The sequence below is a fragment of the Phoenix dactylifera genome, chromosome 8 (assembly GCF_009389715.1).
Source record: "Phoenix dactylifera cultivar Barhee BC4 chromosome 8, palm_55x_up_171113_PBpolish2nd_filt_p, whole genome shotgun sequence".
NCBI lineage: Eukaryota > Viridiplantae > Streptophyta > Magnoliopsida > Arecales > Arecaceae > Phoenix > Phoenix dactylifera.
This window is the reverse complement of record NC_052399.1, coordinates 26,088,647-26,160,735: the sequence shown is the minus strand read 5'-3', so window position 1 is coordinate 26,160,735 and position 72,089 is coordinate 26,088,647. Positions and strand designations below refer to the sequence as shown.

Here is a 72,089-nt window from a genome sequence, read left to right as displayed (position 1 = left end):
GCCCCGTTGGAATTTCAAATAAGGATCTTGATCTTTTTCTCCTTTATTTCCTCATTTATAAGCCCCACAAAATAATCCAGAGAAAAGAGACTCTGTTTATCTCCTATTTTTCGATTCAAAAAACTCCTTTAGTTTTCTTTTTTCCAACCTCCTCCATTGCCGGTGCTTGTTGCCTGAGATAGAGACCTATCCCCTTGCGACTCTTGGCCGGCATCGGAGCCCCACCATCCAGGACCATGAAATAATAGAGAAAAGGGCCAACACCCCTATTTTTGGCTATTCTTTTATCTTTCCATCACCGACCACCCTATCGCCAGCTACCGATCGCCCTTGTCGGTGGTCTTCCAGTTGTTGACCACGACCACAGCTACCTGGCCAAGATCAATGTGAACTCAATTGGGTAGTGTTCATGATTTGATTTTTTTCCCAATTAGTGTTATGCTATTTGATTACTTATTTGTTTAGTATGCTTAGATCCCACTTTGATGTATTATGTTGATTATTGCACTAGTATAACTAATTATTCTTTCTTCTTCTACTTTCATATACTAAATTATGATTGTTTGGAACTTGGAAGAGTGCACTAGATTGCTTGAAGATACTTGAGCCATCTAAACTTCTAGCTTAATTTATTTTAGATTAGTTCAATGTAGTTTTGAATGACAATAATTTGTTGGAACATTATGATTCATGCATGTTACTTCGATATATTTGTTTATGAGAATGATTTAATTAGACCTTGAAGAAATTAATTTTCGAGGATAAAAGAGTTATTATTATTGCTCTAAAATTATTATAATTTTATCAGTAGCCTTGTATGCTTATATGGTCCGACGCTTGACCTATTTTCTAATAATTTGGTTCGTATCTTGATCTACAAACACATGTAAAAATGTTCTTGTTAATGGTGACTAGGGCATGCACTAGTGTAACATACAAGTAAAATTATAATGAATAAATATAATCATTTTTTGAAAACTTAGAAATTTAATAATTTTTCATCATGCTTGGGCCTTCAATTGTCCAATCATGAATAACATTTTTAACATTTTAAAATATTCTTGGGAGCGTAGCGTCCACGAGCCCCCGGACAAAAAGGTTTGCAAGCTGATGGCGTGGTCTTCTTCTCCATCCGGACACGTTAGACTTGCAGCATTTTAAAAAGAGAGAGGCCACTTGCTCAAAAGGGGAAGGCATCCGTTGAGCCTCATCATCGACAAAAGGGTAAGAGTTGGTATGAAGGCTTTGTGTCGTATAGGCTGAAAAATAATTTTTTTTATACAGACAATCAACTTTTCTGAAATACTTAATGGACGCAAATGACTTCTTCCACGTAGCACTTAATTTACTTTCACAATTCAATAAAATAATTTTTTTTATTTAAAAGATCTAATTATTTGGATATTCATAATTTATATTTAGTTAAATATCCAATGTGAGACAATTCTAAAATATCAAAAAAATAAAGTATGCTACCGAAATAGTAGCACGGTTGGAACGGGGCTAAAATTCCACCGGATTGGCTCAGGTTCGAAATGCGCAAGCGTCGATTAAATGTGGGGACCGGATGCCCCTCATTTGGTTTGTCCGGTGGAGTTGCCATTTGGTCCGCCGATACTTAAGTGGTGCTGGTGTGACGTATTCACGCATAGAAGGAGTTGCCACGTTGGTGGGGCTCCTCGTGGGTGGGAAAGGTATGAGTAAAACTTGTCTGCCCGTATCGAATATTCTCCAGTGGGAAGGGGGGCCAGTGGAAGTTGCTACGCGGGTGAGGTCCCCCCTCCTCTTCCCTCCTTGTTTAACAAAAAAATAGAAATAAAAAATTATATATTTAATAAAATGAGCAAGGTTTTCACTTGTCTCATCACCTCGCAGGTCGCAAGCACCCTCACCAGCCACCACCTCCCTACAGCTGGGGAGTGTTCTGGGTTCAATCACCACTAATGTAATACTATCACCATGTTCTCTCTTACAAAAGCAAAATATTCCTATGAGGCAATCTTCAATGCACTTTTACAATCGCAACCTTGTTAATGATATGCATACATACAAATACATGCATGCCTGTAATCTAAAAGAGAGTTTTATATTTGTTATAGAATTCAAATATTGAAGATTGAAAAAAAAAACTCTAGAATTGTTGTTAGAGACATAATTCATGGAGGAGAAGCTGAATTAGATGGAAATATGCAAGATTTGGCGCAATTCATGATTCACAAAAATGGATATAACTAATCTATTCATCACCAATCATGTATACGATCATTTTCCACACGCAACACTGAAGCCTGATGTTCTTGCCGGTCCTAGTTTTGTTGCCCAAATCCGTTTGTTTCATGGAGGAATGGGAGCTCAAAAGCAAAAAACTTTCATTAATAGGAAGTCGTTTCTTTGTAATTTTGTAAGTCAAATAATTCCCAATCGCCTTAGAATTTCACAATCATATTTAAAAATGATTGTACTTTTTCCAGATTTTTTTTGTGATATTTATAATTTATTAGTTTTAGTAATTAGGGCTCATTTATATAATGTAACCTAGGGTTAGTTTGAGGATTGAGACTCTTGATGTGATCAATAAAATTGTAGTAGAGTTCTTTTTTCCCAGTTTTCTCTAGTTTGATTTTTTCTTTTCTCCTAAGAGTAATCAAGTTAACCCTGCATTAAAATGTGAACTGCTAGATGTGATTTAAATGTTTATGTTAAAAAAAAATATATGTGGTGAAGGCACGCCTCTTCTCTACCAATCAAATCCTCCTAAGTTTATAAAAAATAAAGTCCTCCTAAGAATGGTGGCATGATATGGTATATTAATATTGCAACTACTCGATGCATAAATAAGAAATCTCTAAAATATATAATGTTTTTGTAAGTAGGTACTTTAGATACTGCATTAAATTCTGACATCAAGTTTTTAGTTTTGAATTCCAACATGGATTTTGCAATGTAAACGGTGTATCATAGTCTGATTGATATGCATGTGCATGCATTATTGTAGCCATTAGCTTATAAAAATAGTCCCACTAGATTAATAGGCTTGTCTACTAGAGGTTTTGAACATCCTTTTTGTCACGCTGCAAGCCTGCCTGTATGGCAGACCGTGCAAGCATGTAAGGCAACGAAATATATCAAAGCAATTACAAATCCTTAAAATTTATTTAAATATTAATTTATTCAAATAGATCTTATAAAGTTCCAAAAATAACATGTACTGACATAATCAAATAATCTAGTATATCTAACTAAAATGCCAATAACTAAAAGAAATCTTGAGAAATCTAGCACACTCCTTAAGTCCCATGTCATAACGTATCTGAATCTGAAAAATAGAGAAAATAGAATGATGAGTTACACTAGCCCAGTAAGCAACATAATACCTCAAATGTGGGGTCAAATATGCCAGATATTTAATTAAAATACAAAATAATGACTGAGAAATTAATCACAAAAAACATATTTTTTTCGAAACTTATTATCATTTTCACAAAAACTTTAATACTAGAATCCCAACATCAATAGGCTATGGCCACGTAATTCAATGGCATGGATTGCACAAAGTATCAAATCCACTATTATTAACCACCAGTGGCAACAGTGTCAAAATCCATTATTATTAACCACCTGTGGCAACAGTGTCCAAATCCATTATTCTAATCACTGTGGTGTGGTGTCGAAACCAGTTTCTCACAGATACAAATCGACAGAATCAACGAATAATCCTCATTGGCAGGGCCAGAACAGATTATAGCCATGCTCAGAATATATAAATATACACAAAATAGATTTTTCTTAATTTACCCAGTTACATTTTCTAGATTTCATAATATATAATATAAATATAAAATGATCGATTATTAACATGTCTGACCCAATTAACTAAGTACAAAAAACATATATCAAATTTTAATCAACTAATAATTATTTTACTAAATAATTTTGAAAACATACTTTCAAGTATTATGTTACTTAACTCTTTTTGTTTTAAATCCCACTTCACGCAAACATGTCAGATATACTTGTTTATTACCATTAAAATATTATTAATTTTAACATAATTTCAAAAGTCAAAATCAAATACTATGTCTTATGCCCCCAAATTAGTTCGGTCTGAGTAAAGAGGATTCAACGGGTCAGAGGTGAAGATCGAAAGTGGTCAAATTTAGTTGGGATTGAAGTACTGGCCAGTCTACCGCCCGAGTACAGGGACAGTTTAGGATCTCCAAACTGGGTCAACTTGGATCCAAGTAACAATAAGATTATACTAGGATCTCTGAACATGTCTAGAGAGAGAACGAGAGGGAAGAGAATCTCAGCTCATGTTTGGATTTGGTCTGATCCTGGTCTTGGGCTCGATCTAAGTGGTTCGGGTCGACCATTAGGAAAAAGGTCCAGATCTAGTCAGAATGTGGGCTAGCGTAGAGAGAGAAAGGGATACACGATCCAAAGCTAGTTGAGTTTTGGGGCTTAATCCACTTAGGCAAAAATATAGCTAACCTATAGAATTTCGATAGTCAAATAACAATTGTTACAATTGGATGGGTATATCTTAATAATAGCCCCTTGAAAAAAATATAAAAGCTAATTTTTAAAATTATATCAGCAATTAATTTATACTGTTGCAGATGTCCAAAGTATGATAGGGTGATTCTTTATCCATTATAACTATCATCAAAAGGTTATATAACATTGTCATGGCATGCACTTATTAGCAATGCTTCTGTGATATATAAGTATAGCTATATCACCTAAAACATCATTCGTTTACCAACAATAAATAAATAAAACAAATAATCCTTCTTTTTACGTCTCCTTGGCAACAAAACCAATTCTTTTAAAAACAAATAAAAGGAAATATTAAAGTTTTTTTTTTTTTTTTTTTTTGCACAACCAATTCAACTTTGTCCCCACCTCCCTAATATGATGGTATTAACCATGAACAACTCTTCAATTCAAAAGACGGCGAGGGTGTCGTGCCTGAGAGGCAATTCCATCCTTTATTTTATTTTATTTTATTCTGGTTTCAATCCTTTACAACCTTAGATTGAGCAAGTTGTTTCTCCAAAACCAGCTGATCGAGTTGCTAGTTTGGTATTTTCTAACACTTTGAAACCAGGGGACAGGAAACTTGGGAATTGGCTTGAAACATATGAAGAATTAGATGAAACAAGAAAGAACTAGAGTTACAAAAACCTCCTAACAAAGATGGTGTTCAACATATTAATTGTTCTTTTCCAAGCAAAACTCAAAACAGTTGCCTATTTTTTTAAAAAAAAAAGCACCTAAATTTTAGTATGGGAAATGACTTATCTTTAATCTCTCTCATGGCAATCTATTTATATACAAGATTTTTAAAACCCAAGATATCAATTACCTTAATAAATAACTAAGATGTCAATGAATCGAGATCCCGGTTTACCTTAACTAATATGATAAGGGAGAAAATTTGGCGGAAACTAACATTTTCTGAGATACCAACATAGTAAACTTAAATTCTGAATTATACTTAAATAATAATTGCAAAATTTATTATATACAAAATTAATTAAAAAAATGTTTATGGTATTATTTGATATAAAAATATTATATCTATCTATACCTTGAAATTTATCAGTTTACATGAAGGTGGCCAAACTTTTCATAAATATTATATCCAGAGGGTGCTGATACCAATACAAACAAAAGATTTTGTGACTCTGGTAGTTGTTTGAAAAGTGATTTGTCCACAAGCATGCAGACGAAGTTTAGAGTTAGAGACTGAATCGAAAAGGAATGCTTTCCTTGATGACTATGGTTGATAAGAACCAGAATTTCTAGAACATGACGTGGACCATGTTCATAGTTATTGATTATGAAACCCAATTAAATACTTTCACTAAATTAAGTAGACCTTGGAACCTCCATGAAAGGCTATAATCGCCATGAAAGTTTTGTAGGGGCCGACCTTCTGAAAGGTGAGAAGGATGTGACAGTGAAAAGGATGGGAAGATCTCAGATGATGTTTCTAAAACCATGAAGAGATGGTGTTAGCGGACAAGCAAGAGGAAAGCTCCGCTGCCGGAGATACATTTGCCTAAACTTATTGAGGGTTAGACTTCTAGCAATGTAGGAAGGACTTAGTGGTGACATTATTGAGAATTATGGCAACTTTGCAGCCTCTGAATCTTCAGAATGTGCTGATTATTTAGGCCCCATTTGGGGGAGTTTTTGGAGGGTCAAAAGGTACTATCTGCCCCTCCAAAAACACTTTTGGAGGAAAAATGGTATTTAGTAAAAATCTCAGAAAGCTGTTTTAGTTTTTCCAAAAAGGATAAAATAGCTTTTTGAAAGAAGCTTCATTTTGGAGTTTCGTTGGAAAGTTGTTTTGAGCTTTGTCGGAAAGCTATTTTTTTATCAAAATACCCATAATAAAATATAATAATTATATATTTTGTCTCTTTATAAACCTAAAAATTTGCTGAGGCCCTAACAAAGAACCCTAGCGGTGGATCAGACTCCTTTCCGTGCAAGAAAATGTATTCTTATTTCCTATTTTTGTATTATACTATAAATATAATATTATATTACATTATATCATAATGCAATAATATGTCATGTTAAATAAGGGTTAAACTTCTAGCAATGTAGGAGAGACTTGTTTTACAATCATCAGTACCCATGCTATGTATGTTAAAGTAAATGATCAAGGTGTATTTGGAGGTTGTTGCTTTTATGAATATTGTGTCTGATCCTGTGACTTGTTGGGCACCTGTATCATATATTTAGAATGAGGATCCTAGAATGAGAATAAAAATTGTAGGAACCTCTTTCACCTCATTGTTCAGGTTACAAACTTTGTCAAGCGTTATTGAACTCAATTGTGTTGGCATAACTGATTCATTTGAATGCTTCCAGGTGATCCCTTAGTAATTTTTTAGGAAAACAAGTTGGATAAGCCATAAAAAAAATTCATATCATAAGCTAGCCATTTTCCATATAAATTAAACAACATTTGATTTAGAGCAGTTGGTGAGAAATCTTGTGGATTGAAGTCGAATGCAAGACGTTCTCTGATAGCAGATGTTTCAAGTGGGATATAGAGCAATTCTACTATCTGAAAATTTCCTTTATACTGCATACTTTTAGAGAAAATTTTGATAGCAGTTGCTGGTAGGCGCTCAAACTACCAATCTTATTATTAAGAAATTTTATCTACATGACTTACATGTACGAAACTTTACATTCATTTCTTTTTTTTTGACAGTGAGAAAGATAAAAGATGATTTGGTTGCTATAATTAAATTTTGAAGATCAATACATAAGTGGGACTAAGATACGTTGAAGAAGCGTTCATCTGGTATAAAATATTCTCTCCGAGAATTTTTTATTAATATATGCAAACGACTACCTTATACAAAATATTAGATGCATGTATATGGAGAACATGACCCCTAACCCTAATTCAGGTGTTTCATAATTATTGGTACAAAATTATAATCGAAATAGGACTAATGGCTAAAAAAATGGTACAATTATTTTACTTGGAAACTAGTTAAAATTTGATACCGCAAAATTATAGTACCTACTGGATGCACTGCATCATTTATTTTGTCTTTCTATCTTATTTTATTTTTCTAAGTAGCTTTCGCTTAATGTTGTGATGAATTTTGCATTACAAATCCACTTAATTAATTATTGATTTTGCAAGAATGGAATAGATTTATTTTCTTGCATGGTACTAAACATTTAGAGATCTTTCCACCATTTTGGTCTTGGATTTAAGTACAAAATATATGATAGTCTAAACAAATGTACATCAAGCATTCAGTAATAAATATATATAGGAAAAATTATTTAATAACCTATCAATATATTATTATTAAAAGTTTAATTTTTGCTTATACATTTAATCAGAATCACCTCAACGCCCATCTAACGAATTAATTGATAGAGTGGGGACCCATCTAAATCATACATAATTTATTTCTAAAAGCAAAAATAGAGCTAATGTATAGGACTTTGATAGTCAAATAATATTGCCTAGATAGACAACCCAAGAGGAGGGGTGAATTGGGTTTTAAAATAATTTAGATATTTAAAACGTTGTGGATGACTAATTAAAACTATTGCAAGTTGTTTAATTAAATGCTATGTGCTGTGAGTGATAAGAGAGGAAGAAGAAGAGAGACAATCAAACACAAACACCAAGTTTTATAGTGGCTCGGAGCTAACCCTTGCTCCTACGTCCACTCCCCAAGTCTCACTTGGGAATTCACTATAACCCCCTTGGATTACAGCCGGTTGTTTTCCAAGCTCACAACCAAACTTGTTGTTTTACGAGCTCACAACGAACTCGGTCGGTTTTTCCAGGCTCACCGACTAGAACCACCCCGATTGTTTTTCCGGGATCACAATCAAACCCTTACACACGTTGGTTTTAGTAACTAGGCTCACCAACTAACCTCTATACCCTTGATTCAATCCCCCGATTGAATCAAGCAAATACAAGTTGTAAATAAAATAGACAAACAGAAAAACAAGCTTCTCAAAAGCAGATGAAAGACAATATAATCTAAAAGGAGTTTAGAAGCCCTCAAACGCTTTTAAGTTGGAGAAGAGGAATGGCTTCTTAAACTTCAGTCTCCTCTTGAATGTGTAGTCGACTTGAATGCAGGAGGAGCTTCTTTAATTGCTGGGAAGATGTAGGTGGATGCAGTAAATGCAGATCTTCCCTTTTTCTCGTTGAAGAACAAGTTGCAGAGTTGAATGCTTGAACACTTGGAGTGGAATGGTTGTTCTCTGCCTTGCTACAGTCCTCTGTGGCTATTTAAACCAACCCCCACGGAAACTAGCCGTTAGAGAGCTTTTTCTGCCCGTTCTGCACACTCTGTACAGTCTGACAATGTGTCCGTTGGTGGGTTGGAGTCGACTCGCGCGATCAGGAGTCGACTCGTCTGTAGCGGGAGTCGACTCATACTTTTCCGGAGTCGACTCTGCAACTGTTCCAGATTTGAATTAAAGTTGCCTTCGCGACTGGGAGTCGACTCGTCTTGACCCAGAGTCGACTCGCCAACTTCTGGAGCTGACTTGGCTTTCTCGGAGTCGGCTCATCCCAGGAAGTCCGTGGACGTATTTTTGAATTTGGTCCACTCGAGTCGACTCGACTGTCCTGGGAGTCGACTTGGCGCTCAGAGCCCGAACTCCCTATCTTCTGTCTTTTGGCTCGTCCAGTCTTGGAGTCGACTCGGCTCTCAGTTTCCGAAACTTGGTCTTCTGCCCTTTTGATGTGAAGCTGCCTTGGAGTCGACTCTAGCTGTCTGGGAGTCGACTCGAATCTCAGAGGCAGTAACTTGGTCTTCTGTCTTCTTTGTGGTCGCGGAGTCTCGGAGTCGACTCGCGTAATGCGGGAGTCGACTCGAATCTCAGAGTCCAGAATCTGCCCTCTGACTTTTTCTTTGTGTACTGCTGAGAGTCGACTCTTGCTGTCTTTGGAGTCGACCTGCCAACCATCGGAGTCGACTCGCGTTCCACTGGAGTCGACTCGAATCTCAGACCCGAAAACTGCTCTCTGACTTTTTCTTTGTATTCCTCTTGGAGTCGACTCTTACTACCCTGGAGTCGACTCGGTGAACATCGGAGTCGACTCGCATACTTCGGGAGTCGACTCGTTGACAGGTTCTGAGTTGAAGCTTTCTGTTCGTCTGTCTGTTCTCAGTCGGAGTCGACTCGTACTGATCCGGAGTCGACTCGAGCTCGTGCCAGTGAACTTGATACGCTTGGAGTCGACTCGTGATACTCTGGAGTCGACTCGAGTCTCAGACTTTGGTTCAAGCTGACTTATGAACCAAGTCTTGAGACACTTAGACAAGATTTTCACTGAAACACTTAATTGAATTCATTAGTAAACAAAAAATATACTCAAATGCTTTGAGCTCATCAAAATCAAATAGGGTTTTAATCAATCACTCCACAATCTCCCCCTTTTTGATGATGACAAAACATTGAGTATATGTAAAGTGAATTGCACAATAAACAATCAAATAAAATCCATAAATGAATTCAAATGTCTGGTAATTCAATTTATCCAAGCTTGAAAGGAGTGAAACAATAAATTTCGGAGTTAAAGCTCCCCCTTTCATTTGGAATTATATAAGCCTTCATATCATGCATTCAATTGTTTGGCTTATATATAATTAATGATTTAGCTTTCTTAAAATTTCAGATTCTCCCCCTCAACATATGCATTCTACTTTGTTTTGATTCTTTGAATTTCCTTTTAATGCTTTGAAGTTTTTGAACTGAAATTTTGGTTTTTAGAGGAAAAATCTGTCAATTTGTTCTTGAGTAAGATTCAGCTAATCTCCGAATATCCCTTGAATAGATTCTGGAGATTACTCCATTAGGAGCCCCAAAAGAGAGATAATGAGCCTCGAGGTACCGAATCCACTTAGAACAAATTTGTGTGTTTTAAGAGTTTATCTTTTTATTGATTTCCATTGATTCCTTTTACATATTTTATACATATTTTTCCTTTTACATATTTTATACATATTTCTCCCCCTTTTACATATTTTATACATATTTCTCCTCTTTTTGTCATCATATCAAAAAGGAGGTAAACAGAACACACAATCAAACATAGATCAAAAGGCACATTATTGAAGAAAAATGCGGCTACTCATTGTATTAATTTGTATGTAAGTACATTTCAGAATACAATAAGTAACGTAAAGCAATACATGTCAAAGCAAAATACAAAAAGTAGCTACGGTCTCCTCGAGGATGTAGGTCCTCCTCTCGAGGATGTATCTCCTCCTCTCGAGGATGTGACTCCTCCTCTCGAGGATGTGGCTCCTCCTCTCGAGGATGTATCTCCTCGAGGCATGCGCTCCACGAGTGATTGGACCGCATTGGTCACGTTCTCTAGCTGGCGAATGATGGCCTGGATGGCCCTGCTCTGTGTCGTATCCAGCTCGAGTACTGACTTCTGCAGTCCGTCCAGCTTGTCGATGAGCACATTCGACAAGCGCTCGGCCCCTGCGGTGGTGGTGGACATGTCACGGCCGATGTCATCCCGCATCCGTCGAGTGGTGCTCGTGACCTCACTCATGCTGTGGAATTGGGCCTGTATCAAGGTCCTCATGTTGTATATCTCTTGCCGCACCTCAGCCGTCATGTCTGTCACGGCTGTCAGGGAAGGGACCAATGCGGAAGATGTGGGCGCAGGAGAGGGAGTAGGCACCGAACCTCGGAGCTCCCGAAGCAACTCATCCCTCAGATCTCGGACTATCTCCTGCCGCAGCTCCCGGAGCTGCTCAGAATCAATGCGGACCTCCATGGATGGTGGAGCCGAGGAGGAAGGTCCAGCGGAGGTGGTAGGAGCAGGAGTGGATGGAAGATCTGGTAAGTCTGGAAAGTCAGAGTCTGGCTCAGGACTGGGGGAAGGTCTGGTGGTCTGTGTGGTGAGGGAAGACTTCCTAACCCAGATCCCCTCTCTCTTCCGAAACCCCATCCTGTGTAGGGTCCCTGCACGCGTGCGATCAGTCCATCGCAATGCGCGAAAGGGTTCCCCCTCAGGAATGGGAATCTCGTACTCCCTAAACAGAAGAGTGAATATCATGCCGTATGGGAGGGTGAGCCTAGGTCTATCTAGGGGCTCACACAGATACCTATAGATGAGTTTGGGGAAGTTGATTGGAGTGTCCTGAAGAATATAAAACATCAGAGCTAGGTCTCTCTCATTTAAAAAATCAAATCTTCCTGTCTTAGGAAAGATGGACCTAGACAATATACTCAAGAGGATCCGCACCTCAATCGGTAGTGAGCTAGCGGATACCTCGTCTAGAGGTGACTGGGGTGGATGCCCTAGAACGGCCGTAAGGGCCTCAACCCTGTCCTCAGGGTGTGTGGGAGCCACCCCTACTTGTGGAAGGTGGAGGATGTGGGCAATGAGATCCTCCGTAACGAACAGAGGGACACCGGCTACCGTGCCCTCGATACCCCCATCTCTCCGATGGACGGTACCGTAAAACTCTCTAACAAGGCCAGGATAAGTGGGGAGGTCTAATGTAAGGAAAAACTCTAAGCCCTGGACCCTAAGCCTATCACCTATGGTGAACCCTTCCCAGGAGAGATAGTCGAAGTCGACATATCTCCCGGTGGTGACGGCCTTCCCGGCCAATGGCCTCACGGGAACCGCCCTAGGCGGGGAACGAGCCGGAGGTGGTGGCCTCGCGGGATCGTGCCGCGCCTTGGAGCGCCGCTCGGGACCGGCCTCGGGTCGGGACCTCTTCCGGACTACGGTCTTACGCGGCATAATGACCTAAAATGGGAGGAAAACCTAATGAACGGTGAAGAACCGACGGGAAAGTCTTGGGGACGACCTAGAAAGGGAGGAAAACCCTAGGGGACAGTGAAGGGTCGACGGAAAAAACCTTGGGGACGACCTAGGAGTCGGCTCTAGGGCTTGTGAACAGTGGCGGCTTGAGAAAGAAGTATTTTCGAAACGACAAATCTAGGGTTAAAAAGTCGGATCCCGACTGCGAGTCGACTCCACTGAGTCGCGAGTCGACTCGACCTCGAGTCGACTCCAGAATATGCGCGAGTCGACTCTCCTTATGCGCCTGTAGACCTCGAGTCGACTCCCGACTATATGTGAGTCGACTCCCCCTTGCTGCCATCTATGCGAGTCGACTCCCGCAAATGCGCGAGTCGACTCTCCCTTAGGAGCCGACTCTGAAACTTACTCGAGTCGTCTCTAACTTTGGCACGCACCTAAAAATCATGCTTCGTTTGTGCCAAACGAGGGAAAATCACTAAATTAAGATCTGATTTGATGATCATTGAAGAGAAACTCTATTTTAACCACAAACTAATCATCAAAATCAATGAATCTAGTGGAAACTACCACTAGGATGGATCAATCACTCCTAATCCCCTCCTAAGCACACTAAACCTCTCTTCACTTAGGGGTTTTGTAAAAATATCTGCTAATTGATCATCAGTACAAACAAATTGGAGTGTCACATCACCATTCAATACATGATCTCTTATGAAGTGATGTCTTATCTCAATGTGTTTAGTTCTTGAATGCTGAATTGGATTTTTAGTTAGATTAATGGCACTTGTATTATTACAATTAATGAGAATTTTATCTTGTTTAATGCCATAATCTTCTAGTTGTTGTTTAATCCACAAGATTTGAGCACAACAACTTCCGGCTGCAACATATTCAGCTTCAGCAGTAGATAATGCAACCGAGTTTTGTTTCTTGCTAAACCATGAGATAAGGTTTTCTCCTAGAAATTGACACGACCCGCTGGTACTTTTTCTATCAAGCTTACATCCAGCGAAGTCTGAATCTGTGTATCCTATTAAGTTTAGGCTAGATTCTTTAGAGTACCATAGCCCTATATTCTTAGTTCCTATTAAATATTTAAAAATTCTCTTAACTGCAACTAGATGTGATTCTTTAGGATTAGCCTGATATCTAGCACACATGCAAACACTAAACATAATATCAGGTCTACTTGCAGTAAGATACAATAAGGATCCTATCATACCTCGATACAGTTTCTGATCTACAGATTTACCTGATTCATCTTGGTCTAATTTGCATGATGAACTCATGGGGGTGCTGATTGATTTGTTTCCCTCCATATCAAACTTCTTGAGCATCTCCTTGATATATTTGGCTTGATTGATGAAGATGCCTCCTTCAGATTGTTTGATTTGGAGTCCAAGGAAGTAAGTCAGCTCTCCCATCATGCTCATCTCAAATTCACTCTGCATCAAGTTAGCAAATTCTTCGCAGAGACGATTGTTAGTAGCACCGAAAATAATATCATCAACATAAATCTGTACTAACAGCATATCTTGGTTTTTCTTTTTCAGAAATAGAGTTGTATCTACATTACCCCTAGAGAACTCATGTTCTAATAGGAATTTGCTAAGTCTCTCATACCATGCTCTAGGTGCTTGTTTCAAACCATAAAGTGCTTTGTTCAATTTATAAACATGATTAGGGTATTGATGATTTTCAAAACCAGGAGGTTGTTCTACATATACCTCCTCATTAATATACCCATTTAAAAATGCACTTTTTACATCCATTTGAAATAGTTTGAAGTCCTTAGAGCATGCATATGCTAATAATAGTCTAATAGCCTCAAGTCTAGCTACAGGAGCAAAGGTTTCATCAAAATCTATACCTTCTTCTTGATTATAACCCTTTGCTACTAGTCTAGCCTTATTCCTTATAACAGTTCCATTTTCATCAAGTTTATTTTTATAAATCCATTTAGTATCTATAATTGGATATTCAGAAGGTCTCTCAACTAGATTCCACACTTTGTTTCTAGTAAATTGGTTTAGTTCTTCTTGCATTGCATTTATCCAATTTACATCATTTTCGGCTTCTTCTATATGTTTGGGCTCAAAGTGTGAGACAAAAGCTAGATGGTTATTCAAATTCCTAAGGGATGCTCTAGTCCTAACCGGTTGAGATGGATCATCTAGAATTAGTTCCTTAGGATGCCCGTGAGCATACCTCCAAGCTTTAGTTAGCCCATGATCCACAATAGCCTCTTGGCTTGATGATGCTCCTTCACTCAACTTTTGATTATCATCTTGTAATGCCATCTCATCTATCTTTTCTTCAAGAATTTCAACATCATCATCAAAATTATCTTTCTTACTAGAGGAGATGTCACTAGAATCATCAAATACAACATGTATAGATTCTTCTATAACTAAGGTTCTTTTGTTAAAGACTCTATAGGCTTTGCTAGTTGTAGAGTAGCCTAAGAAAATTCCCTCATCAGATTTAGAGTCAAATTTACCTAGATTATCTTTCCCATTATTATGAACAAAACACCTACATCCAAAAACATGAAAGTAATTAACTTTTGGTTTTCTGTTTTTCCAAAGTTCATAAGGTGTTTTCTTTATGATGGGTCTCAATAGAACTCTATTTAATATATGACAAGAAGTATTAATGGCTTCTCCCCAAAAGTACTTAGGGAGGTTACTTTCACATAACATAGTTCTAGCCATTTCCTCTAGAGTTCTATTTTTCCTCTCCACAACTCCATTTTGTTGTGGTGTCCTAGGTGCAGAAAAATTATGGGTTATCCCCTTTTTACTACAAAATTCCTCAAATGACTGATTTTCGAATTCGGTACCATGGTCACTTCTAATAGCTATTACTGAGGTATCTCTAGCATTGGTTACTTCTTTATGGAATTTATTAAAAACAGAAAATGCTTGATCCTTATGTACTAGGAACATGACCCATGTGTACCTAGAATAATCATCTACAATAACTAGACCATATTTATTTCCACCTAGGCTTGTTGTTCTAGTTGGTCCGAATAGGTCCATGTGTAATAATTCTAGAGGCCTAGAGGTAGAGACACATTTTATGGATTTAAATGAGTTCCTAGATTGTTTGCCAAATTGACATGCTTCACATATTTTGTTCTTTTCAAATTTTAATTTTGGCAAACCTATCACGGAATCTCTTTTAACTAGTTTAGTTATTGTGTCCATGCTTGCATGACCTAACTTACGGTGCCACAACCAACTAGCATCATTATCCTTAGTTTCATTAACAACTAGACATTGGTTATGTTTTGCAAGATCTTCAAGGTCTACAACATACACATTTCCTCGTCTAATTTCTTTAAAAACTAAACTATTATCATTAGGGTTTGTTATAATACATAGTGATGGTTTAAACATAACATCATACCCTTTATCACATAATTGACTAATGCTTAATAAGTTATACTTAAGACCATCAACATATCTAACATTATCAATATAAGTAGAAGGGGTGATTTGAACTTTACCAATACCAATGATGTGACCTTGGTTGTTGTCTCCAAAAGTCACAGCACCTCCCTTCTTAGCTTCAAGGGTGAAAAATTGATCCTTGTCACCCGTCATGTGTCTTGAGCAGCCACTGTCCAAGTACCAGCAGTTTTTGTTGACCTTGGCTACAAGACACTCCTACACAAGTAGATCATATAATCTTAGGTACCCAAGTTTTCTTGGGTCCTTCATGGTTAGTCAAGTTGGTTCCTTTTGGAACCCATACCCTTTTAATTTTCCTTTTTGTTTTACTTTTCCTATAGTCACATACATTTGCCTTATGTCCTATAGTCCCACAACAAAAGCAGGTTATTTTCTTAGTTTTAGTTTTTCCAGCTTTAACAAAGAAGTTACTAAGAAGTTTTTGTTTATTTCTTGGTTTATACCCTAAACCCGCTTTATTAAATACTGCTCGTTGACTATTGAGTATCATATTTAACTTTTCAGAGCTATATGTAAATTTTTCAACTAAGGGTTTGTATTTGTTAAGTTCTTTAGTTAGTGTTTGATTTTCTGCTTTTAGATCATTAAGTTCTTTTGTGAGATCCTTATTTAAGATTTGTTTATGTTTTTTAAGTTCTGAAAATTTCTTAGTTAGTTTTTCATTATCTTTAGTTAAGGTATTAGTCTTTTGAGTTAAAAGTTGGTTGCTTGTCTTAAGTTCTATATTTTCTTTGGTGATTAAATCCTTATCCTTAACTAATTTATCGTATTTATGTAGGTATGATTGATAAGCTATTTTTAGTTCTTTATTCTTAAGATTTATTGCCTTATATTCTATCATTAATTCATTAAATGCATCATAAAGTTCATCAAAAGAAAAATCAAGATGCGTGTCGGAAGTTACCTCATTTTCATTGGCCATGAAGCAGAAATTGGCCTTCTCTTCTTGTTCTTCATCCGATGATGAAGATGATGTGTCGGAGTCCGATAGGGTGATGACAAGGGCTTTCTTCTTCTTGTACTTGCTGCCCTTCTTTAGTAAGGGACACTCAGCTCTGATGTGTCCCGGCTTTTTGCACTCATAGCATCCAATCCCCTCATTTTTCCTTTCCTTACCCTTATCCTTTCGATAGGAATTTGAGGGGCCTCTCCTTTGATGATAAGCCTTCTTGTGGTTGATGAATTTCTTGAACTTGCGCACAAGAAGTGCCTCACCATCATCTTCCTCATGTTCTTCTTCTTCACTGCTGCTGCTGCAAGATAAGTCCTTGTTAGATGAAGTAGATTTTAGAGCTATTACCTTTTTCTTATGGGAGGACTCTTCCTCGTTGTGTTGCTTCATGGTTAGCTCGTGCGTCATTAGGGATCCAAGAAGCTCCTCGAGTGGTAATTTGTTCAAGTCCTTGGCTTCTTGGATTGCCGTCACTTTAGCTTTCCAAGATCTTGGTAGACACCGAAGGATTTTCCTGACAAGCTCACTGTTAGTATAGTTCTTGCCAAGGCTTTTTAGGCCATTGACAATATCAGTAAACCTAGTGAACATGCATGTAATTGTTTCATTAGAATCCATTTTAAATAGTTCATATTTATGAACCAAAATATTTATTTTAGACTCTTTGACTTGATTCGTGCCCTCATGGGTCACTTCAAGTCTGTCCCAAATCTCTTTTGCAGAATTGCAAGTAGAGACCCTATTGAATCATTTCTATCTAAGGCACAATAAAGCACATTCATAGCTTTAGAGTTAAATTGTGCCTTTCTCATGTCATGTTCATCCCAATCCTTTTCTAGTTTGGGTATCGTGACACCCTCTACATATACGGATGGGATGTATGGCCCATTTACTATAATGGTCCACATCTCATAGTCTTGGGCTTGGATGAATATTCTCATCCTAGCCTTCCAGTATGAGTAGTCGGATCCATTAAAGAAAGGGGGTCTTTGGGTGGACTGACCCTCAATGTGAGAAGATCCAAATGGGGTTGTCATTTCGATCTTTTACTCTTGGGTGGAAAAGTTTAGGCTCTGATACCACTTGTTGCCCAGATAGACAACCCAAGAGGGGGGGTGAATTGGATTTTAAAATAATTTAGATATTTAAAACGTTGTGGATGACTAATTAAAACTATTGCAAGTTGTTTAATTAAATGCTATGTGCTGTGAGTGATAAGAGAGGAAGAAGAAGAGAGACAATCAAACACAAACACCAAGTTTTATAGTGGTTCGGAGCTAACCCTTGCTCCTACGTCCACTCTCCAAGTCTCACTTGGGAATTCACTATAACCCCCTTGGATTACAGCCGGTTGTTTTCCAAGCTCACAACCAAACTTGTTGTTTTACGAGCTCACAACGAACTCGGTCGGTTTTCCCAGGCTCACCGACTAGAACCACCCCGATTGTTTTTTCGGGATCACAATCAAACCCTTACACACGTTGGTTTTAGTAACTAGGCTCACCAACTAACCTCTATACCCTTGATTCAATCCCCCGATTGAATCAAGCAAATACAAGTTGTAAATAAAATAGACAAACAGAAAAACAAGCTTCTCAAAAGCAGATGAAAGACAATATAATCTAAAAGGAGTTTAGAAGCCCTCAAACGCTTTTAAGTTGGAGAAGAGGAATGGCTTCTTAAACTTCAGTCTCCTCTTGAATGTGTAGTCGACTTGAATGCAGGAGGAGCTTCTTTAATTGCTGGAAAGATGTAGGTGGATGCAGTAAATGCAGATCTTCCCTTTTTCTCGTTGAAGAACAAGTTGCAGAGTTGAATGCTTGAACACTTGGAGTGGAATGGTTGTTCTCTGCCTTGCTACAGTCCTCTGTGGCTATTTAAACCAACCCCCACGGAAACTAGCCGTTAGAGAGCTTTTTCTGCCCGTTCTGCACACTCTGTACAGTCTGACAATGTGTCCGTTGGTGGGTTGGAGTCGACTCGCGCGATCAGGAGTCGACTCGTCTGTAGCGGGAGTCGACTCATACTTTTCCGGAGTCGACTCTGCAACTGTTCCAGATTTGAATTAAAGTTGCCTTCGCGACTGGGAGTCGACTCGTCTTGACCCAGAGTCGACTCGCCAACTTCTGGAGCTGACTTGGCTTTCTCGGAGTCGGCTCATCCCATGAAGTCCGTGGACGTATTTTTGAATTTGGTCCACTCGAGTCGACTCGACTGTCCTGGGAGTCGACTCGGCGCTCAGAGCCCGAACTCCCTATCTTCTGTCTTTTGGCTCGTCCAGTCTTGGAGTCGATTCGAGCTTCCTCGGAGTCGACTCGGCTCTCAGTTTCCGAAACTTGGTCTTCTGCCCTTTTGATGTGAAGCTGCCTTGGAGTCGACTCTAGCTGTCTGGGAGTCGACTCGAATCTCAGAGGCAGTAACTTGGTCTTCTGTCTTCTTTGTGGTCGCGGAGTCTCGGAGTCGACTCGCGTAATGCGGGAGTCGACTCGAATCTCAGAGTCCAGAATCTGCCCTCTGACTTTTTCTTTGTGTACTGCTGAGAGTCGACTCTTGCTGTCTTTGGAGTCGACCTGCCAACCATCGGAGTCGACTCGCGTTCCACTGGAGTCGACTCGAATCTCAGACCCGAAAACTGCTCTCTGACTTTTTCTTTGTATTCCTCTTGGAGTCGACTCTTACTACCCTGGAGTCGACTCGGTGAACATCGGAGTCGACTCGCACACTTCGGGAGTCGACTCGTTGACAGGTTCTGAGTTGAAGCTTTCTGTTCGTCTGTCTGTTCTCAGTCGGAGTCGACTCGTACTGATCCGGAGTCGACTCGAGCTCGTGCCAGTGAACTTGATACGCTTGGAGTCGACTCGTGATACTCTGGAGTCGACTCGAGTCTCAGACTTTGGTTCAAGCTGACTTATGAACCAAGTCTTGAGACACTTAGACAAGATTTTCACTGAAACACTTAATTGAATTCATTAGTAAACAAGAAATATACTCAAATGCTTTGAGCTCATCAAAATCAAATAGGGTTTTAATCAATCACTCCACAAATAACAACAGTCACAATTGGATTGCTATAACATAATAATCGCCATGAAAGATATATAAGTAATTAATTTAAGCTGATATCCAAAATATAATACAGTGATTCTTTAACCATTATAACTATCCTCATAAGGTTATATAACAATGTCATGGCATGCACTTATTAGCATGCTTCTGTGATGTATAGCAATATCAAATAAAATATCATTCTGTTACCAAAAAGAAATAAATAAAACAAATAATCTTTTTTTTTACATCTTTTTGATAGCAAAAATATTTTTTTAAAAAAAATAAATAAAAGAGCATTTTAAGTGAAGATAATATATTTTTTTTGCTGTTTTTTTTCATGAGATAATCGCTAGCACGTTCAACTAGCCGAAGCCGCATAAAGCAACAAAAAGGGTTGTCATTATAACTATCCTCATAAGGTTATATAACAATGTCATGGTATGCACTTATTAGCATGCTTCTGTGATGTATAGCAATATCAAATAAAATATCATTCTGTTACCAAAAAGAAATAAATAAAACAAATAATCTTTTTTTTTACATCTTTTTGATAGCAAAAATATTTTTTTAAAAAAAATAAATAAAAGAGCATTTTAAGTGAAGATAATATATTTTTTTTGCTGTTTTTTTTCATGAGATAATTGCTAGCACGTTCAACTAGCCGAAGCCGCATAAAGCAACGAAAAGGGTTGTCATTTTAAGGTCATTATCAGGCGTGTGTCCTCCACGCAACCACAAACAAACCAATTCAACTTTGTCCCCTCCACCCTCCTGTGACGGCATTAACCATGAAGAACACGGCAATTCAAACGCCAGCGAGGATGCCATGTCTGAGAGGCAATTTTATCCTTTATTTTATTTCATTATTTTATTTTTTTGGTTAGGAGGCAATTCAGTCCTTTACAACCTTAGATTAAACAAATTGTTTCGAATCCATTCTCCAATTCGAGATTGAGTTGCCAGTTTGGTATTTGTTAACACCTCGAAACCTGAGGATGGAAAACTTGAGAATTGGATTGAAACTATGTAGAATTAGACCAAACTAGAAAGAACTCGAGTTTAAAAAACTACATCAAAAAGTGGGTGTTTAACATATTAATTTTTCTTTTCCAATCAAAACTCAAAACATTTATTTATTCTCTTGAAAAAAAAAGCACCTAAATTTTAATAATGGAAAATGTTAATTTTTAAGAAGACTTTTAAATCTCAACATATCAATTACCTTAATAGTTTACCCAGATGGAGATAAATCAAAATCTTGGTTTATTTTTAACCAATATGATATATGAGAAAATTTGGAGGAAACTAAGATTTTCCAATGTCATGATCAATAGTTTAGAACTACAATACTAGCAGAGTAAACCTGAAATTTTGAATTATACTTAAATAGTAATTTTAAAATTTATTGTTTAAATTTTTTTTTAAAAAAAAATAAACCATCAGTTGATATAAAAATTGTGTATCTATCTATATCTTGAAATTTGTCGGTTTATATGGGTGAAATAATGTGCTGAAACCAACACAAACAAAGATTATATAGCTCTGGTAGTTGGTTGAATAATGATTTGTCTAAAAGCATGCAACCAAAGTTTTGATTTAGAGACTGAATGGAAAAGGAAATGCTTTCCTTAGTGACTATGATTGATAAGAACCAGAATTTCTAGAGCATGACGTGGACCATGTTGGTAGCTACGTTATTGATTATGAAATCCAATTAAATATTTTCATTAAATGAAGTGGACTTTAGAGTAGTGTGGCTGCCACAAGCCATATGCAACTGCTACAAGAAAGAAAGAAGAAAATTTTTGCATGTTTTTGACTAAAAGAAAGAATAAAGCACAAGTCATAGACAGACAACTGCTACAAGATACATAAATGGGGCCATAGCAAGCAGACCAAGATGAAGATGGATCATAACAAATTTTTTAATATTTTTCCCTTCTGCACTCAAATTGTGTTTAATCTACTTGAAGTATATCAATATATGTGATAAATTTTCAATTTATTTTTTAAAATATACTTTAATTTTTTTTTAAAAAAAATCTTTTCAATCAAGTTAGGCATGAACAACAGAATAATTTGTACAAAGAAGTTGTTTAGTTTGCAGTTCTGGCCTTTTCCAAACTCCCTAGAATTTTGGGACACACTTCACATAAAAAAGAAAAAATTGTCCTCTGTTTTATTTCAAAGTCTTAGTTTTCTACTGCTAATGCAAAAACGTTTGTTTTACTCATCATGAAAGGAGAAGATAAAGGAGTCGCTCAAAGCAAGTCCTTCCAGTGGTCACTCCCTTGGAATTTATGATGGGGTGCTGAAATTATGCTGACGCGATATTTTGTGAATGACTTGGTTTTGCACAGCTGACCTAATGCATTATCTGATCCCCTCTCACTGCATTGGATGGATAACTGAATAAGCAAGGAAATTACCATCAAGAACAGTGCTTGAATTGTTCATGTACTTGTTTTGAGCCTATGCAAATATAATGAGCTGAAAATAAGGATACATGTTTATTTTAGGTTGGTGCAAACTTTATGGGCAAAAACTATGTACAAGTTTATTTGAGCCCAATGTTTTCACTGGCTTAAAGTCTCTATACATCTTTGGGAGTGTAAAAGGTACACCAAATCAAAACAAACATTTGTGATCTCATAATATTGTGTAGGAACAAAATAATTTATGCTTTATTAGTCTGTAACGTTTGGCTAAAAATAAGCCTTTTATGGATCAAGGGTTGTTTTCTGTCCAAACAAATCAGTTTTGTTCTCTCTTAGTAAAGGACCAGAAAAACTCCTACCAAAGAAAAGGGAACTTATGAGACTAGGGCCTGAATAGGCTGAAGTCGGCGGCTCCAACTGACTCCAGTTGTTGGCCCAAAAGAAAAACAGAACAAAGAATCGCAATTGCTATCCTTTGCTCCATCTTCCTTGGGGTGTAATGGCTAACAGCTTCACGGCCGCCCCACAGCCGCTTAAACGGCTATCGATCCCACTCAACTGCCGCGATTCTCGTTATGGTAAATGGACCAACCACCCTTTAGAAACCTACTATAAAAGCCTCTCTTCCTCTGCCATTGCTCCAATATCGGCTCCCTCTCCTCCGTCGCCTCCCTCCTCCTCCTTCTCCGATGGCCGACCCGCCCCAGCCGAGCTCTATCCAAATTTTTTTTCCATGGCCCTGTTTCCTCTATTCCAAGATTTATTTTGAGCTGCCGCCGCCTCTGACACGAGATCTGCCACTTGACTGCCAGACTGAGCCACCCTCAATCGAGATCCGTCCTCTCCACCATGCTCTGGTGAGTCCTCTTTTTGTTTTTGCCCCCCCCCCCCCCCCCCCCCCGCGACTAAAGAAGCTCCACCTAAGGCAGCTTTGGCATTTGCCCTTTTTCCTTTTTCCCCTCTCTATTTGTCCTTGACCAACTAAACCACTGTGGCACTCACCTCCGGCTGCGCCACTGCGCTACCGCGAGTTGCTGGCCGAGCCACCGCCAGGCCATCGGCCACCCTTTCTGGCCTCTCCTTCCCCTCTTCCTCCGTCATTCATAGCCGAATCACCGTAGCCATTTCGCCACCGACCGTGCCACCTCACTATCGGTCGCGCCTGCGTGAGCCGCTAACCGGGCCACCGCTAGGCCATCGACCACCCCTTGCCTCTCTTCTTTATTCTCCTTCCTCTCTTCTTTTCTTTCTTCCTCCATGTTCAACAAGATGAAGAAATTTATGTTGGGCCGTGGGCCAACTTCATCCATTTGGGCTATATGGGAACGTGTTTGGCCCACTTCATTCATTTTGGTAATGCGAAAGCTTGTGGCTGCACATCTCAAAACTACTAGCATGCATGTCACTCAAAAGTTTTGTAAGAGCAATCGAGCAAGCCAGCATAAATTTACTATTTATTGTTAGGAAGGGACCACAAATGTTAGCTCAAATGATATATCTTGCACCTCTTACATGAGGGCTCGGGTTTCGGTTATTATAGCATAAATATGTACTTAAAATGAATACAAATTATTTAATTATTTATATAATGGGGTGGGTTGGGTTAAGCCGGATCGTTAGGTCAGCATTGGGTTTCAGTGGGCATGAAGGCCAATCCTAACACAACCCCACTTGAGATCGGTAACGATTTGAGTCCAAACCAATCAAGATTTGCAAAATTGGGTAGGCAACCAGAAATCCATTAGGTCCAACCAATCAAATGCCACAAGACCTGTTATATTTTGGTCAGTTTGATTCTGAAATGAGATTAATAGCAACATCATCGATTACTACAGAAAATGTTTCATCATGAGTTAAAGAATGAGAATTAATATCGCCCTGTTGGGAAAGCATGGTTAGAGTTGAAAATATCACAGCAGCGTCAACAATAGCACAGAAAGACCCATTAACCAATAGCCCAGAAGAAGAGTTTCATGAAGATTGATATTGACATCGCATTAATAATTCATATCAACTAACAACAAACAGTGAGTTTATTTATTTGGGAGAATGTCGATCATTTCAGGCAAGAGTGATCATTTTATGCATATTTGTTAATATGAATACCCAAGTATCAGAAAATTTATAATGACACAAGAAAAAAGAGAGGTCATAATCAGATAGATATGTCTTAAATGTTGACTTCTTTTTCCTCAAAGAAGAAAAAACATCCTGGATTCTCATCTGCTAGAATGATTGGTTCCACATTTCGTTGATGTCAATAAAGCATCCTACACCGACAAAATTCATGAAATTAATAAACAGCTATCACCCTCTAAACTTTCACACCGCATGGTAAACATGCTTAACTACAACCTGAATGATACCTTCATGCAAAAACTCTGAAGCACCACTTCTGACTTTTCTCACCTTAATTTGACAATATATGCCTCAACTGGGTAGGAAAAGGCACAGTAGCATATTTTTGTGATAAACAAATACTTGCACACAACACTTCATTGCATCCAGAAAGGTCAGCAGCGGTTAATATAGAGTGTATCCATGACAGTAGATGTGTATCTGCAACAACCAGGCATCCCAGAATATAAAAAAACAGAAAGCAATGGTTACATAATATAGAGAGAGAGTGTATTCATGAGATGAAATCACTAAGAATGGAAATTGAAAAAATGCCATTGAATTCACAGGCTTACCATCGTAAAGCAAATTCCTCTTCTGCCCGCTTCAGAACATTGGTAACCATTGTGTAGAATTCAGGTTCTTCTTCCCTTATGCGGTCAATCATCGTTGATTCATGTGCCCCTGCCTGAACAAATGGAGAAAGCTAGTAAATATGGGATAGCTTAGCTTCAAGGCAACAGAGATTGAATGGTGTCCCGACCTAACATACAAAGACTACTTGAAGATCTCTCTGCAATAGTCTAAGATCTGAAATATATACTTCAGACCCGCAACTGCAAAAAGTTTGAAATATTTTTTCAGATTTATGTCCAGAAATTTGCACGACATAAAATGATATGCTTTCATGGTGATCATAGGTACAAGAAGGTTTTAAAACATGGTTTTGGTTTCGGTTTTGATTCTCTAGGTAGAGCTTCAGTTTTGGCAGTTTTGGAGATTCCAGCAGCTTCACTACAAGTTTTGGAGCAACAGTCAGAAAAAAGTTAGAACCAGAATGATAGAAAACTTAAGGGAAAAAATGCAAGTTATAACATCATTTCATTGTGCCTTGAGTTATCCAGGATCACAGTTTGGCTAGTTTAGGTTAAAAGTGAAATGATTTAAAGCTTAACTTACTAGATATTTAATATTTTCACTAACTGTTATAATTATCATACAGAGTCTAAATTTCATAATTTTCCTATACTGGCTTTTGTTTATACTTTCCATATTTGCTCTAATTTTGTAATTAAATAAACTTTTTCTAAGCATATTTTATTTTATTTTAATAACTCATTTGAACAAGAAAAGCCATTTGAGCATATTTCATAATGATCCATTTTAACAATCAGTTTAAGCACGAAAAAGATCCATCAAAACAAAAACACATTTAATTTCACTATTCACTTTAATATATGAATTAATTATAAAAGAAGATAAAAGAAAACTCATTTAAACAGAAACAAAGCAAGAAACATGTAACAATTTCTAATTAGTAAAGATATAATAAGATTAGTATCTAAAACTACATTATATTAGATCATTTGAGCCTTGGTTTAATGTGATATTGAATAATTTAATGAATCGTAGAAAAACATTAGAAAATATTACCATATTTGACCAAAACTTCCGAAAGTCGGCCAAAGCTGACCGAAATTGTCTGAAACTGAAAATTTCGGACGATTTCGGATTGGTCTTGATGGCAACCAGTTCGTTTCGGCCGAAATTTCAAAACTTGACATACAATAAGGTGAATCCTTGGACCAAGTCAAAGATGAGATAGATGGGAAGAATAATAAAGTTCTTTGATCTTCACAAATTTTCTTTTACACATTTCTCCACCTTTTGAAACATTAGGCTAAATTAAAATAATTTTGAAGATTGTAATGGAAACTTTGAAAATTTTCCTGGCAAAATATAACCAGATCCTTTTGAAAATACGAAAATTGATATTTGCATAGCGCTCTATTTAGAAATCATCAAATTATAAAACTCAAATGTGATTTCGTTAAAAGTTTTCATCAACAAGAATTGTGCTGTTGAGGCCATGCTAAAAAGCTGAGAACTATTGATCTAAAGATAGCCACTGACTTTGCATCAGATGGTGAAGCACAAGATGCAACTAACTTGTGTTTCCAACCGAACAGAAGTAAAAAGGCAATGCCGTTAGATTGAGTGAAAGGCATTGCACATTTTATGCTTCCCATCTTGATTTCCATAAAGTATCACAGATGATCAAGAAAGCATGATGGCTAGGAATAATCAAATTCCTGCACAAGTTTTAAATATATTGAAGAGCACTCATTGCCTATGTGGCTAATGCTTACAAACTGCATTGCTGCCTCTGTCTCACTTCTTCTAATGAGTTCAATGATGAGAAGGATAATGGTCTTATACAACAAAAACTTCACGAGAGACATCATAAATTGAAATTCATGCTGCACATTGCATGGATTCATTCATATCGAGTAGTTTCAGTATTGGATTGTTGCTGTTGAGAGACTAACCTGCCAGACACTAGAAGAAAAAAGGAAATAAATTGTTTTCATGCACTTCCGCATGGTGAAAGCACTCGATGCAGCAAGTTGATTATGGCAAAATCATTATACATATTTAGTTTTCATAGTGAGAGCATTGTATGTGTTGTGCACAAAAATTACCTCAGTAAATTTCAAAGGTATCAGATTATTGACCGTAGCTGGTCTTGATTTGTCCCACCTGGAAAAGCACAAGATCATCATTTGGAACAAGAGTGTAAAAAAGTGAACATGTTGATAATGAAGGTATAAATTGATAATTAGAAATGTAATCAACCATTTACATAGTATTCATTGCTAAATAATCAGTAGACATATGCAGGATGCAAATGAATGAATATTGCAAAGAGAAATGCATCTCATAAGTGAAAAACAGCAGCCATCAGTTGTAAATTGCAACTAAGCAGCTATCTTGGTCATGGTCCACAAAAATTCCCAAGACAAACATGCACATGCAAGTACTTATCACTATTTTAACAATGAATTACCCCTACGGATGTTTTGGCACAATTCATGTGCATAACTTGCAGTAGGCACAATAAATCATCACCTTCTATGGGACTTCCATCATATGCAAACAAATTTAGATAGAAAATCCTTTTCTTTTTCTTTTTTTTAAAAAAAAAAAAAAACTGTAGATAACCACCTTTATTTCATTGAGGGGACAAAATGATAGAAGAGGAGCAAAAGGAAAGAAGAGGAGAAGAAGTTCCCAAATAGAAAGGATTGGTCGACAACCATGTCCAAAGGAACCATGGAGAGCAGGACTAACTTTAAAAACCTTTAAACATTAAAAGCTAACCAAAAACCCAGAAGTCATTCACAAATGAGATAAAACCAAGACTCTTACAGCAGAAAGTAGCAGTAATGTGCAGACATGGGAAGGTACACTATAAGTCTCATAGATAAAGGAAGATCTCTCTCTCTCTCTCTCTCTCTATATATATATATACACACACACACACACATATATATATATATATTATAAGCTACACAAACCCAACTTATTAGGATTCCCTAGGAGTTTTATAAGAAAATGCCTATTGTACATCCTTTCTCAAAAAAGAGCCAAATCATCAGGAAAGCCCATGCTTGGCTACGAGCTGATGATTGTAACTATATGACAGTCCATGGAAGGTTGGCAGCAGAATTTAAAATAGTATTTTTTTTCCTAATTCTTCTTCATAAGATATAAGATAAAGTATGCGTGTTACAAACTAAAAAACATTATCAATACCTGTCACTTTTTCCAATGTTACAATTCATATCAATGATTTTCAGGCACTAATCTAGACAATCATTATAATTAGGAGAACTAAGAACAAAGATACCACAAATTAAGTATTGAGAGATCAAAGAGTCATTTGCCAAGTCAGTTCATCTAGAATTGTCAATTTAGTATGTAGATGCCATGTCAATAGGAATCAATGTCCTTGCAGCCAAAGAGATTGAGGATCATTAGATGATGCATGATTAAATAACATGTGCTTAATCACATGTGCTTACTTTACTCTTGGGAAGTAATAAATATGAGTAGGGGTATAAATCAAAATAAGAATGTCTAGGTATAATGGTCAGTTCATAACTTCATATTGTATTCAAAACATGCAACCTTGCCATATACAAGACCTGCAAGATCTTTTGAGACAATTTCCTTCCAAGCATGGTACAAGAGTTTCAGCACTTTTCTCAGCAACTGTTCTATTGTACTTCTGTCCACATGATTTTATGTCCTTCAAAAAACTAAACATGTTTACCATAGATAGAGAAAAATTCAACTAATGAGAGTCAGGATTCCATAACCAAACACATTCTGTATTCAAATTTTTTTGATATGGCAAGAATTAGAAAAATAGATTTTAGTAAGTGATTCTGTTCTTGAATATATAGATATATGTAGTAAGCATGGTATGTCGTACCGTACCAAACCGGACGGTACCGGACATAGCGTACTGTACTGGTTCGATACCGATACCGGTACCGGTGGCATACCGACACTCAATACGCCAAAAGAATCGCGTACCGTACTGTACCGATACTATGCTAGTGTGGCACCGGTACGGAATCCGGTACCCAAACGGTAAACCTTGGTAGTAGGTGATGCATCATACACCAATTTGTACAAGAAAAAACCTGACGTTATTGCCAAATAACCCATTCTCATGACTAGACTATATCATGATGTTCTTAATAGTAAAAAAATGTAACTTTATTTGCCAACAGTAGTATAGCATTTATATGTTATTATAATATTAAACAGAAGACTCAAACCTCCCCCCCCCCCCCGCCCGCCCAACAACAAAAAAAAAAAAGAAAAGAAACAAATGGCCATAAACCTCTAGAAATCAAGGTAAGCATGATTTAACAAGTTAAAAAACCAAGGATAACATTATTCATACAGAGGAGAAAAAGGAATCAAAAAGGAACGGTTAAATGAACAAAATAAAGCTTAGCATTTAGTCAACCATACCAGATACAAACCATGGTTCGTCGTACTGGCCCGAACCGAGTGGTATGGAGCATACCGTATTATACCGGTTCGATACCGATATCTGGTATAGGTGGCATATCGACACTCGGTATGCCGAAAAGACTCCATACCGTACCGCACCGATATAGTGCTAGTGTGGCACCAGTACGGAGTCATCGAGACAGCGAACCATGATACATACCATATTTCAAGAAAAGAATAACAGACATAAGCAATAACAAATGGAAGAATGACGAGAACTTAAGTTAGCACATTAATCTCATCATATTGAATAATTGTCAAAATTAATAAATAAAGTGAATTGTACCTTACAAGCATCAACTCATTAACAGATCTCCACATTTTACGACCAACATCTTTCTGAGATTGATCTCTAGCACTTCGGCCATGCCACAACTCCTTGACAACATACATCACTTCTTCAACATCTACCTTAAAGTTAAATCAAACAGAAGTCAAGAAATTATGAACAAAATATGGCTGAGCAAGGTAATTATTGTTATACCAAACTACGTTAATGAGCATTGCTATGAAAGTGGTGTGGGGATTAAAGAAAATGTAGTATCCAAAAATAAAAAGCTTTATAAGGAAAAAAATTGTTTGAACATAATATAGAGCACATTATAAAGGACTGGAAAAGCCCATCTGATAACAAAGTGGTAAGATACTGCTCTTTTTAATCCTTTGGTACATTCAAAACCTTTCTTTTGAAATTTTTTATCATGTGATTTCTTCTTTCCACTAATATACCCCATCCCAATCACTTGAGAAATGGTTCCGTAAAACATTGTTCTATGGAAGTGCGTGCTATCTGGATTTAAAAGAGCAATTTGTTGTTGCATTTATAAAAAGAGAAACATCAATTACATATCATGTGGCAGGGCTCTAGATGGTTGAAGTGTCACTTCATGTAGCATTTAGGAGTTGAGTTGAAATCATTTTCAAGATATAGACACAAAAGTAGACAGTATTAAAGATCAAGGCATCCTAAAAACTGTGTCAAAGCAATTTTTTATTTCTTTAGCTGATCCTTTGGTATTAATGGCACTAATGAAGTACAGAGGAGGTCTTATCTTAGACATGAGATATCCTGGGTTAGGCAGCAGCTACCATATTGGTTACACATTTTAATCCACTGCAACTAAGGAGAAACCATCAAAAGCAAGGTTTTGTGTAGGAACTATTTTCATCTTTAAGGTACATAACTATTGCCAAAAAAGCATAGTAAAATAAATTGTGAGGCACGGCATTATATGGAATCTCCAATCTCATATAGGAAGACCCCAAAGGAGAAGAGTTACCGATGGCTTATGTTTTTGCTTCAATGAGCTAAAAGACATGCGAAACTATTGCATTGATGAAGTACTTGGTTAGTGATTTGACATGTTCCAACAAAATGGAAGTCAAAATTCATCCAACAAGTTTACCAAAAGAAAAACCAACACGTTCTTATCACTATAAAATCATATGTTCACAACTTCACATGTTTTTTTTTTGGATAAAGGATAGAATGTAATCTGATAATTGTTAGGCTTGTCGCATCAGCATAAAAAGGTGGACTGTTGCAAAATATGGAACAAAAGGAAAATGTAAGGGTGTCAGCTCACATTAGAAGCTGCAGTTATTTTAATCTTATCCATGGCTAAAATTAATATCAACCATGGTTCAGTGGATGATTATACACAACCTTATTACAAAGTGTTTAAAGATTGACCAATGTCTGTCAACAAGCTTCAGTAATTAGCTTCTAGGAACATGTCTGATAGATTACCAATGTCATTTGGTTCTCTTTACCAAGTACTGCTTGCCAGTGTGCCTTCTCTCTTCACTGCATAACACTGTTCATGATCCTAGCAATAGTCAACTAATAATCAAAAGAAAAAAAATGAAAAAAAAAAAAATTGTATTCTGAAATTATTTTTTTCGGATTCATCGAGTCATGCCCAAATCTTTGGTTACACAGCTCCAAAGATCTGATCAACATTCTGAGGAACCCTATTACTAGGTGATCAGAAGATCCTATTGCTAATCACAATGGTCATATATATGAAGAGATTAGATCCATAGTGGCCATTGAATAGCATATCATGGGCTGCATAATTTATAATGATAACAGATGAAGCAGCTACTGCATCATTTTGAGCTACACTAGCTGTCAGAATCCACAATCTGGTTCAAAAGCCACCAAGACACCACAAAAAGGCCTAAAAGAAACAATTTTAAAGCCTCAGAAGGACCCAAACTGGCCCATACCAGTCGTGAAGATAACACCAAACCATGCATAGCAAAGCAGGCCCATATGGTTCAGTATAAACCAGTATGCACTACATAGCGACAAACGCCATTGTCTTGTGTCCATATCCTGGTGGCACAAAATGTGTCGCATGGCACATATGAGCATGGACCAATACCATAATTTATGTTGCACAATGAAATCAAGTTTTCAAATTTTATTCATTACAGAATAAATAAGAGTGCAATGCTTATTATTTGATTCAATGAACAAAATATGAACTATTAAGATCGTGGTTCGCAATACCGGACCGTACTGTCCCATACTGGGCACAGCATCCTATACCAGTAGCATAATGATACTCGGTATGTGAGGCATATGAGTGTCAGTACTGTAAACTGACCTGTACAATGGACCAAGATGGTACTGGTACAGGTACAGAAAGCGGCAGAAGGAACCATGTATAAAGATGATAAATAATGACAAAATTCCATACCAGAACCTGTACGGCTGAGCCATATATTAACTCCTCATGCTCAAGAAGGCGTTGATGAAGAATTCGATAGTGATCTAGATCCAAATTGACCACTGGTTCCGTCTGAACACACAATCCTGCTAGTTGAGTCGCAACATAGGAGGCCATTACTTGCCCAAAAATTGCAGGGATAGTTCCCAAAACAGGTATGATGCGAACCCTGAAACCTGGCACTATCTGACATCAGAGAAATCAAATGTCAGAATGTCAATGCTAACAGGGTATATCGAAAACCTTCAAGTCAGAATGCTTTGACAGAAACCCATCAAAAATAACTAAAGTAAAGAAAAATGATTCTGTGTATAATAACAGATTTTACGAAAGTTGGAACTATTTATTTTTTGTAAAGTTAACTACCAACTTCCACATAATAGCTTCAATCAAAGTAAGCTGTTCCCTATGTAACCTTCTGTAGAAACCCAAACTTAGCATGCTAATAACGTGTGCCATGTTAAATAAATGACAATGCAATCAATAGCACAAAACTTAGGTGTTAATTCACCTAAATGTACTAACCTGATAATCTGAAGGATTTTCTTCTTCTCCAGTTAAACCTTTAAATGGAAGCAGCTTTACCTTGGGTTTTTCAAGGGAAAAAACTACAGGGATTCCACCCTCTATCCCATAGTCCTTTCTTAGTCGATGCCTTACCTAAAAAAATATTTTCCAGTAGCATAATACAAGTTAAGGTCTATAGCATGAAATTATAAAATGATAAAAGAACTAATATTTACATGCTTTAATAGAAAAATCAAAACAATTAGTATTATAACCCATATCCCTTCTTTTCTCAAACGATGACTCACCTAGAGAAATATTTCCAGCAGCACTTAAGCATTACAAACAGATACAACATAAGAAATGAATGACCAAAGAACCAATAGTTTGCTCTTTTATGGAAAAGCCAAACTAAAGAAAAAATATAGATCTAGAATAAAGCTAGAAATTACATGAATGCTAATATGTAAATTAATCTATGTGAGCAAATGGACCTAAAAGTTTTACCTCTGAGGCCATGAGATCCAAATAAGCTTAAGCATCACAGAAGGAAGAAAAATGAATATGGTCAAAGCCATCAAGGATATAAATGAATGAAAAGCATTTCTTAGGTTTAAATATCAATCTTCTGATTTCTTATCAACCATCTAATTCAGACAAAAAATCATGCATATGAGCAATTAAAACTCAAAATGATCTGATATCAAAAATAACTGGCCCATCCAGGTCACTTGGCAATTTTAGGCTCCTATAATGCTAGGGGAATGAGAAATATTCTCAACACCACATCTAACACCACCAAAATTTACACACTTTTTTATAATACTCATAGGTAAGTGTCTCAAAAGATGATTACAATCAAGGTACACTGAACCGGTACCGGTAGGCATACCGATCGCCTACCGGACCGGTTCGAGACCCGTTTGTACCGGAACCGGTCCGGTACGAACCCGTCATTTATTTATTTATTTATTTTTGACGCGCGTGGAAAAATTTTTTTTTTTGGTTCGCGTCCGTGTCGCGAACGCGGCAAAAAAAAAATTTTATTTTTCTGCCGCATCCGCGCCCGCGCGGACACGCCAGGGCTGGAATGCCACTCTATGGCATTTATGGCGTGCGCGGGGCAGCGCGCAAACCACGCGTGGGGTGATTCCCAGTGCGGGGAATCGCGCACGCACGCTGTGAAATCGCGCCGCGCGCAGTGGAAACGCACGCGGAAACATACAGGCGGGCCAGGGGGACTGTGCGCGAGGCGTTGTCTCAAGGAAGCACGCCTGCTGTGAGTTAAAATCCACAACGCGTGCTGTACGTAAAAAAAATGGTACCGGTGCGAACCAGCCAGGGTTAAAATCCACAGCGCGTGTTGTAAGTAAAAAAAAATGGTACCGGTGCGAACCGGCTGGTTCGCACCGGTGTGGGCCGGTACAAGGCCAATACGCAGCCGGTACGCATGCGTACCAGTCGGTACTAGCCCGAAAATAGCTAGAACCGGTACCCCGAACAGCTGGAACCGGTATCCACGCTGTCCGGATACCGGTTCTAGGCCAGACCGGTCTGTACCGGGCCGGTTCGGCTCAGTATAGACCGGTCCGGCAGACCATGATTACAATACTGGATTTTGGCTATTAAACAGAACTAAGCTTCAAGAAAACTTAATGGCAAATCCCCTCCAAATGAAGCATTGTGATATTTCAAGTCCTTATGAGCTTACATGGTACGAGTCTCAATTGTACATCAGTTAAGGCATCTGAAGGAACTTCACAACATATTATCCTCTTGACTTTCATTCCTGATGTTAGCTTCCCAGAAAAACATTCACAATCCACATTACCTGATGGATTGTCTTAAAGCTCAAATAAAATTGGCAATTTTGTATCACTTCACCTGGTTTTCCATCAATGCCCACAATCATTAGTGATTGCAAAATTTTCTAATATAAGGTTCTTAAACACCAACTCTAGAGAGTGAGCAATAGTCTCCATCTTCTAGGGGCTGCTAATGGGCTGACCTTCCTCATAATCAATCTAGATCATGACCAAATAAGGTAGAGCCCAACCTAACCCATTTGACTTGCTGGGTTGAGTTAGGTCAATATCCAAACTAAAATTTTGTTGAGGGTTGTCATTTGAATATTCATGATAATACCCAACCCCAAACTAATCAAATATGCAAATGGATTTGCATCAGAGCTGAGCCAATGAAACTGATATGACCCAATTAAAGACCTACTCACAAAATGCACAAACTATACATATAAAACTCATATAGTTGTATGATAATAGTAACCTAATTTGACACTTGCAATGCAAATCATATCAATTTAGAGAGTTTCATCAACATTTGGCTAAGGGCATGTTTGGCATTGCTTTTTTTCTTAAATTAAAGAGATTGAGACAAAAAACATGTTTGGTACTATCATTTTTATTTACTATTTTTCAAAAATCATATTTATTATTTAAAAAAAAATGAAAGTAAGAAATCTTTACTTTCAATATTTTCAAAGAAATCCGTATTTTTGCTACCACCAACACTACCTCTACCACCACTATCACCACCTCCGCCACCATGGCTCCCATCACCACCACTCTCACCGATGCCGTCGCCGCCACTCTCACCACTGTCATCATCACTGCCTCCGCCACATCACCGACACCTCCACCGTTGCCACTACCATTATCGCCATTACCTCCACCATACCGCAATTGTCATCATCATCATCTCCGCTACATCATTCGTACCCCCACCAATACCATCATTGTCCCCATTGCCACTATCACCGTCTCGCCTCCGTCACAGCACTATCGCCGTTATCATCTCCAGCCGCCAACCTTACCACCTACATCACTACCACCTCCAGTATCGTCACTATTATTGCCACTACCTCGACCACCATAGCCATGTTCTAACTATACTGAACATGTTTATATTTTTTAAAAATTAGAAAAAAATACCATAAACAAATTTTGTTTCTGTTTTTGAACATAGAAAAATAAAAAGTGATGCCAAATAATACCTAAGTTTAAGCTTTTCCATCATAGTGATTCATATTATTTATAAGAAAGCCAAAATATTTTAGACCAAAATGCTTTAATTTTATGAATACCATATAATAACATCAAAGGTAACTCTAAATAAAAATTTGTGAGCGTGGATTCACAAAGCAAATCCCAAATAGTTAAGACAAGGCTAAATGGTTATGATCCCAAGATTTTACTTAAGAATGACCAAAATGGCGTCTAGGATCATCATATCCTCATTACGGATATTTCATTTTTTTATGCACTTAATTAAGGAAAAATAAAAGATATGAAGAGAAGCATGTAAACTCTAACATGGCCCAAGTCTTGACCAAAATCCACAAATAGCACCTAGATATACAAACTGAGCCAATTCGTAGGAAACCAAGTCCTTGCTTGCAGTTTTTTGAGTCAAATGAAAGAAAATAGAAAAGTGGAAAAGAAGGGATATTCAATCACTTCTAGAGGATAGGGACTTCCAAATCCTATAGGCTGGGTTTGCTAAACTGATCGCTTGAATCCCTAACCCATAGGGCTAACATATTTATAGACCAAAATGACTTGGCTAGCAAGAAAATACCTAAAACTAAATTCACTAGGAAAACTAAAGAAATTGTTTTGTTCCCTCCCCCCCGCCTCCCCTCAAATCAACCTTGTCCTCAAGGTTGAGCTGCAACAAAGATTTTTCCACCGTCAAAGGGCATGATAAGAAATACTTAATGTATCTTAGACATTTTCATTTTGCGCTGGCCAAATGATGAAACTGCTGGATGTCAAGGTGGTTGATCATGACAATTACCATTGCTACTCCAAAACAGTCAACAAGTGGTAATTGTTGTTGGATTTACATAATCAACAAGAAAGGGATCCTCAAATTGAGACTCAATAACAGTCACTATCTAAATGTGCTTTGTCTCTTTAACAACTGAATTTTAGATAATCCATCATTTTCTCAATCATCTAATCTTTCACAATCACTTCAGTGTTCCATAGTTGAATCTTCATTGATCACATCTTCAATGTCTTTACTGATTGTTGAATTTCCATAACAGTACTTTCAAACCGTCAATAACTAGCACTTAGGGTGGATGAATCTCTCTCTAAACTAGTTTTTATTAGATCCACGATGATCGATCAAGTCATTCATCTTCATATTTCCTGATATTTGCATTGCATCAGAAGCCCGTGACTTATAGCTTTCCATGACAAAATCAATTGGACGATAGTCATGACCATGGTCTGCCGTACCGATCCGTACCGGCCGGTACGTACCGGTCCGTCCTGAGACCGGTACCGGATCAGTGTGGAATCCAGTACCGGTAGTTTATTGTTGAAGAACCGGTACGGGACCGGTTCGGACCGGTACATACCGGTTCAGGCTGCCACCGGTACGCCAACCGGTACTGGTACGGCGGACCTTGGTCATAACCATGGCCATTATGATGACCATAATATTTCTATTATTGACCAAACTAGATGCCAAATCAGTTTGGTCGTTAACAGCAATAACATCAATTGCCTTTTCCTGCAAGCTCCAGACAGCTTAATTGCTAATTCTCACAGCTCTGCAGTTCACCCAATTAATTGAATCAAAAATTCATGGTTCCAACTTCCAACTATTCAAGTTGTTGAAACATTTTCTAAAGTCATGGAGAAGAACAAAGTCAATGATGACGAGCTTCTCCTTTTGCTTGCACAGCAAGGTCATGTACAGGATCGCCACTGTACAACCAAGTAGATAGGACCCCAGGTCCCTATGAATGGTATTTTGACAAAAAGGGGAAAAAATAGAAAAGTGGGAAAAAGAGAATGTTAGATCACTTTCAGAGTATCAGGACATCCAAAATCCCTTAGGCTTATTTTATGAAATCGACTGCTTGAGTCCCCTAGCCCATAGGGTTCACATGTTTATAGCTATTATTACTTGATGAACAAGAAAAAGACCTAGTCCCATAATACTAGAAAAGTAAAATAATTGAAGAAAATAAACAAGGGTCACTTGGCATTTCCTTGTTAGACTAGGAATAGTATCACCAATACAACAATCAAAGACTAAGTTTGCAGGATAAACTCCAAATTGTAAATGGACTGGGTTGGACCCTAATTTTGGACCCAAATACAAGTGGAAATTGGAGCCTCATGAAGAAAATTCCAGAGCCACATGCAATCCTACCTTCTTCCTCATTTCTCCATCACTAAGCTTCAAACAGACCACCTTCATCACCCAGAAATTCAGGCTTAAGGAAACATAAGAAGCCAATTCATAAACTGTGCAACAATTGATACGTGAGACTTGAATTGGATTCGAGCAATGACGCACTAGAAAATACCATTATTATATTTCCCTGTGGTGTAACATCATTTGATGTCAACCAACAAAATAAGGCTCTACTAGATCTTTTTGTTTGTGTGCCCACGACCGATCACCGGACAAATTTTAGATAGAGCTAGGAATCACAAAGCTAGAGGGCATGTATCTTTGAAAATATGAAAACATAGAGACAAACCATACATAAGGATAAATGCTGTCCAGATTAGCAATATGTCATTGCATTGTAAATCATAAAAGGGGTTAGATTAGACTGGATTAAAGATTAGATCGCATAAAATTCTTTTTAATTTGGCAATTTCTTTGTAAAGCTTTTAAAATATAAAGAAATATGACATTGAAACATAAGTTAGCTATGAGACGAATGGATAATAAAAGGCCATACATGTAATGCATCTAGTTTCCACCATCATAAGCCTAAATTAGCATGTCCAATGAAACAATTACTATGTACAGTTATTCAAGATATACTAATCAATTCGTTTATCCTTTTAGATAGAATATTTTAGAAAACACAAGGATAAGATTGTAATATATGATTTTAAAAATATGAATATTGCCCCTTATTTTTAATTTCATGAATGCCAACAATAGGCTAGCTAGTGATATGTAATTTTAAAAGCCATATAAACTAATTTATCATGGAAAATGGACTTCCTTGTGATTTAATATGTAAATAGCATCATCCTATCGAATATGATGACCCACTGGACTATATGATCCATGATATAACCATAGGATCCTGCGATTTTAATTTATGCTGATCCAAGGATGAGAACCACATCATGTAAGATCCAATCGTGAATCAAAATAACATTTTAACAACAACATCATCATCAAGGATTCTGCATAAAAGGAATGCTTAGCATGATATCAAAGTTTAAGTTGATAACTACCTATGACAAATTGGTTATTGTATGAAGAATCAATGTCCTGATATAGGAGGCCTTCATCCTTCTTTCTAAATTTATAGATTAGTAATTTGATCAGGGTGGAAACAAATTGAACATTTTTTTAGTATTGCTACAGAATCTGGATTAATGAAGGACAACATCATACTGAAAAATGTTCAAAATATCTCCAAATTAAGCTTTTCGAGAACAGATTCACTGAAATTTTTTCAAGTAGCAATGTTATAGATAAAATTGACATAGTTAACATGGCCAAAAGCAGATAATGAAAAACACATCAGAGCAAATAACAGAGGGCACATGATCATGTTAGATTATTACTGATCGAGAGAGAGGATCAATGCTTGATTCCCTTAAATCTGCAACACGAATTCGTGTTGGATCAGCTCTGGCACCTGCCCCCATTGCAGAAAGCACCCTCAAACCTCTACGTACACATGCAGCAAGAAGTGCCACCTGTACATAATTAAGAATAGTTATTCACAAAAGTAAAAGGCCATTACCAATCATACTTATTGTAACATATAGGCCTAATACTAAAAGGTATTTAAACAGGAAATTGTATTATTTTTAATAATCTAGTGCCAAAGAGGATGATTGGTTGATAAGCAATAATTGTTATACCCTCCTGCGTGAGTCACAGATTTAATAAAGGGACTTACCAATACTCCTCTTCAATCAAGTATCCTTACTGTTGCCATTATCAAGTGATCGCATTAAAGATTCATCAGCTAGTAGATCCAATTTTTATTTTAGACTGTATTTAGGGCTGGAAGTGGGCCGGGCCGGGCCGGGCCATACCCCTACCCGAGCCCGGCCCGAAATTATTTTTCGGGCTTCGGGCCGGGCCGAGGCCCGAACAGTTTTACAAAAACTCAGCCCGAGCCCGGCCCGAGCCCGGCTCGAGCCCGGCCCGAGCCCGATTGGGCCAGCCTGATCACGAGCCCGGCCAGAGATGTTCGCGTCCGGAGCAAGCTCCCGAAGCCACAAATCTCTGTGCACCAACATGAAGGCGTGGATGCGATCTGATCATTCCCATGTAGGCCGGACTGCGCCCTCACCTCTCGGCAGAGGAGCCGAGCTCCAGCTCATGCTCGGTGTCATCGGCGCCGGCGCGCCTCTCGTCTTGTTCCCCATCTAAACCCATAAATTCGCCCTCAGTCACCACCTCAAGGAGGATCCAATGGTAGGTCTTCTTCCTTTACTTAAAGGCATAAAGCCGCTGTTCTAATTTTTATCTACTTCCAGCAACTCAAATGGTAAAGAGGGGCAATCCCTGACTCCCATTCACATAAAAAAAAAAAGAAAAAAAACTTTATTTCTTATTCTTCTTCTCTCTCTTTTTCTTGTTTTCCCCCCCGAATAAATGGCAGGAAGCATCAATGGCAGAATACATAATACAACAATACATCGCGACGTCAGGCGGCGAGCAAGCATTAAACTCGGTGAGTAGTATGTACACCATGGGGAAGGTAAGGATGACGGCGACGGAATTCCGAGCAGGCAATGGCAATAACGCCAGCCATGCCAACAAGAAGGCGAGCAAGGGTGGTGGTGGAGGGGAGATGGGAGGGTTCGTGCTGTGGCAGAAGAAGCCGGACTTGTGGTGTCTTGAACTGGTGGTGGCCGGTTGCAAGATCAGCGCTGGGAGTGACGGCAAGGTGGCATGGAGGCAGACAGCATGGCTTCGCCTCTGTGCCTCTGCAAATCCCTCGGGCAAGTTGGCAACTGGGTTTAGCCGCGATTCGGCAGACTGCAGACACAACTGGGTTTAGCCACGATACGGGCTGGAAGTGGGCTCGGGCTTGGACGGGCCCGAGCTGGGCCAATGAAATACCCGAGCCCGGCCCGAAATAGAAATGGGCTTAATCATTCAGCCCGAGCCCGGCCCGAAATGCATTGAGCCTAGCCCATAGCCCGGCCCGCGGGCGGCCCGACCCGATGGGCTTCGGGCCGGCCCGAGCCCACTTCCAGCCCTAACTGTATTTAACTCTTTTTACCATAGAAACGTACATCTTCCCTGCAAAATTTGGTTAGGTCACTGGGATCCTATATCCGTGTAACTTATAACTGGTTTTTAAAATCATATTTAGAAATATGGCTCAAATACAGATAATTTTTACATCAGAAAGAGTATATTAGATCCACCTCCAAAGGGCAAATCTTTTAGCTAGAAGAACTACAGAAATGGAATCAATCACACAAAACAAAGAGTACAATAAACTCTATCATCTCACAGCCACTAATTTGTAGATCACAGCAATGTTTGTCCTGTTATCGTTACAACCAACCAAACAATCTCTCAAACTTCTAACTGGACTAGAAATTCTTCTTAACCTTAATGGAAACCTTAAATGATATAGGGAGCAGCCCATGAGAAAATAAAGGTAAGTCAATTAGAAATATTTAGTGCTAGCAACTTGTTCAAGCAGCTCAACAGTGGCATGTGTTTGGCTTGATTTCAGGCTCAAGCAATCCCAATTCAAAACTAAACAAGCTTGGCATGATAAATATCGAAAACTGATACATAAAATATACAAAAGATAACATGTATATCACAGCTCAAGCAGGCTTGGTTCAATAATGCTGGAAATTTTGATACACAAAACATGAATATTGTAATATGTATATCACAGAAATTGAAACTAAACAAACAGCTATAGCAGGGAAGAGGCCCAGTTACCTTTTTTCCAATTATTTGAAAAAAAAAAAGTTATATCCATAGCTTGAACTAGAAGTCCCGATCCTAAATTTTAAGGTATACTTGACCGGTGAAGAGCAAGCATCAAGTTCTGTTGACTTTCTCTAATCTACTTATCTTTGCACCTCTTCATCTCCCCCGTCAAGCTTTTGCTAATGAACATCTGAACTCGAGCCCAGGCCCATCTAGAATCTAGCCTCTCCAAAGTTTCACCTCAGCTGATCTCCCCATATTTATAGTCTCTAGATAGATCCACCTCCCTTCTCTAGCCCTTGTCAATTGCCCACCGGACCTGTTCGAGACCGGTTCGTACCGGAACTGGTCCGGTACGAACCGGTCATTATTTATATTTTCTTTTTTGGTTCACGGACGCGAGCGGAAAAAGTTTTTTATTTTTGGTTCGCATCCGCGCACAGTGCGGGTTGGCCAAATGCCACTCTGTGGCATTTATGGCGCGCGCCCGCGCGCTGCCCCGCGCGGATGAGTTGGCCTGCGGGAATCGCACACGAGGCGATTCCAAGCGTAGGGAATCGCGCCCGCGCGCCTGAAATCGCGTCGTACGCGGTGGAAACTTGCAGGTATGTGCCAGTACGAGACCGGTACGCAGCCGGTACGCATGTGTACTTGTCGGTACCAGCCCAAAAATAGCTGGAACAGGCATCCACGCTATCTGGGTATCAGTTCCAGGCCGGACCGGCCGGTACATACCGGTTCGGCTGACCATGGTCGGTACGGTATGGTACTACATACCAGTTCGGTACCAGTACGATACAATACATACACCGTACCATACCAAACCGGATAATACGGGGTGCATGTACCGTACCAGTTCGGTATTGGTACACGATATGGAGGGCATACCAACACTCGGTACGTCGAACCGATCCCGTGCCGTACCATATTGATACAATGATAGGGTGGCCCCTGTACTGGCCCAGTACCGAGATGGCGTACTTTGGTAATGGTACATCCGGTATGGTACGATACTGAGCAATACGACAAACCTTGGTTAAACTAATTCCTAGCCAAAGCTTCTGTGGAGTCTGACCTCCAATATCTTCCCCTTTGTCGAGCTCCCGTGTTCTCATGCCCTAAGTCATTCTCTGGCTTTTTGTCTTCCTCCATCACCCTTCACTCCAGGGCATGTAAGCTTCATCCTTAAGGGCTATCAAACTGATAGAAATATGCTTGTGTTCTGTAAGGCTCAAAATTAGGTTTTCTTAAATTTGTTCAAATACAAAACAAGCCAAGATTGATCCTAGTTTTCAAGCTTAAACTATTTTAAGCTAACCTTGATTAGGCTTTGGCTTGAGCAAAATTCTACACCTAATTATATCAGCAGATTTCAACTTCATTCTTATGCAACCAAAATAGATAAAAGCTGCGACACAAGTTCAGACTCAGAGTGGGCTTGAAATGAATACTTCCATGACCAATCTGAGCATGTGCATATTAAGATATGCCTTCAAAAAGGCAAAGTACATGCTGAACTTGAAAAAAATCATGACCATATTTACTAATCCTAGAAGACTACATTAGCTCAACCTCTAAAATAAAAGCAAGGTGCAGAAAACTAAAACAAGAGGCCTCAGAAAAGAAACAAATCCCTAATGCCCTGCATGATGATCACAATAGCATGTTTAAATCATCTCACGTTTAAAAAACTTGTTAGTGTTGTAGGTCAAAATTAGTTACTCAGCTTTGTTCCATGAAAGACTGAATTGAAACCTGCTTTATACCTCAAGACGGAGGAAAGGCCTTGGCGTAATGGTAAGATTGCTCCATTGTGATCTAAGTGTCATGGGTTCGAAACAGAGAAACAGCTTCTCTAAACATGGGGTAAGACTTGTACATCTGACCCTCCCCAAACCCTACGGTGGTAGGAGCCTCATGCACCAGGGCACCCTACCAACAACTAGACTCAAGCCTAATTTACAAAAGATCTATATTCATGAATAATGTATGAGCATAGTGAACAATATACTATTGCTAGAACCAAGGTCTGATGAACCGGCACGTACCAGCCAGTTCGAACCGGTCCGGCCTATAACCGGTACGTCGGAGCAGTAGAAACTGATACGGGACGGTTCTGTGCCGAAGACGAAGAAGACGAAGAGAAGAAGAGAGCGCGGAAAAGAGAGGGAGGGAGGAGACCCGTCGCCGCCATCGGAGACCGCGGAGGGGCGGCAGAGCCTGCAATTTAATTTAAAGATTTTAAAGTGAAGTCGGCACCCGATTTGCCGACTTCACTTAAAATCCCCAAATTTAAAAGCCGTGGTCGCGTCCCCAGTTTCAAAAGAAACAGGGGATGTGGCCGCGGCCTTGGCCTTCGCCGTGCCCCCGCGGGCTCCGCCGCCCCTCCGCAGCTCTCCGATGGTGGCCATGTGTCTCCTCCCTCCCTCTCTTCCCTGCACTCTCTCTCCTCTTTTTCTTCTCCAGCTCCGGCGAGAAAGAGCTGGCCGGTTCGTACCAGCCGGTTTCGGAACGAACCGGAACTGTACCGGTCCGGTAGGCAACCGGTATGCCTACCGGACCCGGTACGGCGAATCTTGGCTAGAACTTGGCCTTAGGCATTTTGTAAAACGTTTAGTAGCATCTTGCACAACATGATATTTTGGATCACACATTATGTGCGCATGCATAGTGATGTTGAACAGGAATCTAATTAAACTAGCTAGAGTAGTGAAATATTATAAACTCGAATATACTATTGCAATGAATGACCGTAGAAGATCAGAATGATGATGCCATATATCAAATATGAACTAGGTACTTGAATAAAATAGAGAATGTAAATTTCACTACAGATTTGCCAAATCTCGGTGCAAAAGATTACCTTCGTGTCAATGTTATCTATGCAATCAAGAACAAAATCAGGCCGGCCAGAAAGAATTTCCTCCTCTGATGATGCATCATACAGCTGCACTCTTGCTTCCACATGGCATTCTGGAAATATTGCTGAAAAATGCTTTTGCAGGCATAGAGCTTTTGGGGTCCCAACATCATCTCTCGTGGCCACAGCATGTCGATTTAGTGATGAGAGTGATACCTTTCATATATGGATTACTTAAGTTGCTCTCAAAGTATTTAACTTTTGAAACTTTTGCATTTATCTTAATAGGAATGATCAAATTCTTCCAATAGTTATTGCTTATGTACACATAAATGTGCCACATGCATACAGACAGACAGATACACACACACACACACACTACTGTCTTATGCTTATGTAAATCTGCTACTACTGGCTATTAAGGATGATAAGTCTAGGACCAGCCCGCAAACAAGGCCAGAAGCATATGAAATCACCCAAAATGGCCTCCAGGCTCACTTGTTTACATTACTAGAAGAGACCTCCCAAGTACCAAACTTAAAGTCAAGCAAATTTGGACCCAGCAAACTTATTGCCTCAGATGTACTTCTAAACCCTAAAGACAAAACTAAACAAAGTTATATGGAATAGAACCACATAGATTGGAACAAGATATCACTTGAAATTGCTCCTAGGTCTGGTTTAGACCCATCTAATTAAAACTTGAAAACCAAGCTGGACCCAACCTGATTCTTGCCAGTTAATTAAATGGGTTGAGTTCAATCTCTATATAAAACTTGAACTCAAGTAGGTCTATTTCAAATCCAAACTGAACCTGATTAGTCCACATTCACCTTTAACTCTTCTGTGCAACTAAGCTCTTAAAGCATTTCATAATGAAACATCCAGTATGAAGTGCTTGTGCTCAAAGCACTTTTATCAAACTGCTGCTTCAAAAGCACCATTGGAAAAGCATAAGCAAAAATAGGCATGGCCTGATTAAAAAAATTTGAAGCCAAAACGAAAGCTTCCCTCGTAAATACACACATAAAAAAAAATCAAGCTATAGAAGCATTTGAAACAATATTTACTCTATGCAAAAGAAAGTACCTGATCAAAGTCCACAAGGAGGAGCCTGCCAACCCCAGATCTCAAAAGCATAGAAGCAGCATGACTACCCACTCCTCCAAGACCGATGACTACAACATATGATTCAGTCACTTTTTGCTGTGACTCCATTCCAAAGAATTGAATATTCCTAATACAAAAAAGAAAAAGAAAAATGCTACATTTTATGGAATACAAAGGTATCATCAATCAATAAGAAAGTGAAAGAACTAACAAGATTCACTTAAATCAAGATTGTGACAGTACATTATTTAAAATATACTTGAACAGTGTTATGTTTTAAACCCATCAGAGAAGAGGAAAAGGAGACAATGGATTCACTAAATAGATAAAAGCTGATTATAATCCTCAAATTCAAGTGAAGAGAGTTCACAACATCCTCAATTAATTCGTCAAATTGGAAATGTTGAACAAGTTTGCAACTATACTTAGATCATGGGGTTTGGAGGATTGTTTGCAAATAATTTTAAATAATTGTAATCAAAAATTATACCCAAGAATATCCTGACCTCAATATCTAGCTCTACTAAAATGTTATTCATAAGCTTTCATATTTTCTATTCTTAATCTCTACAACATTTTCAACATATATTTGTTAGGAAAAACAAAAACAGACTTAAGGCCAAAAAGATCAAATTTGACGCATAGTAAAGATAAAAAACCTCCTCGAAAATATGATTACTAAAAAAAGGGAAGAAAAAGAGTTAGATCAAATAAAAATAAAATGATATGAATCAAATATGGTTGATTTATTAATCTAAGATATTCTCTCAGATCTGAAAGAATTTTAAAAACACTTATGGATGAAAGGAGAAATGTCACATATTCAAAGAGAATTTTCTCAACTTCTATGGTGGCCGATGATGAAAAGTACAAGGCAAGCACTTTAGACACTAATCTGTTGCATGAAAGGTATCTAGTCAAGTTCATTTAGTGGAGATTTTGTTCATTAGGGTTCCAAGCTCAAGAATGGGTTTAGCAAACCTGAATGAATACCAGCTCAAATAGACCTCATCTTAGTTCCCTCAAAAAAAAAAAAAAGACAAAAAAAAGAAGAAAAAGTAAATCTCCTGTTAGAGCATTGTGACTTATCAGATCAGAACCCTATAATTCTGTTTTATTATACCAAGATACATATATGCATAAGATAAATCCCTGATCCTAACTCAGATCTAACCATTCCTATCCCCTTTTCTCCTCTCATAGCTCCTTCCTTTCTCTCCTCTCCCTTCCCCTCCTCTATTTCCACATTCCTCCTCCCTCTCTACCCCCACTTATCCTTCTACCCAGGAGCTGACTGATCTAGATCTATCCCTTTAGGATTAGAAGAATTTGCATTAACAAACAAGATAAGGACTCCTTGGTGAGTCAAGACTCCATAACTAAATCAACATGCTCCTCCACAGTAGGACCCTAACTATTTATCATCATTGTCTGCTAGACGCTCTGCTTCACAGACAGCACCATCAAGAATCTCCATCTCAATATCATCGACATGGCCAATGCTCATTGCCACATCCTCCAGAACATGATCCTCATCAAGCAAATCCTCGTCTTCACTTCTCATAGTGCATTATGCCAAAAACCCACCCGCATGTTACGGAATCATAAATCACTATTCCTAAAAGAAGTTATTAGATGGCTAACATCCTGGGGTTCATGGACGCCCTGCAGACTGAGTAGAAATCCAGTAGCATAGTATCTTTTTGAGCCCATCAATATTTATAATGATCAAAATAACACCAAAATTGATCATGGCACTGATGGAAGAAGAGTGTAGAAGATTCAAGCTTGCTGGCTCTAATACAGCCATCTTCAGGAATTGAAGTTACAAACATGGGATGGCAATGGGGCTACTCACTTCGTTTCCTAGGAATCAAACAGCTTTAGTGAAGTAGAGATAACTAAATAAGAAGTGCTTCAAATGTTTAAACTATTTCATGTTAATTTAACATTAACAACAGTTTGTATTTGATGTGAAGGAACATTTCATTTAAATCCTGGAATTGTGACTTATTACTCGAGTTGCATGTGAAACCTTTAGCATATGACATACATGCATGTGTGCGTGCATATATTGGAAAAAACATACATATACATATATAAATGCATGCATGCATACAAATTGGAAATATTGATCTACTTTGATAATATGCTTTGGTTAAAGAATGATAAATAATTATGTTATAAGCAAATATTTATGTGACCTTGCTTTTCTGAACATTTCAATGGTAAAATCAAGAGGTTTTAAACAAATTTAAGATACTTAGGTCCTACAATATGATTGCATATTATTTTCATCAATAGGTTATCTGTTTATTTCTTCTATTTCTTTGTTTTTATATTTAGGATCAATTTTATATTATTATCTAATTTAAAACATCATAATATTTTCATATTGACTCATGACTCAACTTGCCAAAGTAATTAATCTGCTTAGACTAGTAGAAACCCAAATTAGTCAAGTTTCTAAATTTTAGAACACTGAACATCACATTGAAAACTAAAAATTCCATTCTTCCTCATGTGATTGATTAATTAACCTTGTCATCAATTGAATGAATGAATTATGTGTTTACATATGTATCATGTATGTATCCATGTACTTATGCATGTACATGTTCTAGTCATATGTTTTAACATAGGTGTCTTAAACTTGACTATAATTTGTTCTTCACCTTTTCTAGCCCCTATAGCATGTTAAATAGACATTAAACATCTTGATTGAAAACTTTCAGACACTTTTTACCACTTCACGAAAACTGCATGCAAGAGGAAGCTTACATAAATCAAAATTTTCTTCATAATAGTACATGTAATTAAGTAGTTTAGTGGCCATATCTTGATGTCCTTTAATAAGATTAACATAAGCTCATCAACATGCGAAAAATATGTCAGTGTACTATGTTTAATAAATTGGTCCCTAATTTAAACTCCAAGTGTCCACCTAACTTCCTGTGTGTTTTGTCTAAACTTTTATAGTGACCATGTAGTTGGTTTGACAACCTTGACGACAAACAATTTCTAAGTTTAAATATGAAAAAAAAATCACCCAAATTGAACATCATTTCATGAATGTTGTTGCCTGCAAATGAAAAGAAATATAGCCTTTTATATTGCAAAGCAATAGTTTCTCATACTCCTGGAATGATAAGATCAAAAATTCTAATTCATAGACCTGTTAATGTAATTAGTTGAACAAAGCAATTAATCGCACCTTGTAAGTTGTTCAGATACAACCTCATCTTTTAAAAGGTCTGAATAAACCAAACCATCTGGTGCACCATTGTATCTGGTTCCGCATCTTCCAAATAATTTTTCTTTTCCTGCATACAAGGTTAGGATTAAAAAAGGGCATACGACAGCTCAAAAGAAATATAATACCATGTCTAAACGATATGAATTTTTATCATATCGCATACAGACAATCAATTAAGTTGTTCAGAAATGATGTCTACATCCACCATGTTGAGGATATAAAACATATCACAGGAAAAATGTGATATTAGTAAATGCTCTCAATTTGCTTAATACCGCATTCCTACTCCAGTGTAAGGTAATTTACTACTAATAGATATGTAAGAACTAAACTAGACAGCATAACCATAAGTAGCAAATATTTTATAAAGAACAATAAATTATCATACCAGTCTGCAAAAAGAAACACCCAGAAAAATGTCGGCATACACTTTATTTGGTATCAAAATAGAATTGCATCACTGCCATATTTTCATTACTAAAGAATCACTAAGATTCATAAAATAGAAACCTTTACATCACCTGACCCATATTTTAAAAAAAGAAAACAAAAACAGTTTTAAAATCCTTCAAAGCACTCCAACTTATTCAAAAAAAATTTCTCTAGGACGGATGCTTCAGTTTGGTATGGCAGCATAAATTTTTCATGATATGAAATTCCACCAATGAAAATTTCTGTCTCTTCAAATCAAACCTGGTTGCCCATTAGGCGATCCCCTGATGAGGAAGATCTCATTCCTGGTCTTTTTCTGGTGGCCCCATACTGACAATCCCCATCAAAAAATGGACCCAGAAGATGACAAACTAATGGACCAATAGAACCATAAAATGTTTGAGCAAAAATATTCCTAATAAAGATGATATTATTGGAAATATTGGCAGCATACACGGGAAATGACAAGAAAGTAGGGGGGAAGAGTGAGATGGATAAAAACATTGGTAGTTTGCTTGTCATGTAAATTGTTTATCCTTTTAACATTGTTATATATATCTTTCATATTGGTTTTAGCTAGCACTGCAATGGTATGCTATTGTATGGAACAAGACCTGCCAAAACTTAATTAGGCACAATCACAATATGCAGTACTACAACCCATCCTATCCATCTTTGCTACCAATTAATACTACAGAAAATTGTCCATCTTGTTCTTCTCTCAGAATTCTTGTCCTTCCTACCGTTGCTCCTCTTTCAGAGGATATTGCCAAAAATTTCACTATATTTTTTGACAATATGGAATTTTCACAAACTTACCCACTGAAGATAATTGGATCAACTCAATTTCAAGGATCAAAGCATTAAAATATTATGCCCATCCAATCAAGGTCTAGTAGGGTAACTATTATACAAGTATGCTCTTGTCAATACTCTACTGTCTTGCTGGCACTAGGAAAGATTGAGAAATTTTCCCCGCTGAACATAACTACGTCTACTTAATGTCAAGAATTAGTCATCCTATGCAAGTGCCAATCCTGAAAAATAGAAGACCATGCCAATAATAGGCATGAACTGCGATAGAAAGTGACAAGAAAAGTAAGAGAACAAGAAAAACTACGAAAAATCCTTTTCTCAATGCTTCTAGGGTCTAGGGTCAATTCAGCACTCTTTAGTAGACAAGAATTAAACAGTCAAACATGATTTTACATTTAACTAAACCAAGCATCCCAAGCCATACTAAACCTATACTTTCATGAATGATTACTACATCTAAACATGCAAAGGGCATTATCCAAAGAAGTATAACACAAACAAGCATGAACTAGCATTATACCAGGTATAGTTAATAAAAACCTCAATTTTTTATGCAAACCTCGATAAATCGTATAAAAGATACAACATCAGAGATTGATTTTTGTCCAGGGATAATACAGGTGAGCACACAGTAAAACAATTTCAGTATGAAATAAACTCATGCTCATCAGTGCTATTATTCCATGATACATGCCTTCCATATTGGTGTTCTCTTTCACACCAGAATGCATATTATATACAAAAATAGAAATTAAAAATACATATGTAAACGATCAGGAATTAGCAATTCTAATTTCTAAACAACAATCTCTCCAAATAGCACAAACAGCAGACAATGTAGACGTGCCCTCTTTTCCAACTACAAAACACATTTAGATAGCACAAAACTTCCGACTCTTTATTATGAAGCATATTTCTAGGCAGGGAGAAAGCCCTTCAACTTCAAGGAATCTACAGTGTCCCCCTATGTTTCTGACGTGCAACATATAATTGGGAAGGGTCACTTAGAAACAAAAAAAAAAAAAGACATAATTTTACACCCAAAAAAAAGAACAAGTTTTTACACATATGTATATGAAAGGAATTCAGAAGCACAATTAGGAATAATGCAATTAGTCACCAAACAATAACATTACCCCTTAGAACTACCAGATTTTGATGAATATTATTAGAAGAGGCTTACCGTTCCAATCAGAAATTACTGAACAGCTGGTCAAAAGACCTTTTACTTGTCGCTTCCCAGCCCATCTGCAAGAATCAGAACAACAGGATTTGAACAAAACAAAGGTTGAAACTTTTTTACCAGTAAAATCATCTTAACAAAATTCAAAGGGACCAACTACACACAAATTCAATTTTGATATCATATCATTGCCGAATGCTGAGAATTCCCTATTGGAACCTGTCCTAGTTACCAAACTCTTGTCTCATTAGATAAACAGTGAGGTCGAGAGGCTAAATTTCAAGGAACTCAATAAAAATAAGAGGAAAGATGCAATCTTGGAGTGGAAATCCATGTTTCGAGACTGGATTCGACGATCCATTGTAATTTTTCAAACAAAGTGATGAAAATTCATCAAATAGCGATCGAGAGTGAGACCTGGAGAAGAGCCTGAGGAGAGCCACGGTGGAAAGGGAGCCGAAGAGAGCGCCCGTCCCGACCAAGAGCCACTGCTTCGACCTCTCCGCCATGTATCTCTCTCCCTCCCCCACTTCGAAGACCGCGCATGGGATGGAACAAAAACCCTACGATGGATCTAAAGGGTTTTTCGCTCCCTTCGAAGCGCGTACGTTGTTACGAAAGTCGGCGCCGAGAAGAACAGGAGAGGCTCGGTAGGGACGCGCCCAGAGAAGATTTTATGAGGTTGATCTTGCCAACATCAAGGGTTGATAGGTTCGGGGTCTAGACTTGCATAAATCATATACAGAAAAAATCACTATGAAATGATGCCTACCGAGCATCATGTTTTGGATTTCTATTAGCAACTAATAAATTATTAACCTGAAGATTTTATCATGGTTTTATTAGCGAAAACAAAACTTAGATGAATAGAGTTGAATTGACTAAAATTGGCTAAAAACTTCATTACATCACATTGACCAAAAATCGCCTAGTTTTAGGTCTTATTGCATAAGTCTTTGGTAGATTGGTATATCAGCTCGATTGTTTAGATTGGTAAATTGATTTTACTCAATATGAACCACTTTGACCACTAGAAGAAGACTAAACAGGATTCAAGAGTGAAATCCGTTGTGCCGAATTATGTGCTAATTTTTTAAAGGCTATAACTTATACATACGATGTCCAATTGATGTTTTTTTTTTAAATCAAATAATTTTTTGAGGTCTATGATGTGGTGGTACTTACTAAGGATGCATTGCAATGAGTGGTCAAAGCCAATTTCCATTTTGGACCCCAAAATAGGCTAATGAAAGCAATTATTTTTTTAAAAAAGAAAGATTTTAATCAAATATATCTTCCAATCTAGAAAAATTTTAAATAAAACCGCTAAAGACAAAATCAATATAGCTTATAGGATTTAAACTTTTTATGATTACTTTCGCTGCTCATGCCTATTTTAACCAGAGAAGAATTCAGCCTAAATTATGTAAGGATGGCTCCCATTAGTATAAATAGATACTATGCAACTTAGTTATAATGGATGAATAATGAAAAAATGACCTAGACCCTACTTTCAACAACTTTTCTACTTTTTCTATTTTTTCTAAATTATTCAAGTTGTGCGGATTAAAGAAATTACTTCTTTCTCATTGATCGACTCTTCACATGTATTGATAGAGCATAAAATGGACATTTTTTAATGAAAGCTATAACATTATTTAATTTATAATTTGCTTGCATAGGAATTATTTGAAATTAGATTTTTATATCATGATCAATGTATATGAAACTAATGTTAGACTACCTATGGTAGGCTTTGAACTCTAAAAGTACTAATATCATCCATTCTTATCATTTAATATATAATATATGAAAAGTTACAAAGCAAATTGATTTTTGATTTTTAAAGTGATATAGATAATGTATTTATGGCTCATATTTTTAATTTATATATAGTTAGATGGATAATTTTTGATAAGAAAAAAATTTATTTGTTTTGATCCATAGGTGTCTGATATCCAATATTTTTAATATTGTCTTATTGTATGCATGTGCAATATATAATGCTTGTCATGGGTCAGGTGGCCATACATTTATAAATATTAGTTGCATTCAAATAACACCAAACTTGTTCCAATATATACTAATAGTTGGAATTTTGCATATGTTATGCATGACATTATGGAGGGAAAAAGGATGCTAAGTCATAATTGAAGAGGTAGGCCACTAAAAGCCACCCAATAAGAAACCAAGAATAAAAAAGGAAAACCTAGTTGGGGGGCCTTAACTTTGGTCATATCATTTGTTATCCTTTTTATAGTAGGATTCTTAAATAGCGAAGCACATAACTAGGAGGGTTAGTTAAAAAAAGATTTAGATTTTGAAATGGCCAAATTGCTCAAAGAAAGCACAACATTAGCTAAGACTGGTTCCTATAAAAATTACTAAGAGCATTCGATCTATATGGGGAGGAGATAAAAAAAAGTATTTAAAAGAGTTGCATCCTATGATCAATATGCATGGCTTAGGAGAGTCACATCCCATAATTTATATTTTGATCTTTAATACCTCAATCTATAGTACTCCTAAAAACAAATAGTATAAATTATAACAAATAGTTGAGATTTTGGTCATTCTCATAAAAATGACTAAATTAAGTATCCTCAGTTAACTCTTCTTCTCTAATTAACCACTCATTTTCCCTCTCCCTATTTATCTTACCTCTGCACTTTTAGCTGCTATATATTAAATATAGCACTTGTCCTCTCCCTCCAAGTCATTTTAGCTTCTTTGACTATTTATCCTAATGCAGTAATTACATTATCTCTAATTCTTTGCAGATCAAAGGTTCAGCAAACCAGCGAGATCTAATGCAGGAAAGAACTCATTAAAACAAACAAGTTTCATCCAACCTACAAAAGATGCCTTATAGATGCTATGCAAAAAGGCTTGATATCAAAATCATATAGGAAGAGTTTTAGACTAGCCTTGATACTCTTTACAAGCACTTGCTGGTTTTGTGAATAACTCATGACCATGTAACAGAAGGAATTAGGTTTGGTTTTTCCATTGTGCATGTGCAGCACTGCCCCGAGCTTCTCTTCATCATTTGGGTCTTTTCCCTATATCTCTCCATTCTCCATTCTATTGGCCAGATATCTTTTCTTTTTTATATAACCTTTATTCTAAATCTTTTTACTTAAAACTTTGGAGATCCTTCAAATTCTTTTTTTTTGGCCAAGCACCAATTTCAATGTCTCTTTGCAATTTTATTTCAAGGTTGACTGCTTTGGAGGTTCTTGTTTCAATGCTACTTTTTTTGATACCTCACCGGCATTTTCACCTTTTTTTTTCTTGCTAACTTCGTGGGGCCATAATTTGATCTACTAGTTATGGTTGCCGATGTCATAGGCTCTAACATGCCCTAGAAGATGTTAACTAATTTCAACTAACAAGGAAGCTTCAACTATATTTGAATTCTAAAAGTCTCAAAATTCAGGACCCACTAGTGATATATTACGAAAACAAGGAAAGAAATTAAATTCACCAATTTAGAAGAAAACAAAGCATTTTTTTTTTTAAAAAAAGAATCAAAAACATAATAGGATAAGGAAATAGATTGGATGCCAAGTTTTTGATTAAGTTTATTCATTTTGAAGATGAGCTTTGCATACTATAGGTCCACTATTTTTTTTCCTGAACACTCGCTATTAATACCTAATAGAAGAAATTCCATAGAGGTTATGAATGTAAGACTATAGGATCATCCTACTAGAAATCATATTGATCACTGATTTATATTGATGGAGAGGGCAAGATGTAAATTTTATTATTTCGTTAACTATACGATCAATACTAATAGAAACCAATACCTTACATGGGTTGAAACCTGCTTGAATAATCCATCCAGTGCGAGTCAACCAGTGGATGACTACTAGTATAGGATCCAAGAGAGTGGAAAAAACTCCATTGTGGCCACCATGTGAGCCACGTCATGCTATACGCTTGTGTGCAGGCAACCATTAAACTCTCGAGTATTCAAACATGAAAACTTTGTAACCAGGAAGTGCAGCAAGTTTGGTTGCTCTTGGAAAATGTGCTCATCTTTCCTCTAAAATTAATAATAATGTATGCTACATATCAGTTGTTTATTGATAATTATACAACTAGGAAGTGATTCATTAGTGAGACGTCTTTTTTTTTTCTTTCTGGTGATCTGGTGTGTGCCATAAACATCCAAAATGGAGACCTCTTGAGCCGTCAAGAAAAGCTAGCCCTTGGAGATTTCCTGCTACTCTTACATGCAATTTGGAGAGTCCAAGCCATGTCATGCAGCATAGGATCCCAAAATCATGACTAATATTATTATAGTAGTTATTATTGCCATTTGTTTGAGAAATCTTGGCTTCAACACCTTTAGGATTACTGAACTGCCTGTTCCCAATAAGTTCTCATACTAGCTGTAGATAGAATTTAGTTTATGATGCACATTTGAAGCTTTTAGCCCTATTAAGAGATTTTTTTTTAAGGACTAATTTGGTTTGCGAGAAGTATTTTCTCTCACTGAAATATTCTTTTTTTGGAAGCCAATGGGTGTATGATGCCTAACAAAATTACTTTTGCTTATTTGGACGATTTTAACTTTTACAAGGTTTGGAGAAAAAGAATTGATTTAGTTAATTTTGGGGTTTTTTCTTTTTGAAGGTTTTCCCAGGGTTTGAAATAAGTTTGACCATTTGATTCAGTTAAATGGATCTTGGGTTCAAAGTCAGATTTGGGCTTGAGCTTAAATCAATGCTCTTCTTCAATTCTAACAGAGTTAATGATCTCCATTAGGTTTAAATCATCTTGGTTATAACTCAATTCATGAGAAAAGCTCGATCAAGATGGAGAAAGAGAATTAGCTAAGGCTTGAATTTTATAACTTTGAGAAAATTTGCAACCAATCAGTTCAGCCTTTTCAAAAAGATTTTAGAATTTATAGATGTGGATAGTAAATGGATTTGGATTCCACCATGGTATACTTGCGGAACTTGGATATAGTAAAATGATCGAGACCAGCATCAACTATTCCATATTTCACCTTAAGAGCATTCCAAAGCCTTTTAGCCAATTTGGTGGGAAGGTACACATCATACAAAGAATTAAAAAGGGTATTAAGGATCCTATGGCGATATAGACATAAATGTCTTCTGGGATTTTGAAATGGGAGTTACAAGATCCAGATTCTTAAGGGCTAGTAGAGGATGGAGATTAAGAAGTTGATCCAGAAGATGGTCTGAGATTAGGAAAGTTAATGGCAAGGTGAGCTAATATTTTATTTGGCTCCATCCCCTTTTAAAGATAGAGCCATTAAATATCTTGAGTTTGATAGAACTATGATCATCAAAAGAAGCTATAACAAATAGAATTAAGAGATGCTGTTAATAAAATTAACTTAATTTCTGCATGGTATTCAAAGAGCATGCGCATATGGTCATCGGTTCAATCTCCTCGAAGCTCAACTTGAGTTTCCAAGGATAGAATTTCTATGGAAGCAAAAGAACTCGTTTTTACATCTTCAATGTAATTTAAATATTTGAAATAACCAAAAATGTAGAGGATAAGGACCTATTTAGAATATAAATCTTTTCAAAATTTAAAATTTCGAACACAACCAAGACTGACATCCTGATTTCTTTGCAAGTCACAGCCTCGAGCTAAGTTCACCCCAGCCTCGAGCTAAGTTCAATTACTCTAATATTAGACTTGGTTAATTTACGAATGACTAAGCTCTTTGGCTGCACATATGTCTAGGCTAGATATCATTTGTTCATATTTTATAGCGCAGTCTTGCTTCGTAGTATATATATAAAAGGACCCAAGGAAGAGACGCCACAGCCCATATATCATCACTCAGACCAGACTCTCTTCTTTGGCGTTTCTACTTCATTACCTCCTCCCGGAACTACAGCTTTCTCAAGAAACAACAGCTCCTTGTCCTTTTCTTCATTCTTTCCGATCCTTTTACTTCTTCAAGGGTCAAGAAGACGACCAAAAACTCTTCCCTTGGGCCAACCTGATTCCATTAGTCATGAAGACCTTCTGGTCACAACAGCTGTCTGTCTCATGATCCCACTGAATTAATATATGTTTTCGCTTAAACAATGCAGGAATCGGACAATATGGGCGAATAAACTAAGAAATAAAATGTTGTGGCTGATACGTGGACGGCCTTATTTGCTGGTGCTGTCGTTATATAAGAAGCGTAAATGAATGGCCAGGCCAATTTGATAGTGGTCTCTTCGTGGGCTTATCATCCTAGTATTTTATACTCTTCGTGGGCTTATCATCCTAGCATTTTATATTGTTCTTCTGAATTGAATTCGGCGTAACCCGCGGTGATGTCTCGTACCTACCCTAAACGAGCGTAGAAATTGGCCACCTAAACCCATTAGTACTTCACTGCAAGTGGTATTTCTTCGTTTGTTTGCTTTGCCCCTAAACAAGTAGCATGAATAAACGGCGACAACAATTTTGTTTTGGTCTTCTGGTTGGCTTACATTTTTGACGTTCTGCTGTTGTTGAAGTACATTTGGTGTAACTGCTGTAGCAATATATGTGATGTTATAAGGTCGATGTCCAATAGCTACATGAGTTCCGATCCTCTGCAGCATGCATTTTGCACCGTAGATGGTTATACCATCCTAGATACTCACCACATCATTCATCTCTAAAATGGACGGTTGCTGCTCGTTGCGGGAATCCGAACAGTCGGTGTGTGATACATGACATGCACCCAAACAAGCGATGGATATCCATCTTCAAGATGAATGATATAACGGTTATCCAGAATGGTAGAACACTATGCAACACTGAGAATCTTGAATCATCACTATATATACATAATTTGCATTCCATGCGTGGCCAATAATACTTATTTGTCTAAAACTTTGCCATCGGACTGCTCATACGTTTTTTTCTCTAGCTTCTATATTTAGGGCTGAAATCGAATCAGATAAGGATCGGATGTCAATATATCCATATTTATATTTGTTTTGTTTGACGAATACCGATACTGATATGGATATTAATCGGATGCACAAATCTGTATCCATATTTATTTTAAATAAATATGGATACAAATCTGATAGTAAAAGTACGGATATAAATACAGATATAAATCAGATAATTAAACTTTATGATCACAGAATCAAAAATATTACTAAGTGAAAAGTATGAGCATTATATTAAATTGGATAGTTGTCTAATCATATTTATATTCATTTTTCTTTAACAGATATAAAAATTAGTCGGATGTTCAAATTTCTATTCACACTCGGATAGATTCGAATACAAAAATAAATCTAAATGAACATTATTCGGTTCACTTCCATCATCTCTATCTGTAATACTACTGGATCTTTAGTTTTGCTGGTCTTTCTCTCCCTCTAGTATTATGTACATATTTTGACAAGATCATTTGTTCCTTCAAAACGCGGCCCAGTGAAGCAAGTGGATTGGCGAAGATCGTCATTATAATTGGTGCCAGGAAGCATTGCATCCTCATGAGCATACACCCACTAAACTTGTCAATAAATCATGCTTCCAATCCATGCAAGCATATATAAACTTTGGCACACTCGGCGTGCTTTGGTTTCAGCGGTTTTGGCAAATGCACAACCTATGTTTACTCTTAATTCTAAAATAAACAAGAGAGCGTCTCTATACATTGAGCTTGAGTGGACAGTATAATATATTAAGTGCTTGATAGCTCTTCACCACCTAATGATTTGGTTAATACTATAAGTGTCCAAGATGGTGCCATCTTAATCAAGCTGTTAGGAAAAGCTCGCCTATAGAGAGTTCTGTACTACTTTAAATGCAATTTTGACAGACTCACACAGCAATGCTTTCAGTATATGTCACAAAAACATAAGATCCCAATAAGTTGACATCTAGTGCATCAATAGTATAGCTATCTTTATATTTATTAAATAGATAGAAGAGAGAAAGTTTGACCCTCTCCGAAAAAAATTGAGGATACCATGCCATAAATTTCAAATGAACTGAACTCTTATTCCCGAATCCTATTGAATTCCACCGAGATAAATATTTTTTAATTTATCTCCTTTATTTAGAAGTTTCCTCTATCTAAACTTCTTTTTTTCATAGAACAAAGCTTCTATAATCAAAGAGATTTATGGACAAAAATATAATATATTTTTCTAAACTAAAATATTTTTATATAATTTTTATCCTTGCACTTGAATCTCAGGTGCAAAATGCTAGTTTATTTGAAAATTGCCAGCTTCAACAGTTTCTAGGGTAACTCAACCATGTTTTCCCAGTTAAATTACAACCCCACACTAGATGGAAATAAGATTGTAGTGGCTGATAGGGTATGCATTTGAGGCTTTGAGCAATGTTTTGTTTCTTTATCTAAAGGGACGTTCTTTTAGTTTCCGCCATAAAATACGCAATGAGATAAGCTCAAAATTAAAGAAGCCACAAGTGGGAAAGGTAAGTCATTGGTCTAAAGGGCTTGGTCGACTAAATGGGTGATGCCTGTGACAGCACGGGAAATGCTAGCTTCCTCAAAAGTAAAGTGGCCGACCACCAATTTGTGCTCCTCTTTTAGCCCCAAAAGCCACACGTTAGATCACAGGAAGACTAAAACTACGTAGTTGGATTGGCCGATAAAAACTTCAGGATTGGCACTTAAAAAGCGAGAGAAAAAAAAGACTTCAGGATTTATGCATGGCTCACAATAGAGAACTATATATATATCTAGACATGCAAATAAAACCAGGATCATGCGATGCGATTTATTCATCTTAAAGATGGACGGTTCTCCTTCATCATTACGATACATCTTGTATCATACTAATAGTGCCTTGTTGTATTTCAGAAATGAATAGAAGTCACCTGTCTCCGAAATGGATGACGTGGCTGCTATTCGCAATGATATAGAACTCTATGGTGTAAAAGTTGCATCGTAAAGGATCCAACCTCTGCAATATATCTCATGGATTCTACTTTGCCAGCATTTGAGTTTCAATTAAGTCTTCTTCTTTTTTTATAATTCAGGCAATTTCATCATGTATTACAAGTATACTTAGATTGATAAGTGGACAGTTATCCATCTAAGTCTTAGGATTAATAATTGATTAACTAATTAATAGTAAGGATAGATCAATATAATATTTGACCTAGGCCGCAGTCTTTTTTCTTCCCTGGCTTTTATAGATTTAATTAGCTATCCTCATTTCATTTATCAATGAAATAGGATGTGGTTAACCTACTGTTTTTGCACAAAAAAAATATTTGACCTAGGTTTGGATTTGTTTTAAGACATTAACCAAGTTAATTCAAATATTGTGTCCCTTGTTATTTGAAAAAAAAAAAAAGTAAACGATGCAACATGCAGAAAATATTCATTTCTTTTTTCAAGAAAGAATATCTGCAGGGAATATTTTCGTGTGATTGAAACATAATTCTAATACTAAGGTGGCAATGCTCCTGTTCCATGGGTTGATAACGTTAGCATTTAGCGACACCCAAAACGGATTAGACTCGATATGCGGATCCCTCGTAGATTCCCTTGGCATTGGGTAATGCACATCCAATGTTTCTCATATGGTGTGTGTGTGTGTGTGTGTGTATATATATATATATATATATATATATATATATATATATATATATATTATCTTTATTGTTTACACTAGCTACCTAAAAAACAAATTAAACATACCATTAACATGATAGATTTCTAATTAAGATTGGAAACCAATCACTACAAAGAGTCAGCTTATAAACATCAGCATGAAGCATGTGGAAATTATGATGGCTCGTGTGCCACGACTAGGGTTTTTTTTATCAGCACACATATCCGGGTCCTTGGAGTTATTATTATATAATAAATTTAGGGGTGGCAACCAAGCCGGGTGGGATATATATAGGTTAGATCAAAAATATATAAGCTTGAATCTTACCTGTTTATTAAATGGATCAAAAATTCAAATCCGAATCTAATTATTTTATTAAACAGATAATCTAAACCAACCTATATTGAGTTGAATTAAGTTAAATAGGTTAAGTATTATCATCCCTAATAATGATAACTCTCGTATTATTATCCTCTAAGTAAATATATACCTTGTGCTTGAAATCCACTAACGTATAAGAATACCCTATTAGACAGCTAGCTATATTCTATCGATCAAAAATCCAGATTCGAATATAATCATTGTATTAAACGGGTGAATCAGATTAAATAGGTTAAGTATTGCCACCCTTATATTAATAATAACTCTCATATTATTATTATCTAAGTAAATATATACCTTGTGCTTGAAATCCATAAAGGTATAAGAATATCCTGTTAGATGGCTATATCCTTGTATCTCAGTCATGGTACCTCATGAGATCCACTAACACTAATGTCTCTCTAAATGATGCTCCAAAGATTTTCCTGAACAAACCTCGTTAGTGATGCTTGTCTTATAATATTGCTGTTTATTACTTTCATGTGGGTAATTGGTAGAACAAGCTTATGTGGAGATGACTCATGCACTTCGGGAGGGCAACCGGAATATAATAAGTTGTTCTCCATCACTCAAAAGGATTTGTACAACTATTCCCCTCTTGAACTAATAAATGTAATTAAGATGATATTAGAGCATATTTCTTAGATCTGTAGTTGCTTAAGGACCAGTGGTTTTATTTAATGATACGTAACAGGAACAAGTAAAGGAAAAGACAATAATAATAATATTGGCCGGACAGCTTGAATCCTTTATAGGACAGCTTGAATCCCCTTACAATCCCAACAGTACAAAATGTGGAGATAATAGGATGCCAAGAAGCTTGAAATCTTATAAAATAGGTTCGAAACCCAAAAACTTGTCTCACCTCTGTATATAAACCAATAGAGTTGATGTGAAGGCTTAGGTGAGTCTTCACCAGTTAGAATCTTCTATTTGGATAAGAATGCGTTGGCCAACTTGCCTACTCAACTGGTACCTTGGACGCCGAGTTTTTGGATAGAGTTTTAGGCTGAACTTGAGGATTAAAGTTCCTAGCTATCTGAACCAGTTCTTCATCATTTTTAAAACCTTTGATGTAGCCTTAGAATGAGGCATCAATTGTTAAGAGTTCTCCACGGCAAGGAGGGACTTCAGCCTCCCACCAAAGGTGGGAAAAGCCAAGTTCTCATATAAACTCAGCCGAGAAAAACGACGGCGTTGAAAGCAACTCCCAAACGTTGCCATATAATAATCCAACTAGCTACAAGTGCTTGTGGAGAAGTGTGAAAAACGTAGATGACATTTCATTTACGTAATAAAATCAGGATGGATTCGTTTACTCTCCCTTCTTCCATAAGGAAAAAGAAAGAATTAAAAAAGGTTGACAGCATCACATACATATGAGTACAGATGTACATGAGTATGTTTTTCAAGATGAAAAGCTGTATTTGAGATAAAAAAACGAATGGGTCATCTTTCAATAACATACCAATATATATCAATTTTGAAAAACTTACAAATATGAACCTATTTGTGTCTTGCCTCAAACAGTTAGGTGAGTATATCCATCCAATCACATCGGAAAAATACTACCTTAAACTTTACATAATAATCCAATTCATAAATATCAGTAAGGGCACCATAATAAGTTTTTTCATTCGTCTAAACTATAACTCCACTTTTGAGTTTTTCTAAATTTCTCACACTCTTTATAATATAAATTTAAAATTATTTATGATGACCAATCATATATGTTGATAATTTTATTTGAACTTTGAGCAATAATTATTAATTTATCGAAATAATTTCTTTTCATCATTGTTGGTACCTAAATATGCGAATGACATAGAAACCAAGTATATAAGACATCCAATTTAGAATGAGGAGTTCAAATTGATGGTCGCTTATTATATGTTGCTGGCATTTCATACACGGAAGGGGAAAGTATATTGTTGATGGTTGTGACACCACTGAAGGTTATTATACAATGATAAGCATACTTTCAGCATTAAAAGATGATGGTCCAGATATTAAGATAAGACCTATTGCCAAGATAGGGCAGCAGGGCATCTAATTTTTCCCTTCGCAGGGCATCTAAAGTGCTTTGCAGCAAGGGAAAAAAAATTAAAAAGATTGTTGAGGACATTACTAATATTTTCCCCTCTACATGGAGGTTTTTTTATGCACAAGGAGAATTTCGTGGTCATTATTTTGGATATTGGGCCAATGCACAGCTCTTTTTGTGCTTTCTTTTGAGCTGGCAAGTGGATTGCCAAGTGATTATTGCAAACAAGCTACATATTGGTTACAAATTTATGTCGTTTAAGATTTAGTTGACATCTAAATTATTTATTCTAAAAGGTGCAATCAATAAAAGCAGCTCTCATGGGTCAAGCAGAGTAAAAAAATGATTACCATGGAACTATAAGTTGCACAACTCACTTTCTTAACAATTGTCACACATCGAAATATCTTGAAATATGATTATGAGCTGTTGGCAATAAGTGCTTTGATGATGTTTCTCCTGCATTAGAAAATATAGAGTAAATTATATATTTTTTTAAAATTATACTTACATCCAATAATTTGAAAAATTTATGCTTATTCTTCTGAAGTTTATTTTTATTCAACATCCAATAACTGTACAGGACGTTACTCAATTCGCTAATTTTAAATGAGACCCAAATACCACATTAGAAAAGTTTAAAAATAACGAAAACAACCTTAAATGACCAAACAACTATCCAAAGATATAAAAAATATATATATGATCCTCCTCACTTAAGAGCACATTTAACTTTTTATATGAGATAAACGGTTTTACTATCGCTGTTATTTAACTGGATGTAAGTCTAGATTTTACAAATTATTAGATGTAAGTACAATAAACATAATTTTTTTTTAAAAAAATTGTAATATATTTTAAAATATATTGAAGTTTTTTTTTTTTTTCATATCAAGTAATGCTCCGAGGCCTAACCGTAATTTTTTGTTTACTTTCTGAGAAAAAAAAAACCACATCCCATATGATATAATGCACGGCATTGGTGCAACATGTGGTGGGATTGTATTTTTTTGACGAAAATGGGAGACAAATCTACCACCTAATCCATATAGTGGGATTGTGGTGTGACTCATCCGTTATCATTACATGAAAGGTGGCGAACTTTCTGACACTTTTGATAGTAGGGTTGGTTTATAAGCCTGCTTCGGATCTAAAACCGGGGACATGATTTTAATATTTCACCGAAGTTTTGTTGTGTGGGTTTCGTAGCCCTGATTCGCAACAAGAATCCTCCGTAGTGCATGGGTCGCACTGCTGAATGCTGTGTGGTCTTTAATGACCGCCATTAAAAAAATAAATGGCCATCAAATAACGTGTGTAATAAGGAATAGGCTCATGAATATCTTATTTGATGGCCGTTCATTTCTTAATGATGGCTATAAATGCTGTATACAGTGCGGCGCGGATATGTGCTTCGAGGATTGTTGAGCCATTGTTAGGAAGTAAACGTATGGATCACCACCTGTTTTAAGATATACGAGTAATGGTGAAGGATCGGTGATTTTCCAAAAAGTTAACAAAGCTGCAGATTAGATTGCTGCCTACGTAGCTAGCTATTTGGAAGACATCATGTGACCCAGAGAGGGAAGCTATCTTGGGCATTCTGTGACTTTTTGTTTTCTGACTTTATTAAATATATACGCATTCGTATTGTCTGAAACACCTGTATTCGTGAAAAACAAAGAAGAAAAGCTGGTAACTTGTGGCTTCGAGTCAAAAGCTAGCGGCTGTGGTTGGTTAGGTTAGAGTAGTGAACTGCAAGCAGGGGTGGTAGAATAGCAAACTACTGTCAATGATTTATAATCTTGGACATTGGGATGCAATGTGTCAATCTAGCTAACCTATGGTTCACAGTTCATAATCATGATCAGTAAAATTTAATTATTGTCACCTTAGATGAATAATTGCATGAAGTACTGGAGCAATAATTGGTATATATGCAACATCCCTGCTTGAGGGAATAATTTTAGACCTTATATTTCTTAAGGTCTAAAACCTTAGCCTTAGTTTTCGAATTGATAATTGATTTCAAAATTCTAGATTTAGGTCTGCTTTTATTGCATAACTTATTTTAGTCTTCCGTTGGGTAACTCTAAAACTCATATTAGACCTTCAACCTGGATCACCAATAGAAGTTCAACCATAGACTGTGAACCAGGCCTAATCAAACTTTTATTCCAGCTGAATTCAAGCTAAAATTGTTAAGCAGGCCACGTACAGAAACTTATCGGCATCCAAAAAATTATTATTTTGAGCATGGGATGCAGTTCGGATTCACTATAAAGTGGAAACTAAGTTTCTACTTGGATATTCTACAATGTTTTATGAATTTTGAGATCCACAAGCAGTATCAGGAATTATATAGTGCAACTGTCACAAGTTAAAGTCCTGTTTATGACAGCATTGCCCATATGTACACTAAAACCATGCTTTTGATGAGATTCCTAGGCAAGCTCGGTTTCAACGCAAACTAGAATACGGTGCAATTACACATGGATATAGCATTAGAATCTAATACCCCTGGTCCAATCCTTGTCTTTCGGCTTAATAATTTCAAACACACTCCCTCTTCTTCAAAGAGCATATATCCTCCAGTTAGGTCCCCTTCCTTGTCGGCCAGCCATCCCCACGAAACGTCTCCGTCCAGCCGCCCGCCGGGCCCCCTTACCCACTTACGCACTACGCTCCTCGAACCTAATCTCTGGGGACCCGATCCCCACCCGTTCCCCCAAAGCCCACTAAATCAGATGGCCACGGACGGATAGATCATATAACTCTAATACAAATATATCTGTTGTGAATAGGGGTTTCCGAATTTAGTCCCATATCAACTGAGTAACGGAAAGGTCTGTATCTTAAATGGAGGGCAAGTTAACCCTTTCCTGAGGAGGCATCTTTTGTGGGGCAAAACCGTGAGGGGTGGCTCCCTATAAGTGTCTACGATTCCCAAAACGAACAATATCTTCTGGGGGGACACAGCTCGCTTTCCTTGCTCGGATCAGTTGGGACTGTGCTGTTGACCGGGCAGCACTCGGCAACAGATGGCACGCCAGGTAGGGGCCTCTTCCACATCCCTCCTCTAGGACTGGGGGGCTACGTCGGAAAAATCCAGTCCAGGACCTTCCCGCTTGAGGGGCTATGTTGTGGATTGGAGTTCCCGAATTTAGTTCAATATCGACCGAGTAGCGGAAAGGTATGTGCCTTAAATGGAGGGCAAGATAACTCTTTCCTCAGGAGGCGCCTTTTGTGGGGCAAAACCGTGAGGGTAGCTCCCTATAAGGGTCTACGATCCCCAAAGCGGACAATACCTTCTGGGGGACGCAGCCTGCTTTCCCTACTCGGATAGGTTGAAACTGTGCTGTTGACCGGGCAACACCCGACAACAATATCCATGAAAGTAATAAGATAAGATATGTAAAAAGCGATCCAATCAGCTGTCCTGTTCACCTTTCGGTACATATAGTTAACCTTAAAAGCAATACAATCTATTGCCTACCCGCCGATGTCCTGCAGTAACATATGCTCTTTATCTACTCTAACTGAGTTCTGAATCCATTCGACCATCGTCTTCAAGTCAACTTCAAGATAAATGCAGTCTTTTTTCTTTTTTCTTTTTTTCTTTTTTTTTTTTGCATTGGTGCTGCCTTTCTTTATTCAACTAAAGGTCTAAAGAAGTAAAGAGTAATAAAAAGCTTTAAAGTTTTTAAAAAAGGATAAGTTATTCCGCCGGTGCAGAATAACTGCCAAACCTGTACCTCCACGTTTTGGCCCAAAGGCCCCTAAGATCAAGCGGTTCTCTCTCTCTCTCCCTCTTCCTCTCCCACCCCATCCCCTCCCGCCTATAAATGGCCCTCCACCCTTCGAACTCCTTCTAGATAACGCTGTCCTTCTTTTCCCTTCCTCCGATCCTCATCACCTTGGAAGCCTCTTCTATCGCTCTCCACGTGAATCTTCTCACCTCCCCCTCGTGACCCGCCGAATCCAGTCATCCATTTCGAATCGCCGTTCTTGCGGATCCGATCGGACGCCGGCAGTGGTGGCAGCGACGCATTCTGGGCGGAGTTGGGCGCCGGAGAGCGGTGGCGATGTCGCCACACGCGAAGAATGAGTCACAGGAGATCGAGTACGAGTTGGAGGAGCCGATGGGATCGTCGCGGGGGATCCGCTGGTCCCTGATCACCTCCGACTTCGCCATCGGTCCCCTCCGCCGCCGGGCGCACAGCCACGAGAAGCTTCTCGAGCGCTTCGTCATCGAACCCGATAACAAGTACGTATTTAGATCTCCGCCTCCTCTTCCTCTCTCTCTCTCTCTCTCTCTCTCTCTCTCTCTCTCGCTCTCTCTTCTCCTTCCATTTTCCCCCCTTTTTCCCTTTCCTTTAACTTACCGTTAAATAATCCGTTACGCTGCGCCACTCCTTTTTCAGTGGCCTTTCCTTTCTTGAGTCATCTATTATCCAAGAAAAGGGGAGAAACGGAGATCGTTTCGGTGCGCGAGTCTCGTGCACGGCAATCCGGCGTGGCGATCGAAGTGATCGATTCTGTCCGTCTGATTTGCAAGAATAGTGTTACATTTGGATCGGACGGTTATGAGACGGATATAGGCCACTATTTTTGGTGGATTTGATATTTCTATCAATAAATTTATTATCCTGACGATGGATGAGCGAAAACCGGGAGCACACATAATGAAATCAATTTTATTATTTTTTTGATTTTTTTCTTGCAAATTTTTTATAGATAATTTTTATAAACGCTACTTTCCTAATAAAAGCCGAATGGCTTTGTCTCCTTCTTTATTAAAAAATATATATAATGAAATCAAAGTTAACTACGGAAGAGTTCCAGGTTGAAGGAGGAAAAAGAAATTAACGAAGTTTGATATCATATGATTATGCTTAAGAGGAGGAAACTGGTTATTTAAATCACTTCCTGCGATATGACTTGTTTTGAAGTAGATACATGGGGCTTGTTTTCCAGATATGTGGACTGAATTCAATGGACTGGTCCAATATTTTTCATACCTAACAATTAATCAAGCCTTAATAAATGGTTACCATCCGACTGATTAGCTCTTTTGCAAGACATATGAAAGGGCATCGCTATGACTATTCTATTCCCATTGGCTCTTATTATTCTTACTTTTAAATTCATTTCTTAGAATTATTTAAAAAAAGAGTATATTTTCAAGTTATGAACTGAGACATGTTGATAATTGTATAAAATTTGTAAAGAAACACGACAACCAAAAAGTTGTGACTTTTCTGTTAAATTCCTGCTACTTTTCTCCTCATATAAATTCTCACATACTACGTATAACTTTTCGTTTTACTTTCTTTCCAGCTAACAATTAGAAAACCTTAACTTAAAAGAACAACAAAAGAGTCCCATATGTGCTACTCAGGTTCCAAAACCAAAAATACTATTCATCTCTGCTCGAGGATATTTGGCGATGTGTGGAGAAATATAGATCTTCTGAGTAACTCATATTTACCGCAAGACGAATAGAGTGGCAGATTGAATTGCATCTTCGGTAAGGTGGTCAGGTGGACCGATAGTATGTAAATGTGTCCACCCCTCTTTAGATTGTTTTGGTTTCTAATTCAACTGGACATATTTATTTGAGATTTATATGAATTATTCATCTTATAAAAATTAAAAAAAGAGAGAATACCATCCATAAGTATAGATCCTATACAGCGCAATTTTGCACCTGTAGATACCTGCCATATTATCTGGTGGATGGTTGTCAATAATGAAAAAGAAGCAGTCCATTTCCGACAGCTATCCATGAGAGGATCCCGTGGGCTACCTTGGATTTGAACTGACCCTAGCTGAGGTACCACACCGAGTCCGAACGTTGGATGCTTGTTCATTAATAATGCTAGATGCGTCCGAACGTCACGTTGTATGCCCCTGCCTTCTGGAACAATCTTTCGTTCCCGCGATTCTAGGCCAGTAAATAATAATACTATTCTAACGTTGACACGTGCACACTACCTGTCGCAAGTTGGACCATTAGCTCGTTGCCACGTATTCGATGATGTAACACTGCCAACTTGCCAATAATTTGTTATATTATTAATTATTAATTATTAATTTTTTATTTGTTTTAAAAATGTAAGGTAGGATGGAGTCCATTATAACTAATACCATCAGCAACCACAATGATATTTCTGGAGTGTTTTCTCATATGCGGACGGACCGCATAAACGTTCTTATGCGGATCATCACGTTGGCTGTTCGCCGGGAGTTTTAAAGTTGACGGGGATGATGGTGGTGGTGCAGGTGGTACCAGCTGTGGACGAGGTTTATACTGGTATGGGCATTGTACTCGTCCTTCTTCACGCCGATAGAGTTCGGCTTCTTCAGGGGGCTCCCGAACAACCTCTTCTGGCTCGACTTCGCCGGCCAGGTGGCCTTCCTCGTCGACATCTTCGTCCAGTTCCTCGTCGCCTACCGTGACTCTCACACCTACCGCATGATCTACAAGCCCACCTCCATTGCTGTCCGGTACGTGAAGTCGAGCTTCGTCTTCGACTTACTTGGCTGCTTTCCTTGGGATGTTATCTATAAGGTATGCTCTCTGTCTGTCTGCCCTTTTCTCATATAGTATAATGCGGGTGGTTTGGTATCAAATCAACAGAGGGGATGCATTCTTCCTGCGTCGGGTTAGTTGAGCAGAACCTTGTTCGATTTCATGAAAGAGAAAAATGCTGTGGTGCATCACTGCTTCATTCCCCATTCGCCTGCTCGATGCCGGATTCTATTTCAAGTCTTCGATTTTTTTTCTCTCCTGTGCAATCTTGAACCTCCCCCCCCCTCCTATTTAGAATATTTCCAAGTGTTTAAAACCTGTCTTTCCTCACGCTTAACTTCTTGAAGTAGTCTGTTTATTTGTTCGCTTTTATGATCAACACATCTCTCTCTCATATGCTCAAGCTAGGCATGCGGAAATAAAGAAGAAGTGAGGTACCTTTTATGGATTCGATTAACTCGAGTACGCAAAGTCACAGATTTTTTTCAGAAGATGGAGAAAGACATCCGCATCAACTACTTGTTTACAAGAATTGTTAAACTCATAGTTGTGGAGCTCTACTGCACGCATACAGCTGCCTGTATATTTTACTACCTTGCAACAACTTTGCCAGCATCCATGGAAGGCTATACGTGGATGGGGAGCTTAAAGTTGGGTGATTATAGCTATTCGCACTTCAGGGATATTGATCTCGGAAAGCGTTACATAACATCATTATATTTTGCCATAGTCACAATGTCAACTGTTGGTAAATATTATTCTGACCATTCTCTATATAGAATTCCAAGCATCAACTATTATGACCCGTAAAACTGTGTTCTGAAAGAAAATATGTTAGTGTTTCTTGCATTCTAGTTGTATGGCTTATGGAAAGGTTAAGAACAATAAAGAGTTTTTTTAATCAAACGTTTCATCAGTAAATATTCTCCAGCTAATTATGTATATTCTAAAAGGGCCGTTCAAAAAACTTTCAACTGGGCTTCCTGATAGGTCTCTTAGTAATTTGTTTCATATCATTGTTTCCTGGTAAGATGCTCAGTCATTTTTCCATTGGTGCAGGTTATGGAGACATACATGCAGTTAACCCCAGGGAGATGGTATTCATCATGATTTATGTTTCTTTTGATATGATTCTGGGAGCTTACCTTATTGGCAACATGACTGCATTGATTGTGAAAGGATCAAAGACAGAAAGGTTTAGGGACAGAATGAAAGACTTGGTTAAATATATGAACAGAAATAAACTTGGAAAGGAGATTCGTGACCAGATCAAAAGTCATGTACGCTTGCAATATGAAAGCAGCTACACAGAGGCTTCTGTGCTTCAGGATCTCCCAGTTTCAATTCGTGCTAAGGTTTGTGAATATGAAGTATGAAGAATGCATGCTTCATACCTATATAAGCGTGGATCCACTTATGTGGAAATTCTTCCTCTACCTCAGTTTCTTGTCTCACTTGTTTCCAATTAGCCCATAAAATGTCATTCGCAGAATTATCATATGAAGTGTTTCCTGATTCTCCCTTGGCACCTATTGCACAATTCTTGTTTTGGTAATTAACAGCAAGTCAGCAGTGCTAGGTTCTGGAAAGCTATCCTGCATACTATTTTATTACCAAACACTCAACAAAAACCTGCATTCCTTTTCAATATACATGCTTACTGTTGTAATATTCCATCAGCGAAGAGTGTTAAGAATCCTTTTAAGTATTGCAAGTTGTAGCATAAGTTCCAGTCTTAGGCTTAGCCAAGTTTGCTTGAAGTACTCTCAAATATGCCAAATTCTATATCTTAATGTGAAATATTTTGATTCATGCGATGAGTTTCTTCTGCAGATATCCGAAACATTATACAAACCATATATTGACAACGTTCCTCTGTTTAGCGGATGCTCAGAAGAATTCATTCACCAGATTGTAAGTGCCTCATCTGATTTGTTTTCAAATAAGTGGCAAGTACAAATAAATATTAAGTTTGCCAAGTCATTATATAGGAAATTTTTGTTCTATAAGGTTTTGCAGACATGGAAATGGTTTACTTTAAATACTTTATTCCATATCTTCAAGATTTTCTAATTTCATTTTCTAAGATGCCGGCTTGTATATAATCTTGCCTAAGTCCTGCAATACTCTTATTTGTATTTCTTAAAGAATTGGTATTTATATCCTGACTTTCTTGTTTCATTACAACTTACAAAAACAAGGATCCTTCACTTCTAAAAATGTTAAACTTGAAAATATTTTACAATCTTAGCTTGCTTGTGTCTTACTTA

General features: G+C 37.5%; 2 protein-coding genes across 8 annotated transcripts in view; one reads left to right on the top strand and one right to left on the bottom strand.

Annotated features, from left to right (window-relative positions):
* Positions 1 to 24,242: 24,242 nt before the first annotated feature.
* LOC103711118 (tRNA threonylcarbamoyladenosine dehydratase 2) lies at positions 24,243 to 51,915 on the bottom strand. Of its 5 annotated transcripts, XR_003386484.2 has the most exons (15): positions 51,687 to 51,915; positions 51,270 to 51,334; positions 48,797 to 48,905; positions 45,562 to 45,709; positions 44,476 to 44,688; positions 39,260 to 39,394; positions 32,700 to 32,834; positions 32,145 to 32,360; positions 31,669 to 31,777; positions 29,723 to 29,843; positions 27,048 to 27,105; positions 25,109 to 25,181; positions 24,921 to 25,033; positions 24,637 to 24,786; positions 24,243 to 24,497 (listed from the first exon to the last, which is right to left on the bottom strand). XR_003386484.2 is itself a non-coding variant. In XM_026806260.2 (13 exons), coding segments are annotated over exons 1-13 (1,515 nt in total). In that variant the 5' UTR covers positions 51,779 to 51,912; the 3' UTR covers positions 24,243 to 24,785. The 5 variants fall into 5 exon arrangements, 1 of the variants encoding a protein (XP_026662061.1); XR_003386482.2 differs by lacking the exon at positions 25,109 to 25,181 and having other exon boundaries at positions 24,594 to 24,786; positions 51,687 to 51,912; XR_003386483.2 differs by lacking the exon at positions 25,109 to 25,181 and having other exon boundaries at positions 51,687 to 51,912.
* Positions 51,916 to 67,120: 15,205 nt separating this feature from the next.
* Positions 67,121 to 72,089, top strand: part of LOC103711116 (potassium channel KOR1) — a 19,554-nt gene continuing 14,585 nt past the window's right edge. Inside the window, exons 1-5 of one of the 3 annotated variants that reach the window (XM_026806258.2) lie at positions 67,121 to 67,551; positions 69,570 to 69,858; positions 70,228 to 70,567; positions 70,879 to 71,174; positions 71,653 to 71,733. In XM_026806258.2, the coding sequence (XP_026662059.1) occupies positions 67,370 to 67,551; positions 69,570 to 69,858; positions 70,228 to 70,567; positions 70,879 to 71,174; positions 71,653 to 71,733 (1,188 nt within the window). In that variant the 5' untranslated portion in view covers positions 67,121 to 67,369. Of the gene's footprint in view, positions 67,552 to 69,569; positions 69,859 to 70,223; positions 70,568 to 70,878; positions 71,175 to 71,652; positions 71,734 to 72,089 lie in introns of those variants that run through there. The other 2 variants (XM_008797132.4, XM_026806259.2) reach the window with 2 other exon arrangements.

Bases quoted from the DNA above. Each gene is read 5' to 3' on its own strand.
- LOC103711118 (XM_026806260.2), bottom strand. From the start codon at position 51,778: ATGGCGGAGAGGTCGAAGCAGTGGCTCTTGGTCGGGACGGGCGCTCTC. The intron at 32,835-39,259 runs GTAATAATCTAA...ATATTTTTTTAG, and splicing joins TTGATCCTCTCTCTCGATCA to GTAAGGCATCGACTAAGAAA. The intron at 29,844-31,668 runs GTATGGGCCAGT...ACTTTAAGGTAG, and splicing joins TGGTGTTATCTTCACGACTG to ATGTTGAAGAAGTGATGTAT.